Genomic DNA, 72,089 nt, shown 5'->3' with positions numbered 1-72,089 from the left:
TGAATGTAATGGATTGGTGTAAGGCGTCAGGGAGCAGCTGCAGGTCCTTTATGTTGGTTTGTGTCTCTCTCTTCTTTCAGGACGGACAGTCACGGACCGTCAGGCAGTTCCAGTTCACAGACTGGCCAGAACAAGGCGTGCCAAAGTCAGGGGAAGGCTTCATCGACTTCATCGGCCAAGTGCATAAAACGAAAGAGCAGTTTGGTCAGGATGGACCCATATCGGTCCACTGTAGGTAAGAAAGACACAAGTCTGTGTGAGAAAACCAGAGCCGAGCAGATTGCCATTTTACATCAGTACACAAAAATCTTGTGTTTTGTTCTGACAACTGTTACATGTGTTCGGCCAAATATTATCTAAAAACATATACCTAGTTTTCAATATTTAAAATTTTATAGTATATAAGTCTAATGTATAGGGATAGCAAAATTAGCTAAATTTAAAAAAAAAAAAAATCTTCAGTTTAATGCGTAAATTTTTTTTAACACAATTAACGCAGCATCAGGTTTTTTTGTCATACTGTGGCTGTGCTACAGTATATTATCATGCTTTCATTCAAGAGCAATTAAGCTTTTTGTGAATTAGATAACTGTATACAACTGTAAAAACTGACTGCAGGAAATCACACCAATTCTTTTGGCTAACGGATGTCTGTTTTACGAAGTGTACCAAGACATCAAGACAATAAAAACGCAGCTACCTCATGGAATCCACAATTTATTTTTGTCTGAAGAAGCCATGCAGACATGCTTGAAGTATGGCAGCATCGCGTTCCCTTTTCAGGGAACCGGGTTACACGGTTAACTACAAACGTTCTCTTTCAAGGGAACTTCAAACATGGCATTGTAACCCTTATGGTATGGGTGGTCATTTCAGACTCTACTATATAAAGTAGGTGGTCATTCCAGACTGTACTCCAGCCCATGAGGGGGGCAGGACCCTGAGTTAGAAACTAGAGCCTTCCCACAGATAAAGGGTACAAGCTTAACACGGCTACAACAATAAGACCCAGCAGATTCTGGTATTGGTGGACAGAAATACCCTGTCCTAACCTGATATTGCATATTGTGGTGAAGGTTCAATCTCTGGTCCAAACACCTCAAGTGAGTGGAACAAATGGTTAATTCCTCTGACTGGGTGACTAACAGCCAGCCGTTGGTATAATTCAGAACGCAAATGTTCTGGAGTCAAAATGGATCCAGAGACGCACACATGCTCTTTGACGTGTAGATGGAAATGAAGAACTCTTTATTGGTGTGCTTCAATGTATGCTATGCACAATAAACTCAGTCAGCCCCCTCGAGAACTGACTAAGTGTGCTCCACTCCCAAACAAACAACACAGAGATGCTGTGAGTCATCACCTGTAAGAAAGTGAGGCACAGAGGCACACACCTCCTAAATTTCTCGCTTGCCATTCTCAGTACTCTTAGCACTCTTATCAGGATGTACAATTTTGAAGAACAATTACACAAAAAAAGATATGTAGCTTCTAAAAAGATAAATCTGGTGATTTAGGGCTCTTTTGTGGTCTTGATGACACGGTAGCATCAACTCGATGACGCAGCGTTGAAGTTCCCTCGAAAGGAAACTCACCACCTTTAAAGAAACTCATTGAAATTGAAATCTAGAAAAAATACATACAGATAAAATGTAATAAAATAAACAACTAAGGGCAAGATTTACTAACATTTTGCACCAGCGCCAACCCTCTTTTGGTGTTAAAAAAACTACTGTCAGGATTTACTAAAGACATTTGTACTGAAAATGCATAGACAGGGTTGTTTTTGCAGCTTAATGCATATGCATTTGTAGGAGTTTTCCTTTCAGATGCAAACTTGGGAAAAGAGTATTTAAATAAATCATGCAAGCTAATTTAGGTTTGCACTCATCAATTTACTAACTTACTACTTACTTTATTTACTGCCAAAAAAAGCCGAATGTTCTTGGTCCTGATGCTAATTTGCACTGTTCTTGGTTAATTGCGTTGGTCATTATGGAAACGATCCAGCTTTCCACTTCCATCGGCTCTTTTATGGGATTGCGCTCTCACGCTAATTTGCCCTTTGTTTAGTAAATCTGACCCTAAATGTGTATCTTGGATGTTTTCTTTCCACTAGTTTGAAAGCCGACATGTTATAATAGACCACAACAAAATAGACCACAAGACATGAAAAACAATGCTTTTGCCTTAACTAAAATGAATAAAAAATAGACACTTCAAATCCGATTAGATTCAGTCAAATTTGTTTCCATGTTACAAGGTTTGAAATATCAAACATCCAATGGATAACTCTTGTGGCATCATCAGAAGATCATGTGAAACATCTGTTAACTATTCAGATTATGAATCATATTCTGTGTTTTGATTGGTTTGTTGAATGTCTCGGCAGTGCTGGCGTGGGGCGGACAGGAGTCTTCATCACACTCAGTATCGTTCTGGAGCGGATGCGGTATGAAGGCGTGGTGGACATCTTCCAGACGGTCAAGATGTTAAGAACACAGCGGCCGGCGATGGTCCAGACCGAAGTACGTCACACATTCACATTTTGACTTAAAATATAAGCTTGTTAACTCTCAGTCTCCCAGGACAGTTGGCACGCTTTTGATTACCTAATTCGAAAACCTAAACACTCAAATCATGAGGAAACCATTTTGAAATTGAACCATGGGCATGCTACAATTTACCTTTTAGCAGCTCAATTTTTGTGATATCACAACTTAATTATTTAGTAAAATATATATTATTTATCAAATAGAACATTTGCTTTACAGTAAACTTAAACTTCTTTAACTTTTTAAACTCTTAATGCTTTCACTTCTGCAAATGATGAGAACCAACCATATATCTATATTCCAAACCATTCAATACTTACAACTAAGTTCAGTTAAAGACTGAATCAAAAATACTTTCTTAAGCATTCAGCATCATATCCAATTAAAATAGCTAATAACATTCCAGTCAGTTTAGTGATTCATCTTTCAGATGTCCTCTATGATTTTAGTTGGATAAAGAGACACGTGTGTATTGAGTTTGTGACACTGATGAGGGAAAGAACGTAGCTTTGTACGGCCTGCAAACGCTCATTCTCATTTATAATGACAAACCCTTCAGGTTAGCCATGCAAATTGGTTCAGATAAGCAATTTCACAGCTAACCCCCACAATGGCCTTTTCCAGCGTCAATGGGGTAAAATTATTTTTCACGTTCAATGCGACAGCGAAGTGATGAGGCTCGAATATCACGCTCGGCACAACACAATCCCTCCTTTTCACCTCGGAGCGCCAGCAAAATGCGCGTCACAAAAGCGGCGGTATTAGAGCTGCGCGCGCAAGCCTTCACGTGGCAGACCGCTGAGCTGATGTGTTGCTATGGAGATGAGAGGAGCCATGCATCCGTGAATTCACAGAGAAATCCATAAAACCTACTCAGAAGATGTCACATTACATCACTGATGTGCTTTACCAAAAGATTGCATTTCAAACGAGTCATAGTTTCTTTCTGTTTGAATCCTGCTTAGTTTCTCATTATGAATTAATAATAATAATGTCATTGTATTATTTATTGTTTTTTTGTCAAATACACTTCCTAGTAAATTGTATATGAAGTATAGCGAACTTTCACATAAACTCTTTCGGAGGAGTTTTCGGTTTTCCTAACATTCATATATAACAACAAAATATATGACCATATAATCTAGTATTTCGTCTGTCTGTATATAATATTAGATTGTATTTAACAGTGCATTATTAAAACGACCTATGCCTGGCTTCACAGACAGTGCTTAGATGAAGCCAGGATTAGGACATTTAAGTAACATTTATAAACATGCATTAAAACAAGAAAAGAAAAAAAAAACATTACTGGTGTGTATCTTTAGACAAAACAATGGTACTGACTTAATTTGAGATCTGTCAGTGCAATTTGCTTTCAGTTAAAACAGCTCAAACATGCATTTTAGTCCCGGACTAAGTTTAAGCCTTATCGGTGGGCTAAATTGCGTCTTCAGGTTACACATCAACCCTATGTACATGGAACTGTTACTGAATATACTTAAAGGGTTACTTCACCCAAAAATAAAAAATGTTGACATTAATTACTCACCCTCATGTCGTTCCAAACCCGTAAGACCTTCATTCATCTTTGGAACACAAATTAACATATTTTTGATTAAATCTGAGAGCTCTCTGACCTTTTCATAGACAGCAATTTAATTAACACTTTCAAGGCCCAGAAAAGTAGTAAAGACGTTATTAAATAGTCCATGTGACTCCAGTGGTTCAACATGATGGGACGAGAATGCTTTTTTGTGTGGCAAAAATGTATTTGTTATATAAAACAACTTCTTCTAGCCTGTGCCAGACTCTTACACTGTTGACGTAGTGTAAACAGTGCACCGCTTTCTAGTTCTGCGGCAGAACTACTTCTACGCATGTGTGACGGAGCTCACGTGAACAGCGTCGGCCAATGATAAGCCAGCGTTCTGGAAGTGCTGCACTGTTTACACTGCACGTTAGTAATATGCGCCTATAGGCAGGTGCACAACGCGCGTACACTCTGCTTATCACACACAGGGACGCACGCGCAGCAGCACACAAACATTTTTAAATATTAAAAATAAAAGGAGTCCTCTCTAGAGAAGCGTTTAGTTTTTCCGCTCGCAAATTCCACCATGTGAATGGCAAATCCGCCATGGTGAAAGTGCAACTGGCTTTAAAAAGGGAATGGGAGATGACACTCTGATTCGTTTATTGCACTTTACACCCAAAACACACCCATGACTCATTAAGAGACTAGGTACAATCCTTTTGGACCATGCACCATGTGCTTTATTGAATAATGACTGCAAATATTATTATTATTATTATTATTATTATTATTAGTATTAGTATTATTATTATTATTATTATTAGTGGTTCAAGCACGAAGTGCTGAAACCCTATTGTAATTGTACTGATTTTTATTATTATATTATTATTATTATAAAATGTACAGTACATGACAACTGCACATTCAATACAATTAAGTGCATTTTTTCACAAATTTGACCACAAAACTTTTTTTTTTATTTTATTGAGATTCATACATCATCTGAAAGCTGAATAAATAAGCTTTCCATTTATGTATGGTTTGTTACAATATATTTGGCCCGAGATCCAACTATCGGAAAATCTGGAATCTGAGGGTGCAAAAAAAATCTAAATAATAATACAACCACCTTTAAAGTTGTCCAAATAACACCATTAGCAATGCATATTATTACTAATATACATTTTTTATGGTAGGACATTTTCAAAATATCTTCATGGAACATGTTTTTTACTTAATATCCTATTATTTTTGCCATATATATATATATATATATATATATATATATATATATATATATATATATATATATATATATATATATATATATAGTCACAAATACAACTGGGTTTGTGGTCCAGGGTCACATGCATGTTTTGGTTGTCAGTAAGGGATTATTTTCAAATGTTAGCCCTGTCACCATGATTTTGTATAGTAAATGGTTAACAATTAAAAAGTTTTTACATGTAAAAATATCAGAACTAAATTGTCAAAAGTTTCACGTAAGCATTTTGTGAAAGTGTAAAGCTTCCACAGCTGTTGCCATCAACCCTGTTATTTTTCAGAATTTTGTCCAACATACATTAAAGATTCTTAATAAATCTTCATTAAAAATAAAGAGTGTTTGACGTGACACAGATTTCACCCGCTTCTCTCTGTCTCTCAGGATCAGTACCAGTTTTGTTACAGAGCCGGGTTGGAGTATCTCGGGAGCTTCGACCACTATGCAACATAAGATCTTCGTCACGCTGTCAGGGAGACGGATCGACCATCGGACATCCAGCGGTCATTTAATTCTTCTGAGCCATAAATACCTGCTTGTGAAAAGAACTTAAACTCTTCGATTACATGTTGGATGTGCAACGTAAACCTAGAAATACTTAAATGACAATAAAAGACAAATATCCAGGTGGACCAAGAAAAATCACCCCGACATGATTTCAAAAAGTGAATAATGAATAAATTAATAGTAATAATAATAATAATTTCAGACAGGTGAATCTAGACTGCTGAGGCATCGAGCAGAAATAATCGTTGCTTCGAGGATTCATGAACACAAATCATAAAGGAACATTGTGGAGTCAACGAACGCAGAGACGCTGTGAGACGGGGAGCTCGATACACGTTGTGAAGAGAGTTGGTTTTGTTCCACAACCAATACGAGGAGATACGTCACTGATGAAGAGAGGAGACTTCATCACCAACGCCGCCATCATCATCATCATCATCATCATCATAAAAGAAAACTAAACAAACGGACAGAGCTGAAAGTAATAACTACGACGCACTGATCGTTAGATTAGATGTCTGGAGAAATGACACATAACACAGCTTTTGTTTTAAGTTCCATGACCGTGCTTCATAATTATTATAATTATTTTTATTTTATTTTTTATGACAGAAATCAGTTAAAACTGACCGTATTGGTTTTTTAACAATGTTTCTTTTATTTTTATTTTTCGGATGTCCTGATGTTTGCACCTCTGTGCCCTTCTTTATTTCATTGTTTTGCTGGTGGTTTGTGGCATTTTGTTTTGTGAACACACACACAGACACACACACACACACACGCTGAATCATGGGGTGGGCAGAGTATAAAGGTTAGAAGATATCTCAGTTCTTCCAGAGAGAGATATTAAAATAGATGATGTCTTTATTTATATAACGTTGAAATGTATATTCACAAAACATGAATAATATGTGAGGAGATATAGCTATATGAATATAATAATATATGGAAATGATGGTGGGTTTCTGTAATTCCGTTGGAGGGACGTTTTCCGCTGGAATGCACATCAGACGGATGGACGAACGGACACAGACTACGTTTAACGCATCTTTTCTTGTGCAATAAATCTGTTTTACAGCCAGAGGGTTCGATTCTCGTTCGTTTAACGAGGGCGGGGTGAATGTCGTCATATTCACGACCTCATGGATCAAAGGTCATCGTCGTGCATCTGTTAGGCCACAAGACGTCCACGTGTTCATTCTTTTGCATTTAGAGTGCCTTATATTTATGCCTGTTCTTTTTTACGATATTCATTTAACGACGTGTATAGTTTCAGTAGTTCATGTACGAGTATTTATCGATTGATTTCGTGTACGGATTTATATTATGAAATTATATATGCAAATACGTAATTCCATCATTACTGTTTAATTTTCTGTGGCCTTAATTTGGCTCAGAGAAAAAAAAGAAGAAAAAAAAGAAAAGAACAAAAGACAAGGGTACGAAAAAGAAAGAAAAGCGTTCGATAACCGTCAGGCCCGATACTGTTAATTCATTTCTTTTGTATTACTCATTATAAACTTTTGAGTTCCCAAATGGCATGAGCAGTTTCTTGGGAAAAATTAATGACTTTGTCTTTTTAAAGGCTAAGATTTAGCATCAAATGCCCGCTTTTTGTGTGTTCAAATTTTAGGCAGTGGAAAATGAACCTCAAAACCTCTTGTTCGAAAAAACAAGTTATTCTGAAAATCCTGCCAAGCTCTAGGTGATAAGATAATAAGTATTTTAACATGCGATTTTTAAGACAAGACTATTATTATTTGAACCTTGAACCTCACTGGCTTTGTGGATGTGCATTCCAGATGCTTTTTCCCCCCTGTCTTGTTTCGAATAGATAAAGTGTTTTATTGTCAGTCCGAAATCAATGTTTTTGCTTATTTTGATGTTTATTTCAAATGTTTTCATCGTCTCACTTGGGTCACAACGTCGAGCAACAAGCAGCTGTTGCATAGTCTCATGTACCTGTCAGCGCCACCTAGTGTTCAGCGCTTCAATGTGCAATCTGCTCCATATCGGCTTTTCTTTCACTTTTCTGGATCTTATTTGAATATGCATGAGTTCAACTGCAGTGGGGGCGAGTAGGAAGAATTGCACTTTGTATCTCTTTATCTCTATGCACTGCCCTACTGATTCCGCACCCATTACGGATTTTACTTGAACCCAAATGTACGAATCTCCTTCAAACTTCACTTGGTGTGTATGTAAATAACACAGAAAAGAGACTACCCAAGTAATAAGAGAAAAAGAAGAGAAAAAACAAGATTAAGAAAAGCTAATCGGTTGCGAAAAGAGCATCTTTAGCAGGTGATTTCAAAGTGTCACTTCTTCCCCCGTTCAGCCGGTTGAAAGACTGAAGCGTCACCAACGCAAACGTGCACGTGGTGTTTCTAAGCTCCCTGTTACTCTCACATCTGGATGCATAGACTGAAATTAATTCAATTCAGTTGTAAAGAAAAAATGGCTTGTTAAAAAAAGAATCATAAAATTACCTCTAATTAGTTGTAAATGTAAAATGTTTTTTGATTTGATTTTTTTTTTTTCTCTCTGAATGAATGGAGTGCTTTTTATTTTCATACTTAGATGACATTGGTGAAAAGACACATCTGTACGAGAAGCCGTCCTTCTGTACTTTGCTGACACAAGTTCCATTTGTTATAAATGAATTCTATTAAAAAATGTAAGTGTTATGCATATGCGTTTCCTTCCTTCTCTACTCTGGGCCTGGCCGATCAATGGGACTAAATTGCTCAATTCTTCAACTCTGTTATTGGGGAAACAATCACAGTAGTGTTTTATTTGTATTATTATTATTATTATTAGGTCAGAGTTTAAGCAAATCCGACTGATGCATAGATTTGTGTACTGTTTTTACTGTGCATCTCTACGCTAGCAGTTAAAGGGATAGTTCACCCAAAAATTATAATTACCTCATGAGACACTCACCATCAAGCCATCCTAGGTGTATATGATATATATCATATACACTCCTGAACAAAATCTTAAGACCAGGGGATGCATTGCAAGTTTTACACATTTCGCACTTGTGGATCATAAACTGCATTTAAACTCAAACAAGCCGTTCATCAGCTGATCAAAAGTTTGAGACCATAGCCATAAAAAGGTCAAATCTGCACAAAAATATGGCATTGTCCTTCAAGCAGTCATATTGTCAAGATCTCCTGATGGCAAAGGCAAAAAGGCTTTCTCTCTTTAAACGTGGTAGGATAGTTGAGCTGCACAAGCAAGGCCTTTCACAACGCGCCATCGCTGCTGAGGTTGGACGCAGTAAGACAGTCATTTTACATTTCTTAAAAAATCCTGAGAATTATGGGACAAAAAACTCAAGTGGTAGACCCAAAAAGATTTCACCTGCACTGAGCCGCAGGATCCGACGGGTTGTCCGTGAAGACACAGGTCAATCCTCAACCCAAATTAAGGCCCTTACTGATGATGACTGCAGCCCAATTACCATAAGACGTCATCTGCTAGAGAAGGGCTTCAAGAACAAAAAACGTCTTCAAAGGCCACGTCTCCTCCCACGACACAAACTTGCCCGTTTAGAATTTGCAAGGAAGCACCAAACATGGGACATTGAAAAGTGGAAGAAAGTTTTATTCTCTGATGAGAAAAAATGTAACCTGGATGGTCCTGATGGCTTCCAACGTTACTGGCATGACAAGGAGATCCCACCTGAGATGTTTTCTATACGGAACAGTGGAGGAGGCTCCATCGTGATCTGGGGTGCTTTTTCCTTCAATGGGAAAATCGAGCTTCAGGTTGTGCAGGGGCGTCAAACGGCGACTGGCTATGTGGATCTGCTGCAGCGGGCATCCCTCTTGACCGAGGGCCCCCGTCTGTGCAGTAATGACTGGGTCTTTCAACAGGACTTTCAACGCTGCAATTCACAAAGCCTGCCTGACGAAGGACTTCTTCCAGGAGAATAACGTTGCTCTTTTGGACCATCCTGCGTGTTCCCCTGATCTAAATCCCATTGAGCACATTTGGGGATGGATGGCAAGGGAACTTTACAAAAATGGACGTCAATTCCAGACTGTGGATGCCCTTCGTGAAGCCATCTTCACCACATGGAGCAACGTTCCCACCAGCCTCCTGGAAACAGTCGCATCAAGCATGCCGAAACAAGTTTTTGAAGTGATCAACAAGAATGGTGGGGCTACTCACTACTGAGTCCTTTTTTGACATTTTTAGTACTGATGTGCGTTTATTTTTGGGCTATTTTCTTGAACTTTTGATCAGCTGAAGAATGGCCTGTTTGAGTTTAAATGCAGTTTTCAATAAATTGCCTACTCTCTATTTTTTGTCTCTTGCTCCTGTTTCTTCTTTTTGCATTTTGAAGCAGCACTTCAAACCCGGTCATGATCCACTAGTGCAAAATGTGTAAAACTTGCAATGCATCCCCTGGTCTTAAGATTTTGTTCAGGAGTGTATATATATATTCGGATTGTAAAAGAAAAAAAACTGTTTAAAATGTCTATTTTGAAGCTGGTTTGTTGATTGTATTAATATTCTGCCGTTTGACAAGAAGAAATGATTTTTCATATTTCATTCATTGTCATATAACCACCTTTGGAATGTTGCACAAGAATAGTAGACCACATTTATATTTGTTTTTTACGAAGCTGAGCATAAATGGATCCAGTCGGATAGAAATCCGTTGAAACAAGATGCATGAAGTGAGTGTAAATGTCCCCTATATGTGTTAATGCAGTAACTGGAATGAAGGTTAATGATTCCCCACTGCTGTGTGCATAAATCCCACAATGCCTCTGTTCTGTGTTTAAAACACTCTTGCTCTACTTCAGGTTGTCTAGCAGGAATGGAAACGACAGTCAGAGTCACATCTAGTGGAAGCGCTCCAGAGGGTTTAATGTGTGAAGTTTGTATTTCTGTAAGTATGAATTGTTCAGTTAACCACCATTTATGATGTTACACTATATACACCACAGTGTATCCAGAAATAATTCACAGCGCTTCACACAGCCTTTGCCATGACACTCAAAATTGAGCGCAGGTGCATCCTGTTTCCACTGATCATCCTTGAGATGTTTCTACAGCTTGAGTCCATCTGTGGTAAATTAATTGGATTTGACATGATTTGGAAAGGCTCACACCTTTCATTATAAGGTCACACAGTTAACAGCGCATATCAAAACACAAACCCAGCCATGGCGTCCAAGGAATTGACTGTAGACCTCCGAGACAGAACTCTATCGAGGCACACATCTGGGGAAGGGTACAGGAAAAAGTTATGTAGCACTGAAGGTCCCAATGAGCACAGTGGCCTCCATCACCCATAAATAGAAGAAGTTTGAAACCACCTGGAATCTTTCTAGAGCTGGTCACCCGGCAAAACTGAATGATTGGGGAAGAAGGGCCTTAGTCAGGAAGGTGACCAAAAACCTGATGGTCACTCGGACAGAGCTCCAGCATTTCTCTGTGTAGAGAGGAGAACCTTCCAGAAGAACAACCATCTCTGCAGCACTACACCAACAAGGCCTGGATGGTATGACAGAAGCCACTCTTCAGTGAAAGACTGCCTGGAGTTTGCCAATAGGCACCTGAAAGACCCTCAGACCATGAGAAATTAAATTCTCTGGGCTGATGAAACAAAGATTGAACTCTTGCCTGAGACTGGCGTGCTCAGTTGGGGACACCTAAATTTAAACTAGATTACCGATCTGCCCGCATTGACACTATATGATAATTGAAATTAGCTGGATAACATCAGCGTTTTTCACCAGAGTGGCTGTACAGTCAAATCAAATGATGTTGCATTATTTTCTGTAAAGCTGCTTTGAAACATTTGGGCTTGTAAAAAGCACTATATAAATGAAGCTGATTTGATTTGATTTGAATGGTAAGTGTCATGTCTGGAGAAAACCAGACAGCATTCATCACCTGGCCAATACAATTTGTACAGTTAAAGGGATAGTTCACCCAAAAAATGTAATTCTGTCATAATTTACTCACCCTCAAGTTGTTCTAAACATGTATGAGTTTCTTCTGCTGAACACAAAAGAAGATATTTTGAAGAATGTTTGTAACAAAACAGAGCGAGCACACATTGACTACCATAGTATTTTCCCTACTTTGGTAGTCAATGGTTGATCTAGTGGCTACAGGACAACTCTGTGAATGTCCTTGGGTCTCCCAGCCAGAGGCAAGACTTGAACCCATTGAACATCTCTGGAGAGATCTCTGAAATGACACCGATGCTCCTCATCCAACCTGATGGAGGCTGAGAGGTCCTGTACAGAAGAATGGAAGAAACTGCCCAAAAATAGGTGTGGCAAGCTTGTAGCATCACACTTGGGGACTCTCCATAGACGTAATGTTTGTTATATTTTTATTTGATTTTCCTCGACATGTTTATTGTTGTTGGCTAGTTCGCATGAGTTGATCACCTCCATGAGTCGGTGGGCAGGGCTACTAGATTAGACGTTTTGTAGATGTGTGTTTCCTAGCGCTATGCTGTAAAAATCAACCACAAGATCGTTTGCTGGGCCTGGTGTCTTTAAAAGCTTTTATTTGACTAACAAGGAAGTTTTCAGCTCTGAAACTTACAGAATATTCTAATATTACTATGACATTTTATATATCAAAAGCTCAAGGGAAAGTTGATTTCTCAAGTCATCACCCCTTTGAGCCAGACGCTAATAGGTAGATTCTATTAGTCATTATGGAAATGATCCACTCCGTCTGTGTTCTTTAATTTAAGCATTGTCGGTAGATCACACGCAGAACTTTTCACTCCCATCCGCACTTATTTGGAATTGTGCTCTCACGCTAATTTATACTGTGTAGTAAATCTAACCCAACATCATTTAATTTATAGTAGATTAAATTATAGTTTCTCAGACAAATCCATTTTAATATGCTAATTTCAAACCATTATGCTGCTAATACATCTTGCTAAACATTGGTTGACAGGGGAGAGGTAGGTTGTAACACATCTTTAAAAAGTGTTACAACATCCCCTAATGAGAATTCAGTGGAAAGAAATTGTAACTGATTATTATTTTTTTTTTTTTACTCAAGGAACACTTCAACATATTGATTGTACTAGCTGATTTTGGGAACATGTTTGTTTGTTTTATTTACCCATTGGAACTGAGCTGACTGTCTATGTTAAGTGTAACATTATAAAAATAAAGATAACTAAGAACTCTCTTTTTTAAAATAAGTTTACAGAATGCCTAGACAATAAAAAAGAAAGACAGATAGTGGTGTGCCTTCTAGTGTTAAAATAAAACCCCAGTGAGATCAGTTGCGGGACAAAATGTTGAGGATTATGATGTCTCAGACAATGAAATTGTTGAATGAAATGTTTGTATGGAGCCATTGGCAACTTAGCAAAAGGAAGTGTGGGTAAAATGTGCCCTATGCAGTTTCTGGGTCCACCAAAGCTGCACTCCAGGGTTAACAGCTTTCATTTGTCACCATAACTCTGTTTGAGGATATTCACACAGAATCATAAACTCATACATAATCAGATTGCTTTTTGTTAGACTTGCATGTTCGTTAAAATGATACACTGGAGTTAAGTGTTAATTAATCATAAATACCATTAACCCTTGTATGGTGTTCAGGTCTGTTGGACCCTTTTTCATTTTTTATCGAAAGAAAAATGATACGATTAATTATTTTTTCAAACTGAGACTCATTGGCCTTGGCTCATTTTCTGTGAGGAATATATAACAGAACACATTTTCAATGACCACACACTGTACACCCCCCCACCCCCCCACCCCCCCACCCCCCCCCCCACCCCCCTACACATTTATATTACACACAGGATGTTCGGGTCCACTAGACCCAGGGCTAATAAAAGTGTGGGAATTGTAGGTCCTGTGTACCTTTACTCTGTCCTCCTCCTGTGAGGGCCTGCTGTTAGTGTGTGTTCATGTATATGGTTTATGAGAACACAAATGTGTACAATGACATGGGTATTACAACGTAAACATGGTTTATGACGATATCTCTGTCCTCATACTAAAACATACTAAATGGTGTTTTTTGAAATTCAAAAAAATGCCAAAAGTTTTCTGTAATGGGTAGGTTTAGGGGTAGGGTTAGTTTAGGGGGATAGATTATACAGTTTGTACATTAGAAAAACCAGTATGCCTATGGAGAGGAACCATACACCACAGAGTGTGTGTGTGTGGGGGGGGGGGGGCTGCATGCTTGTGTGTGTGTGTGCGCATGAGTGTGTGTGAGAGAGAGATTGTGTGTAAGTGTGAGAGAGTAGCTACAATAGTGAGTTTTGTTTCTACCCCTGTCGTTCCCACACAAGGTTGCCATTCTTAAATGTGATCTAACAAAGGTAAAGAGAAAATATTAACCATACATGCTGTTTATATTGCTTGTAATTGGGATGAAGTAAACATCTGTTGAGTATTTTAACATAAAATTTTAGATTGAGTTGAATTAAAAACCCAACAATGCAGCGGGTCCACCAGACCCACGAACTCTGGCTGAGTAACAAAAATATGAACACCACACAAGGGTTAAGGACGTTTGTTCTAGAAGACTAATTTACACATACAGTACAACACACATAACCCTAAGGCAAAAAGAAAGTGGATTTAAATTAGGGTCAGTCACAGAGATTTTTGGATTATTCATATGGATTGTTTCAATAAACCTATTTTTGAAACATATTGCATAATGTGACCTCAGTTTTTGCCCTCTTTGTTTAATTGTTACAACTTAACCCCAGAATGTTACAACGCACCCCTGTAGTAGGGTAGATTGTAACATCCACTCATTAAGGCTGTGATATTCTTGCAGAGGTTTGAATTGGTAAATAAATGTAGGGGCTTTTCATAAAAGTTTGAGAACTCTAGCTCAACAATTCAGTGTTACTCCCCTATATTGGTAGCCTAGAAATCTAGACGCACCCTAGCGGCAGCAAATTTAACTTGCCCGCAAGTGTCGTCTAGGCACTCTCAATACCATTCTGAGATGTGTTCCTCAAAATCTGGACGGGCCAATCACATCATGTATAGAGTCGGCGGGCGGGGCCATAATGACGACGGCCGAGTTGCGTTTGCGTGCTTCTAGTAAACACAGAAACTGGCGAGCGGTGGCGGTCTTTCGAATCCGCTCTGACCGCGACTCAGGAAGACTTGGAGTTAAGCTTTTCTCTGAGAAAAGAACAAAGAACGGCACTGAAGTCATTCTTAAAAAGGGAAGATGTGTTCAGAGTTTAGCCGACCGGATACGGTGAATGTTTAATCTATCAGCGAGCTCTGTTTCACCTTCGTTGCTCTGGTTGGTGTAGCGCTATCCTATCGCGTGCAGAGGGAGTTTGAAAGACAACCGTTTGTCCTGCCCCTCGGATTGAGATTGTCTATGGTGAGTTTCCAGACCAAACATCTTGATGTGGGTCTGGCTTGTCAGGCTACTATATTGGGGCAGTCATTGCCTAATTGTCAGAGAGTCAGGCTAGCAACCTGAACGTTGTGGGTTTGATTCGCAATACTGGAGTGAATGAACAGCACTTTCTTTCCCCCTCAATACCCACGAATGAAGTGCCCTTGAGCAAGGCACCTAACCCCCAATCGCTCTCCGGGCACTAGAGCAAATAGCTGATTATTGTAACTGCTCTGGGTGTGTGTCCACGGTTTGCAGTGCGTGTGTTCACTGCTCACAGCTTCTAATGTGTATGCACTTGGATGAGTTAAATGCAGAGGACAAATGCAGAGTGTGGGTAGTTAACACGTGTGATTTAAGTCTTCGTTTCTGTGCTTTCTGTTGATGTTAAATTGGCTCCATCACAATCCTGAAGCTGCAGTCTGTTTATATCGATTAAAGCGTCACGTGACATCACGCAGCATTCGGTAATAATCCCATGAATCTCTTTGTGCTACAGCCCCGAATAAAGCCCTCGCCGTTTGCTTTGACCTCCGGGCACACGGTGTCGATTATTCCAGGCTGGCAACAGCAAAGACTTCATCAGTCTAATCAAAATAAATCACCAGAGCAGCAGAAAGTGAGCGGCGTTAAGCTCTTTGCCGTTTCCCCGGAGACCCGCGGCCTCTTAACGGCAGGCAAATCCATTATAGCGGGAGCAGATGTGGCAAGTCAGCGCTCCAGCGCGAGTCTGGCCGGAGAATCCGCGATACGACGCTTGACCGTAGTTGGGGACGCGATGACCCACGTTCTGGCTGTGACCAAACAGCTGTAATGAGAAAAGTGGGTTTCTCTAGGATGGTGTGTGGAAAAATGTGTGGGAACTTCACAGTTCCTGTTCCCTGCAGCGAGAGAATCAGCCTCTAATTCAAATAAGATGTCAAGTGCTGATCTTTTTATTTCCTGTGACAGTCAAAGGCGGTTTGGAGTTTGGGATAATTTCAGCTGATAGACGGCCCTGCTGGAACCCTATCAGGGGTTTTTCTGGAAGTCTGGACGGAATATTAATTAGAAATAAAACTGCTGCACTTACTGGTTGAAGAAGCTCTCACGGGTTGTGTTTTTAAAGAGCTGCATGTGTTTGATCACATGACATTAAATGGAAATGTGTATAGTGCAGTCTATATCCAGCATTCGCAACCTATTTTACTTGAGTAATCTGATGTATTTCCCCAGATAACAAGTAGGGGGAAGTGGGGACGGTTGCAAGACTTTTTGCATTTCCTTGAGTTTCCCAGAGATTGTTTATATTATTATTGTATTATTATTATTATTTTTATTTTAAATTTTTTTGCATTTGCTTTTGCATTTGTCACATGTGGCTGCTTTCTTCCAGGAAGGATGAGGGGGCTTACTGGTTATGTGTAACATGAATTTAATCTCTTCTATCACATTCCTGATTGGAGAATTAAGCCATTTATTTGTTCCCCTTGTTCAATGTTAAACTCATCCCTCACTCCCCCCTATGTTCTAAAATTATTTTGCAAAAGTGTATATAAATATATGAAAATGGTATTTCTGAATGTTCTCTGACACTAAAATTATGATCCAAGTTATTCAACTAAATATACGAATAAAATTATTTAATTAGGTATTTAATTCTATAAACTATAATACTGATCTGCCAACATTGTCGCTATATGATAAATTAAAATAAGCTGATAGCATCACTGTTATCAGTTTTGTAGCAGTAAATGAAGAGATGTCACACCGATCACAAGTTCAGTATGGAGTCGAGCAAGGCTCAGTGTTAGGACCGTTGCTTTTCACCGTGTATATGCTACCACTGGGAGATATCATTAGGAAGCATGGCGTTAGTTTTCATTGTTATTCTGACGATACTCAGCTCTATTTTTCCTCACGCCCTGACGAAACGTAACAATTCACAAGATTAACGGAATGCATAGCTGATTATATTGTCCTGTTTAACACTGAAGCTGCTTTGAAACAATCGTCATTGTAAAAGCGCTATATAAATAAAGTTGATTGATTGATTGATTGATTGATTGATTGATTGATTGATTGATTGATTGATTGATTGATTGATTGATCGATTGATTGATTGATTGATAATTAACCAATCCCTTCAGTCTGGTCAGGTACCTGCCCTAAAAACGGCTATATTTAGACCATTACTCAAGAAAACCTCCCTCGATCCTCAAACTCTTGCTAATTATAGGCCTATAACCAAATAGCCATTTATTTCGAAGAATTTGGAGAAGGTAGTTGCCAGACACCTCGAGGACCATCTCAACGACAACAACATTTTTGAAAAATTCCAATCTGGCTTCCTTTCTGGCTACAACATGAAACAGCCTTAGTGAGGGTTACAAATGACCTGCTAATGACAGCTGATGCTGGGTCACCATCACTCCTTGTCCTCCTGGATCTTTCTACAGAGTTTGACACGGTTGACCATGGGATACTTCTCAAACATCTCATTCTATTGGACTTGATAACACTGTCTTACAGTGGTTTGAGTCATACCTCACAGTCAGATCTGAATTTCTGGCCATGGGTAGTTCAAGGTCCCTTTCACATGCGATTGGTTGCGGGGTACATCAAGGCTCAGTTCTAGGACCTATCTTATTATATCTCTACATGCTTCCTCTCTGTAAAGTCATCAGCCGCTTGTGAATTTCATTTCACTGCTATGCTGATGATAGACAATTATATCTGAAAATACACTCATTTTTATCGTCATCATCGTCATCATCATCAACACTTTCTGCCTGTCTGAAAGAGATAAGGACATGGATGAACTACAGCTTTATCCAGCTGAACAGCTCTAATGCTGCGTTCACACCGCACGCGAATGACGCGAATAAATCGCACTATTTGCACGAAGTTGGACGCGTGAACAATTTGAATCCATTCGCTTAATTCGCGCGTGAAATTCGCTTAATTCGCGTGTGACATTCACTACACAACAGACGCGAATTTGCGTCATGGGAGAGGGTTCTGCCATGCAGCGGCAGTCAGCAGAAGGACTATCCGAGTTAAGGCTGCTCTCACCTGGGTTGATGAGCGCCGAGCTCCGGTGATCGCCTGGGTTTCACACCTCCGAAAACACCAGATTAAATTTTCAAATAGGAGCTCTCTTAATAAATAAATCACATATTTGAGCTTTAAACAACTACATTTTCGCCTGAAAAATGATTAAAAGTACATTTTGTGACACAATACAGTAGTATTTTTAAATTACTCTGGCCTCGGGGTTCCCCTATGGGTTTCCCATCCGTCACTTCACCACGTGACAGCAGTAAGCGGGCTCCTCATTGGTTAACGCGGCGCGAATATCCGCCAAAGTTCAGATTTTTCAACTTGAGCGATTCACGCAAATCGCACCATTGGCGCTGCAGAATGCCTATTCGTGTCTCTGCATTGACTTAACATGTAAATCACTTGTGCGAATCGCGTCATTCGCGTGCGGTGTGAATGCAGCATAAGACAGAAGCCACCCTCATTGGTTCCCCTCACCAGATTAGATAATCCACCATAACCTGTATTACATTTTCTGGCCAGGGCATTCCTCTATCATCCATAGTCACCAATCTCGGTGTTAGGTTTGAGCCACACTTAACCTTTGAGGCCCATACAGAACAGTGCCACTAAGATCCTGATGAGAGTGCGTAAATATGAATACATCACATCAATTCTTCAGTCTCTACATTGGCTTCCTATTTCCACTCAGATCGAGTATAAAGTTTCCCTCCTCACACACCAGTGCATTCATGGCAATGCTCCCATCTACCTTAAATAACTCATTACTCCACGAATCTCAGCACATTCTCTTCGCTCCACAAACACTCATCGGCTCCATCCTCCTAGGATTAAAACCCACACCAATGGGGACAGAGCCTTCTGTGCTGCTGCTCCACGCATGTGGACATCTAAATAAGTGGAACATCTAAGGGCACCAAAAATGAGAGATTTGGCTACAGGGTGATATGGCTGCAGCTAGTTGGCTGCTTGTGTTTGCTTCATTGCTTTGTTGGTCTTTCCTTTTTCACTGCAGTTAGTTACTCCAGGCAAGTATCACCACATTATTATTATTATTATTTTTTAATCTTCACTACTCCTTGAATGCAAATTAACAAGTGTGCCTTCATTTGATGCATAGTGACATGCATATTCAAGCAAGCCATAAATGCACAGATTATGTTCAATACGTTGTATTTAATATATGAAAATTACTAATGAGTTAAGAATTTGCACTAAATAATTACACAAACTTCCCCAGCAAAGTGAGTAAACATAGGTAACCTGCCAAGTTGGCTTGTGATTTGATAGTGTTACCCACCACATTTGATTTTTACCCGCATTTGGGTAAATTTCAAACCCTTCTTGCCAGAACACCAAAGTTCTGAAAATCTTCCCTGTTTCAAAATGCTGGTCAGAATTATGTAATTGCAAGAAGAAAATATGCAAGGGCACCTTTTACAAAGCAATTGCAAATGTTTTCTTCAATTTTTGCCCATGTAACAATAAGAGGTAAATCTGGCCCTGCTCACAATTATGACTTAGAGGGGTTGGACATTGAAACTGAAACACCTGGTTTTAGAACACAATAATTTAATAGTATGTTGTAGGGCCTCCTTTTGGTGGATTTTGAGCCATTCCTCTTCCAGAACAGTGGCCAGGTCACTATATGATGCTGGTGGAGGAAAATGTTTTCTGCGCCAAAAAAACCCAAAGTAGCTAAAAATATTTAGATCTGGTGACTGTTCAGGCCATGGGAAATGTTCAGCTTCACTTTTATGCTCATCATTAGACTGGGTAAACCCAGCCTGATCTGCCAGTGATTTGATTTCTCCCTGCAACTCAGTCTGGGAAGCTGTACAATCATTTCTACTGCTTCTGTTACACTTTTGTTTTTCTTATCCACCTGGCGCGCTATTGGCAGTTTTAACACGATGACAGATAGAGAAACAATGAGTTATTGCCCGTTGATCACGCCTCTTGTGGTCTGATTGTTTGAAGGACTATCCAATTGCATACAGAGTCATTTGAAAAATGCCTGTTTATCACACCTCTTGTGCAGTAGAACATACAGAGCAGACTCCCCAGAACAATGTTCAATTTTAAATTGAGCTTGGTCTGGGGATAGCCAGACCAGCTCATCATAACACTGTCTCAAATCTTGCTGTATGTATTAGTGCATTATATGTTCAGGGTACGCTGTTTGAACCATTAGTTGCACATTGTCCTGCAGAATGGTTCAGTAGTCCTTGGTAGTGATGCGGCCATCAAGCACTGTATAGAATTCCATGATTTTGCAGCACAAACCATCCGTGTTTTACTCTGGGCAGCAACAGTCGGGATGGTAAGTTTATTTGGGGTTTATCCACACTGTAACTCTTGCAGATGTAGGACAGTGAAGGTAAATTCATGAGAGAACAATAAATGTTTTACACTGTCTACACCTCAAGACTTGTAATGTTTGCACCATTGAAATCAATGTTTGGCATTAGCACGCGTGGCCCAAGATTCGGCAATAGCATTATTAACATACAAATTATGTTGTGTGGATTGCAATATTTTACATACAGCTGTGCTGATGGAATGTAAAATCTGTGAAGATTGGCCACTGCACATACTGTAGGTGTGAAACCTCCAACACATGGCCATGCTACATGGCATGACTAGCTTTTCAATTTTTTTTTTTTACAAAAGTTTCTCGTCCACACTGAAATGTCAGAAAAAGCTAAATTCAACTTACTTCACTGCTTATGCGTAAAAATTATAAAAACTCAAGTTGATAAGTGTTTGTAACTTTTCTCATTTGATTGTTTGTTAATTTGTTGTTGGATAAGTGTGTCTGTGTAGTGCTGAGGTGTGTATTATTAGTTTTGGTATATTCTCTCGGTGTGTGTGGGAGTTAGCATTTGTTGAGTTAGCATTTGTTTGGTCAGTGCCACGTTGGGAAGCGAGTTTGTTGGGGGCGTGGCCAGCGAGGTATTAAAAGCCTTGTGTGTTTGAAACATTTTGGCTAGAGAGGAGCAATTCAATTGACTGATAGACAACTACTCTGTAAGTGTTTGTAACTTTTCTCATTTGATTGTTTGTTAATTTGTTGTTGGATAAGTGTGTCTGTGTAGTGCTGAGGTGTGTATTATTAGTTTTGGTATATTCTCTCGGTGTGTGTGGGAGTTAGCATTTGTTGAGTTAGCATTTGTTTGGTCAGTGCCACGTTGGGAAGCGAGTTTGTTGGGGGCGTGGCCAGCGAGGTATTAAAAGCCTTGTGTGTTTGAAACATTTTGGCTAGAGAGGAGCAATTCAATTGACTGATAGACAACTACTCTGTAAGTGTTTGTAACTTTTCTCATTTGATTGTTTGTTAATTTGTTGTTGGATAAGTGTGTCTGTGTAGTGCTGAGGTGTGTATTATTAGTTTTGGTATATTCTCTCGGTGTGTGTGGGAGTTAGCATTTGTTGAGTTAGCATTTGTTTGGTCAGTGCCACGTTGGGAAGCGAGTTTGTTGGGGGCGTGGCCAGCGAGGTATTAAAAGCCTTGTGTGTTTGAAACATTTTGGCTAGAGAGGAGCAATTCAATTGACTGATAGACAACTACTCTGTAAGTGTTTGTAACTTTTCTCATTTGATTGTTTGTTAATTTGTTGTTGGATAAGTGTGTCTGTGTAGTGCTGAGGTGTGTATTATTAGTTTTGGTATATTCTCTCGGTGTGTGTGGGAGTTAGCATTTGTTGAGTTAGCATTTGTTTGGTCAGTGCCACGTTGGGAAGCGAGTTTGTTGGGGGCGTGGCCAGCGAGGTATTAAAAGCCTTGTGTGTTTGAAACATTTTGGCTAGAGAGGAGCAATTCAATTGACTGATAGACAACTACTCTGTAAGTGTTTGTAACTTTTCTCATTTGATTGTTTGTTAATTTGTTGTTGGATAAGTGTGTCTGTGTAGTGCTGAGGTGTGTATTATTAGTTTTGGTATATTCTCTCGGTGTGTGTGGGAGTTAGCATTTGTTGAGTTAGCATTTGTTTGGTCAGTGCCACGTTGGGAAGCGAGTTTGTTGGGGGCGTTCCCAGCTGCTTTCAATAACGATACTCAAGTGAGTCTAAATAGCGTGATAGTCCGCGGCAGCGGAAGCGGCAGTGTGAAGCCCTCCTTTGTGTGAAGACCGACGAGTGTAAAGACTTCAACTCTTCCCAGTGCAACTCCTCCCGAGCAAGGACCCCGGCAAGGCACTTGAGTATCATCTTCCTTTTCATTATTTGTGTTCGGCTCTAATTCCTATCTGGCCTTTTCACCATGTGCTTTCAAATCTCAACTATAACTACTAGCACTCGTAAATCACGCTCCGTACGCACGAGACGCCGTAATCCTAATAATTTGCGCTATATCCTAACATCCTCTGCTACTTTGCTCTTTATTCCAATTGGTCTCTGGAATTGCCAGTCGGCTGTAAACAAAGCAGACTTTATTTCATCTATTGGGACTCATTCTCAGCTTAGCCTCATGGCCCTAAGTGAGACCTGGATCAAACCAGAGGACACTGCCACTCCTGCAGCCCTCTCAAGCAATTATACTTTTTCACACACTCCTCGGCCTATTGGGAGGGGTGGGGGTACTGGTTTGCTTATCTCAAATGATTGGAAATTTGATCCATTACCGTCTCTACCGGCCAATTCATTTGAATCGCACTCAATCACTATTACTCACCCTGTTAAAATCCATGTGGTAGTGGTCTATCGTCCTCCAGGTCACCTCTGTAACTTTGTGGAGGAGTTGGATGTGTTACTTTCTAGCTTCCCTGAGGATGGCACTCCACTGATTCTGCTTGGCGACTTCAACATCCATCTTGATAAACACCTAGCTGCAGACTTCAGCACGCTACTGACTTCATTTGACCTTAAGTTAGTATCTACTACGGCTACTCACAGATCAGGTAACCAATTAGACCTGGTCTACACACGCAACTGCTCCACAGACAACACTTTAGTTACTCCATTACACACCTCAGACCACTTTCTCATCACTCTTAACCTCATACTGACTCCTGATACAAAACGTACTCCTACACAGATTACATTTCGGCGTAATCTACGCTCACTCTCTCCCTCTCGCCTATCCACTATGGTTTCATCTTCACTCCCTCCACCTGCTCAGTTCTCAGCACTGGACACTAACAGTGCTACCGACACTCTTTGCTCCACTCTAACATCCTCCTTAGACAGTTTTTGCCCCCTTTCATCCAGACCAGCCCGCCCCACCCCATCTGCCCCCTGGCTGTCTGAAGTTCTCCGTGAACATCGCTCTGGACTCAGGGTGGCAGAGAGGAAATGGCATAAATCTAAAAACAATACTGACCTTGCCTTTTATCAGTCTCTTCTCTCTTCTTTCTCTACAAATGTCTCCACTGCTAAAACAACATACTACCACAACAAAATCAACAATTGCTCTGACTCTCGCCAACTCTTTAAAACATTCTCCTCTCTCCTTTGTCCACCTCCTCCCCCTCCTTCATCTACTCTTACAGCTGATGACTTTGCATCATTTTTCACCAACAAAACAGCTCTCATTAGCAAACAGTTCTCCTCATCACTAACTGACACGCACATCTCAACAACTAACACGAACACGCTTCCATCCTTCTCTCCACTCTCCGAGGCAGATATTTCTAAACTCATCCTTTCCAATCACCCTACTACCTGTCCACTTGATCCTATTCCCACTCACCTCCTTCAGGCTATTTCTTCTTCAATCACTCCTGCACTCACTCACATTGTCAACACTTCTCTTCACACGGGCACCTTTCCCACAGCATTTAAGCAGGCTCGGGTAACCCCACTGCTTAAGAAACCCTCTCTGAATCCAGCACTTTTAGAAAACTACCGACCGGTAGCCCTTCTGCCTTTCATTGCAAAGACCCTTGAGCGAGTTGTGTTCAATCAACTCTCTATGTTTCTTGAACGGGACAACCTCCTAGACAACAACCAATCCGGCTTCAAAAGCGGCCATTCGACTGAGACTGCCTTGCTCTCGGTAACTGAGGCACTGAGACTGGCAAAAGCAGCTTCCAAATCCTCAGTGCTCATTCTGCTGGATCTGTCTGCTGCTTTTGACACAGTTACCAACCAGATCCTCCTGTCAACACTTAAGAGGACGGGGATCTCAGGATCTGCTCTCCAGTGGTTCAGGTCTTACCTCTCTGGTAGGTCCTACAGGGTGTCATGGAGAGGTGAAGTGTCTAAGTCTCATAATCTAGCTACTGGGGTTCCACAGGGCTCAGTCCTTGGACCACTTCTCTTCTCCATCTACATGTCATCATTAGGTTCTGTCATTCAGAAACACGGCTTCTCCTATCACTGCTATGCGGATGACACTCAACTCTACTTCTCATTTCAACCAGATGATCCTACAGTCAGTGTTCGTATCGCTGCCTGTCTGACAGACATTTCTGACTGGATGAAAGAGCATCATCTTAAACTCAATCTTGCAAAGACAGAATTACTTGTTTTCTCAACCAACCCAGCACTTCATCAAAATTTCTCCATTCAGCTTGGTTCATCGACCATAACTCCATCAAGGACAGCAAGAAACCTTGGAGTTGTGATTGATGACCAGTTAAACTTCACTGACCACATTACTGCAACAGCCCGGTCCTGCAGATTTGCTTTATACAACATTAGAAAGATTAGACCCTTCCTATCAGAACAGGCTGCACAACTCCTGGTTCAAGCTCTTATTCTCTCCAGACTGGATTATTGTAATGCTCTTCTGGCTGGGCTTCCAGCATGCACTATCAAACCCTTGCAGCTGATCCAGAATGCAGCGGCGAGAGTGGTCTTTAATGAGCCGAAGAGAGCGCATGTTACGCCTCTCTTCATCAAACTGCACTGGTTGCCAATGGCTGCTCGCATCAAATTCAAGGCACTAGTTATCGCCTACAAAACAACCTCTGGCTCTGCACCAATATACCTAAATTCACTTGCTCAGACTTACACACCCTCCAGAAGCTTGCGTTCTGCGAGCGAGCGGCGCCTCGTGGTTCCATCCCAAAGAGGCATGAAATCGCTCTCACGGACATTTTCCTGGACCGTACCCACCTGGTGGAATGACCTGCCGATCTCAATTCGTGCTGCCGAGTCTGTAGCCATTCTTAAAAAACATCTTAAGACACATCTTTTCCATTTGCACTTGACCAATACAGAATAGCACTTACTGATCACCACAGCAACGACCAAAAGCTCACACTCCTGGATCATATCTACGTCTCTCATCCGGATTTGTGCCTTCAGGCGGGTATGTTACATAGTTATCATAACTATCAGAATCCAGTGTTCTGTATATTGCGTACGTGAGTTTTTGTTGTAGATGGCTATTGCTGCGCGTTTAGCTAGAATACAAAACCAACCCATTGGGCCACTGAATCTGCATTAACGACAACAGCTGGGGCAACAGCCTTAGTCCTAATGGGTTGTAGCTATCTTAGCTATCAAAATCCAGTGTTCGGCACTTTGCGGACGTGAGTTTTTGTTGTAGATGTCTGTCTTAAAAAAAAAAATAAAAAAAAATAAAATAATTGTTGTGTATTGTTCTAATTAATTGAGATTTCTTACAGCTCTTACAGGTTTTTGGCCTTGTCTGTTCCGTTGCTTCTATTACTCTCCCCTTTTTTGTAAGTCGCTTTGGATAAAAGCGTCTGCTAAATGATTAAATGTAAATGTAAATGTAATAAATATGTAACAAGACATAATACATTTATCATGCATTTCTTCTAGCAGGATCATTTTATTTAGCAAAATATCTCAACATTCAATGATGCATCCAAGTCGCTCTTGCTCACCTTTATACACTGATCACCAGGCACCAGGATCCACTATGGGAAGAAGGCAAGCCAGTGGATGCAGTGTGATGCTTTGTGCCGTGTTCTGCTGGGAAACATTGGGTCCTGCATCCATGCGGAGGTTAGTTTTACACATACTACCTACCTAATCATTGTTGCATAACAGGCACACCCTTTCAATGGAAACGTTATTCCCTGGTTGCTATGGCCTCTTTCAGCGGGATAATGCACCCTGCCACAAAGAAAAAATGGTGCAGAAGTGGTTTGTGGAGCACAATAATGAGTTTGAGGTGTTGACCTGGCCCTACAAATTCCACAGATCTCAATCCGACAAATAAATCCGAACCATGGGGCTGATGTGGCAGCAAATTATTAGGCAACACAATATTATAATATAATATAGTCATATAGTCATTAGACAGACAGACAGACTGACTGACTGACTGATTTGATTTTTACTCTACTCATTTTGCCTCATGGATGCAATCTCCATTTTTTAATCTCAATTATTAGTATGTCACAATTACGGTTTAGTATGTATTGATAATTATAACTTTATTTCAATATTTTTGGGCAGAAATAGGCTTCCATGGGCCTATTGCGGTTTCATATGTTTACTGAAGATGAGAGGAAGTAAAATAACCTGTTTGATTCTGAGTGTGAGCGTTTGCTTTTCTGGACAAGCTTTCAGAAGTGTTGGCTTTTTCTATGGGCACAGGTGAACATTTATAAATTCTCCACAGCCCCACCTCGTTACGCGTCTGTCAGTCAGCCGGAGCTCGTGCCGGTGCCCGGAGAGCTGTTTTGTGACGCTGTGAAATTGATAGCCTCCCTGGCGCTCAACTCATCCGGGCCTCTGCCGTCTGAAGCGAATTCCATTTTCCTCTCGGAGCGATGATGTCCTACCTGAGGCAGCGGAGCGATGAAGAAACGACGCAGACAATCGTGTCGTCTAGTAGACGCTTCTCTGCCCCGCTGCTGTGCGTCTGTGGCTTCAGAACATTCCGGAATGTTCCGCTGTGACACGGTGTGATGGTCGCATTACACTAACGCAGACGAGCGGGGGACAAGCGCAGGACGACAATGAATACTTTACACACACACAGAGAGAGAGAGAGAGAGAGAGAGAGAGAGAGAGAGAGAGAGAGAGAGAGAGAGAGAGAGAGAGAGAGAGAGAGAGAGAATCAAAAAGTATATATATATATATATATATATATATATATATATATATATATATATATATATATATGTGTGTGTATATATATATGTGTATATATACATATACATATATAAACAATAGGCCTACATAAACCCCTGTAGGCCCTACTGAATAATGTGCATATTTGATGATTGTGTAGGGGAGAGCAGGCCACAACCTAACACTTTTTGATTTTTCAGTTTGTGTCAATCCACTTGGTGCTCAAAAAGATGAAGATATACATTAACCAGATATTCAGTAAAACAGAGAGCTAAATAAACCCATCACCTTGTAAATAAGTAATCGGACTATACATTGTTTTTAAATAAAGACTTTTATTTAAAAAAATGTCTCTTCTCCTCACCAAGGCTGGATTTATTTTATCCAAAATTGTAAAAACAGTACTATTGTGAAATGGTTTTTTTTTACAATTTAAAATAAATGGTTTCTATGTGAATATAGTAAAGTGTCATTTATTTCTGTGATCAAAGCTGAATTTACCATCATTACTCTAGTCTTCAGTGTCACATGATCCTTCATCATTCTCATAAGAGGATTTTATATATATGTATGCTCAACAAACATTTCTTATTATTTCCTATTATATGAATATTGAAAACAGTTGTGTATTTTTTAATAAATCAAAGATTTAACCCAGAGGGATAAATCTTTGATTAATGGAAAGTTCAAAAGAATAACATTTGTCTGAAATAAAAAATATGTTGTAACACTATAAATGTCTTTACTGCTTTACTGTTTTATTTTTAATTTTTTAATCAATATAAGGCATCTTTGTCCTTTTTGTTCTTTGTTAATTTCAATAGATGTTGTTTTGAACTTTCTATTTAGCAAAGAATCTTGAAATAAATTGTACGCAATTGTTTTCAACATTTATAATAAGAAATGTTTCTTGAGCAGCAAATTACAATGATTTCTGAAGGATCATGTGAAACTGAAGACCGGAAAAAATGCATTTTAAAAATATATCCAAATAGAAAACTATTTTTCTATTTTTTTTTATTTTTAACTATTTTTTTTATTTTTAACTATTTTTTTTTTATTTTTAAATTATAAAAATAATTCACAATATTACTGTTTTTGCTGTATTTTGGATCAAATAAATTCAGCCTTGTTATACAGAAGAACTTTTTTTGAAAACACAAGATAATTGAAAACTTTTAACCAGTATTGTATATTTGGATTTACCCATGAAAACAACACAGAGCAGTGGTTAAAATAAATAAACAAACAAACAAACAAACAAATACATAAATAAATAAATAAATAAATAAACGAATCAATAAATCAATAAATAAATAAATGCAAAAGAGGCATCCATGTCAAACAGGGGCAGGCCAAGATGAACGAAAACGAATTAGTCTCTCTATCTGAGCACGCTTGTCAAGCGTCTACATTTAAAAACAACAAACTGGAGTGCATAATATATCCAGGCTAGAGCCAGGCTGTATCCAGATCAGATGGTAGACCTGTGCCTGGACACGACCATGACATCACTTTTTTGAATAATCTTACGAATATCTTGATCTAATATAACTTCTGACCTGTAATGATTCCAGAATCAGAATCATACACTGTTTGTTCATCGACCAGATGAGAACTGGGCCCCCGACTGAGCCTGGTTTCTCACATGGTTTTTTTCTCCATTGTGGCCCTGAAGTTTGTTCCTTGCCACCGCTGCCTTTGGCTTATGGCTTGCTCAGTTGGGGACACTTAAATTTAAACTATATTACTGACCTGCTCACATTGATTTAAATAATCTGGATAACATCAGTTTTCTCCAGAGCGGCTGTACAGCCGAATCAAATTTTGTTGCATTATTTTCCTGTTAACACCGTGAAGCTGCTTTGAAACAATCGGCATTGTAAAAAGTGCTATATAAATAAAGGTGACTTGACTTGACTTTTATTATGTGGCAAAAACAAGCTTCCATACATTTAATATGGCCATGATGGACAAGGGTGCAGTCTCACTTTCTGATTAAAAAAATGGATGTGGATAAAACGTACTCGGTTACTTTCGTAACCTCGGTTCCCTGAGAGAGAGGTTCCTCGTATTACGTATGGGAAAACTCCTTTTCTCGAGAATATGAAGCAAAACTTTAATAAAGGTATCCATGTAAAGCGCAGTGCCGCTGAACGGCCATAACTCAGCGCGAGGAGCGCTCTGATTGGCCGGGCCACGGCAACTGCATGAACCTATGGTGAGGCGGCTGAGAGGAACGAGCCAATGGGGGGCGTTCCAGAAGCCCGCCGAAAAAAGGTGCTTATATTTGCATACAGGAGGCTATATAAAGCCCTGATTTCGCCATAGGTGTCAGGTTTTTAGATCGACTGAAGCGATACCTGAGAAGCATAAACACGGCACGGAACGTAATACTCGTTCCTCTCTCTCAGGGAACCGAGGTTACGAAAGTAACCGAGTACGTTCCCTTTCGAGAGAGGTTCCTCGTATTACGTATGGGAACACAATGTAAAGCGCCGTGTGTGCTGACTGACCCAGTATACCCAAGCACATGTAAATAACCCCCGAGACACCGAAGAGGCGGCTATAAGGGGGGATGAAGAACCGGAAGAGTCGGTTCATTTGAACGGCTGATCGGACATAGTCGGATCTTATGATAAATGAAAGTGCTTAAGGACTGATGTGTACAGGCCAAAACTAAAGGCAATCTGTTTACCAGGGTCAAGATAGAGCCTAAATGGAGAGAAGCCCTGCTTGTAGAGCTGGAACCTCCAATTTATAGAATCTGATAAAAGTGGACGGAGAGGCCCAGCCTGCCGCCGCACAGATATCTTCCAAAGAAATGCCACACGACCAAGCCCAAGATGAGGCCATGCCTCTAGTGGAGTGGGCTTTAACGCCTATAGGGCAAGTCAGGTTTTTAGACTCATATGCCAGCGAGATAGCGTCCACTATCCAGTGTGAGAGTCTTTGCTTCGTGACAGCACAACCTTTAGTGCGGCCGCCGAAGCAGACAAACAGCTGGTCCGACTGCCTGAAGGGGGAGGAGCGCTCCAGATACAGTCTCAGAGCTCTGACCGGGCAGAGCAGATTCGCGTCCTGTTCACCCTGAGATACGGGTAAAGGAAGCAGAGTAATAACCTGTGCTCTAAAAGGGGTAGAAAGCACTTTGGGTATAAAACCATGTCTCGGTTTAAGAACAACTTTGGAGTTGTTGGGCCCGAACTCGAGACAGGACGGACTCACTGAGAGTGCGTGTAAGTCACTCACATGTTTAACCGAGGCCAGAGCCAGCAGAAACGCAGTTTTGAATGATAAAAGCTTTATGGTCGCGGTCTGGAGAGGCTCGAAGGGGGGACCCTTCATAGCGTCTAGAACCACCGCGAGGTCCCAAATAGGGACCGAAGGGGGGCGAGGGGGGTTCAATCTCCTGGCCCCTTTAAGAAAACGTACAATGAGCTCACTTTTCCCTAGTGAATGTCCCGCGACCTGAGCGTGGTTAGCTGCTATGGCGGCGACATAAACTTTGAGCGTGGAGGGGGAACGACCCGCGTCCAGTAGCTCTTGGAGAAAAGCGAGCACTTCTGTTATTTCGCATGAGCGTGCGTCGATATTTCGGACGGCACACCAGTTAGAAAACACTGACCACTTCAGAGTATAGAGCCGCCTCGTCGAGGGGGCTCTAGCTTCCGCTATAGTGTTCATAACTCTGTCAGAGAGGTTTCCCGATACCAGTTGATGGGCCATACGTGGAGGGCCCATAGTTCGGGACTGGGATGCCAGATCCCCCCCTTCGCCTGCGTGAGGAGGTCTTTCCTCAGCGGGATGGGCCATGGGGCTGTGTCTGACAGCTGGATCAGATCGGAGAACCACGTTCGGTTCCTCCAGAGCGGGGCTATTAAAAGCACCGCGGATGCTGTCTCCCTGATTTTCTTGATGGTTTGTGGTAGCATCGCGATCGGGGGGAAAGCATACAGCGGGAGACTGGGCCAGACATGGGCCAGGGCATCCCTGCGTTTGGAGAAAAATATTGGGCAGTGAGTGTTGTCTTCTGAGGCGAAGAGATCCACTTTCGCTCTGCCGAAGGTGTTCCAAATTAAGAGAACCGTTTGCGGGTGAAGAGACCATTCCCCTGGGGGAATGGTTCTCCTGGATAACATATCCGGACCCACATTCAGAATACCTGGCACGTGAGCCGCCCTCAGGGAGCTCAGGTTGTGCTCTGCCCATAAAAGGAGATGCTTCGCTATGCGGTGAAGGGAATATGATCTCAGGCCACCCTGGCGGTTTATGTACGCTACCACCGACATGTTGTCTGAACGAACCAAGACGTGGTGGTTCTTTATATGTGGAAGGAAAGCTCTCAGCGATAAGGCGACCGCTTTCATCTCTAGACAGTTTATGTGCAGCCGCTTTTCTGTTTCTGCCCACAGGCCAGAGACCGGCTTGCCCTCGTGTAGGGCTCCCCACCCCCGAGTGGAGGCATCTGTCGAGACCACTTTCAACTTCGTGACTGTGCCCATAAGCACGCCCCTCCGATACCACTCTGTCCTCGTCCAAGGAGCCAAAGTTTTGACAACGCTGTGGCTCACTTTGACGGGAAAACGGCCCCATTTCCATGCATAAGGAGGGACACGGGCGCGTAGCCAACGCTGGAGGGGACGCATGTGTAGCAGTCCCAGCCTGAGCACTGACGATGCCGAGGCCATAAGGCCGAGCATTCTCTGAAAGTGTTTCAGGGGAACGCGAGTTCCGGCTTTGAATGAAGTCGCCATGTTCTGGACGGATAGCGCGCGCTGTGACGTCAGCCGCGCGTTCATGAGTCTCGAGTCTAGAACAAAGCCCAGAAAAGATATCTTTTGAGTGGGTGACATCGAGCTCTTGGCGATATTGATCCTGAGACCCAAACAGTCTAAATGGTTGAGGAGCCAGGATCTGTGTGTTAGTAGTTCTGCTCGAGACTGGGCTATCACTAGCCAGTCGTCGAGGTAGTTGAGCACCCGCATCCCTTTCAGCCTGAGCGGGGCTAATGCCGCGTCCATACATTTCGTAAACGTGCGGGGCGCCAGGGATAAGCCGAATGGCAGGACCGTGTACTGATAAGCCTGCCCCTCGAAGGCGAATCTCAAGAATGGCCTGTGGTGGGGGGCTACCTGCACATGAAAGTACGCATCTTTCAGATCTATCGTGAAAAACCAGTCCCCAGGGCGAATGTGCGCGAGGATCTGTTTCACCGTTAGCATTTTGAACGAGCGAGTCATTAGAGCTTTGTTCAAATGCCTTAGATCTAGGATGGGCCTGAGCTCTCCGTCCTTCTTCGGAACGAGAAAGTATCGGCTGTAGAAGCCCGACTCGCTTTTGGAAGGGGGAACGGGCTCCACCGCTCCCTTCTTTACTAGTTTCAAAATCTCGGTGCGAAGCACGTGACTGACGCTGCTTCTCACCGAGGTCTCGACCACGGCGCGAAAGCGCGGGGGCCTGCGAACGAACTGTAGCGAGTAGCCCCTTTTTACTATGTTCATAACCCAATTTGATACCCCGGGCATGGCTTGCCAGGCCTGAGCCCGACACGATAGCGGCTGGAGCCGGCGCGGATAAGGGTCGCCTACTAGAGGGAACTCGGTAGCGCTGCCATTTTGTGCTTGAGACATAGAGGGGGTAGTGCTTATGTGTGGCGGCGTGCACTGTGGAGTGGGCGCCGGGACATTTATAGCATGGGTGGGAGGGGTGAATGAGTGTAGGAGTGCAGACTGATGTGTGGGCACATTTACTACAGAGAAAAAGCTCTTTTTGAGATTTATTTGGGTCGCCGTGATAACGGCGTTTGTGTGCAGGCGAGTGCGTTTGACAACGGGCTCGTTGGCTGCTAAACTGAGGTCGGCAGTCACCTGGGTGCAGGGAACTGGGAGACCGGGAGGGAGAGATGGGGGTCCGGCCGAGGCGAGACCTGACCATCTCCTTTTTATCCCTGCGGCTAGGACGGCTTCGGAGGCTCGGGGTTCAACACAATCCTGGGTCGAGGTCCCCGGCGTTCAGGCCGACTGCTGCGGTTCGCGGAGCGGGAACGTTGGCGCGGTCCAGAAGAGGAGCGAGGCCGGGAAGGTGGCTCTGCCGGCTTAGCGGGTTGAGAAGGCGGGGGTCTACCTCGAGAGCGTCCCTGGCCTGAAGACGAGCTGGAGCGCTTAGGCAGGAAATGCCTCATAGCCTGCGAAGCCTTCTGCGCTTCAGTGAAGCGCTCCGCGAAACCCACGACTGACGGGCCGAAGAGACCGGTAGTGGAGATGGGGGCGTCCAAAAAGGAGGCTTTGTCCGCGTCCTTCATCTCGGTCAAATTCAGCCAAAGGTGCCTCTCTAAGACCGTCAGGTTAGCCATATTTTTCCCGATGGCTTGTGCAGTGGCTTTAGTGGCGCGAAGGGCCAAGTCCGTCGCGCTGCGGAGGTCCTTCAAAACATCGGAGTCGGGGACAGACTCATCCAAGGAGCGGAGAAGTCTGGCCTGGAACACCTGAAGGACAGCCATGGTGTGAAGGGCCGCGGAAGCCTGGCCAGCGGAGGCATATGCCCGGCCAGCGAGAGCAGAAGTGGTGCGGCAGGGCTTGGACGGGTGCTGAGCCCTGGACTGCCATCCTCTGGAGGAGGAGGGCGGGCAGAGGTGCGCGGCGACAGCCTCCTCGAGGGGTGGAAGAGACTCATAGCCTTTTTCCTTAGCGCCGTCGACAATGGAGAGCGCTGGGGAAAAAGCGGATCTGGCGCGAGCAGAGTAGGGCGATTTCCACGACTTCGTAAGCTCGTCGTGTACCTCAGGGAAGAAAGGCGCGGGCTTCTGAGGAGAAGAGAGGCGGCGGCTTTCCAGGAACCACTCGTCCAGTCTGCTGCGCGTTGGCTCATCGGGCTGGGACCACTCGAGCCCGAGGTCTTCCACGGCCCTGGAGAGCACGCGGATGAGTTCCGCGTCGACGTTAGATTTGGCGCTCGTGGCGGTCTGCGTCGAAGCGGGGGGCTCCGAGACAGAAGCTGACCACTCGCTACCAGAAGCGGCTGTGGAGAGGCTGTCCTCATCATCCTCTGGCGACGGGCCACCGAAGGAAACCGAACAGGCCGCTGCATGAGAGGGACGCTGTTCCTCCTGGGTGAAGGTGACCGGCGATGGCGAGGCACGCGGGGAGTCATCCGGCGTGCAGTCGCCAGACCGTTCCGGCAGCCTCTGGTCGCGGCGTTTCTTGCGGCGCGGCCCAGCGGCAGGAGGAGGGACCTGGTCGAAGGTGGCGAGGCGAGCCCGAAGGGTCTGCAGCGCCATCTCATCGCACTCGGGGCAGCCGCCCTGAGAGAGTGCGAGCTGCGCGTGGTCCCGTCCAAGGCATGCCACGCAGATGACGTGACGGTCGCCGCCAAGGAGAGGAGCTCTGCAAGAGCCGCAGGAAATGCGAGGCATTTGAAACAACGCCCCGCGCTCTTTTAGGAGAAGAGAGTATAAAAGGATACGATCGCCGGATGGCGTAGCTGGAACGGCAGAGAAGGCGGAGAGGGAGTCCGTCGTCCTCAGCTGCAGGTTCCGCTGGTGCCTTTTCGACGGCGGTTGCTTCTTCCGGAGGTCAGCGAAGGTATCGCTGAAGGAGATAAAATCTGACACCTATGGCGAAATCAGGGCTTTATATAGCCTCCTGTATGCAAATATAAGCACCTTTTTTCGGCGGGCTTCTGGAACGCCCCCCATTGGCTCGTTCCTCTCAGCCGCCTCACCATAGGTTCATGCAGTTGCCGTGGCCCGGCCAATCAGAGCGCTCCTCGCGCTGAGTTATGGCCGTTCAGCGGCACTGCGCTTTACATGGATACCTTTATTAAAGTTTTGCTTCATATTCTCGAGAAAAGGAGTTTTCCCATACGTAATACGAGGAACCTCTCTCGAAAGGGAACTGGTTTAACCAATGGACTAAAACATTTTTTTGTTTTGTTTCAGTAACATGAAAGTGAAAAAAAGCTCAATGCAGTGCTTGTTTTTTATTCAGAAATGAAAAAAAAATGACATTTAAAAATACAATGCAAAAAATGACTACCTATTATTTTTATAATTCAGAGGGTTGCTTAGGAATAGCCATGTATAATATAAAGTACTCTGGATTGGATGTATATTTAGTTTATCATTATCTCAATTAATGCTTTGGGTTTACGTAGACCCTAACAACATATGTTTAGGAAATATCCACGGTCTGGGTAGCTTTTTAATCTTTTTTCTTTCTTCCTGTGACTGCAGTTTGAATGCTCGTATAAAACCGCAGTGCTGTTTGAAAGGAACAGATCATTTCTTGTTTATGACACACATAAAGGAACAGCATAAATCATATTCTGAGAGAAAACAATTAACCTTTATTAAAAGCAGGTAATTGCACTCCTTCATTAACCATCATGCATGAGTGCGCTTTAGAAGGGTGGGCGGCACGAGAGACGGCCGGACTGATGCGTGTCAGGCAGAGGTGAAGGAGCGTCTCTATGGCAACAGTCATAATGTGACAGGTGTCAAAGTGATTGACGGCACACCAGAGTGCAACGACACAGTATAATTGTACAGCGTGTGACATTTAACAGAAACACCCCTAATGTAAAGTGGCTTTTTCACTGACTCTTCTATTAGATTGAAGTCTAAAGCATGAGTCTGGGATCGTCTCTTTGGTGTCCCAGCATGCTGTAATGATCTCCGCTGGAAGACTCGATGGGAGAGAACAAGAGCATCAATCAGCTGTAGAAATATGAGCAGGAGGTCTGGAGGTGTTTGATTCAGTGTGAAACCGCAAGCACCATCATGACAGCAACAACGCCATCTTGGGCATTAAACCGATCACACAATGCCAACACATTCTCACTCAAAACTGGTCAAATATGGATGCTGGTCAGGACCCCTTGGCATCACTTTTTAAATGGCCCCTGTAATGCTATTTTAAAGGGTCCTGATTTTGTCTCCTTGAACAGGTTTACATGCTTCAAAGGTAAAAAACAAAACACATTTTATCATGATATACATTCCACATCACCTAATTTCTCAAAGGGTTTGAAATTGACAAATTCAACTATGCTAAGCCCCGCCTCTTCGAGAGCTACTCTGCTTTAGGGGGGGGGGGGGGGGACACTCAGTTTCAGTCAATCTCATGTCAATCTTGAGTACCTATAGAGAAGTATTGCATCCTTCATATCTCCGAAAAGTCTTTAGTTTTATTATATTTATAAAAGAAATATAGGCTGTACTGAGTCTTTCCGAAAAAAAAACGAGCGCCTGGAGGAGATACCCCTCGCTGCAGACTGTAGCGCGCTGACGTCACGAATATACGTCACGTTTGTTACGTATTGAATGTCTTTAAAACGCATGCGCTTTAACTTGGTGACAGCGCATGCGTGTCCTATTTGAGTCACGCGGTATTGTCACGTGATTTGGCGTCTTGTGTGACGTCCCACGTCTATAAAACGCATGCGAAAAGTTAATAAAATGTCAAAATGTTAAAAACGCCTAAGAAATAGCTTTATCAGAATCGGAAAGAGCTTTATTGCCATGTGTGTTTACACACAAGGAATTTTTCTAGGTGCCGAAGCTTCCAGTTCACATATACAATACAAACACAACAAGAACATGGTTATATAGATTCTAAGAATTAAAAAAATATATATAGGAGTAGCCTACACATATCCATGGTTTTGACCATGTCATTTGAGGTAAAATTATGTAATAAGGAATTATGGAGTATCTTTAATGTGTCTGTAGTATTTTATTTTAAAGGTTATTTTCACATTCTGTTGCACTTCACTGTGTATATTGCAGTATTACTGTAATGGCACCTTATGTACTTATTTAATTTGATCCTGTCATGGTTTGTTTATTTTTGTGTATTACATTTTTGGACAGTTTCCGTCGCTTTGGCAATACTGCATGCAAAATATTTATGCCAATAAAGTAGTTTGAAGTTAAACTGACTACATAGGGTGCATTTTCAGTCTCTGTATATCATACCAACTAAAAAAAATCTAAAAAAACTGATAACATTGATTAGTGACCTTTTATTTAAAAACAAAGCAGATCTCTCTTTTACAAATATAGAAAAATAAAAATAAGAATTACGCACATACAGATTATCACACTCAGTATAATTTTTTATATCATGTAAGTATGTGTGATTGTATATACTCAATATATAAATAATAATATATAAATAATATATATATATATATATATTATATACAATATATAAATAATTAATAATAATAAAATATATATATATATATATATACTAAAAATAAATAAAAATTATTTCTATATAATATAAATAATACATATACACAATATACAAATTTATATATATATATATATATATATATATATATATATATATATATATATATATATATATATATATATATATATATATATAAAATAATTTATTCAAATCTACTGAAATTCCCCTCCATCACTAAAAAAACAGTCAACAGAGCAATAGCCCTCAAAGTCCTTAATTGAATAAAATCCTCGCAGGACTCCCCTCCTGCCGTCGCCAACATACCCGGGTGGGCAGTCCTTGAACAGTGCAGAGCAGTGCAAGCACCTAGTCACCGAGTAGGACACCCGAAACTGTTGCTTGTATTGTGTCGAAAAAGCACACCAGTTCACAACACCTAAATTAGATAAAATACAGAACAAACAATATTGAGTCATTATGAAGAAATGCATTAACATAGTACAGGGTCATACAAGGACAATATTTTAAGTATTTTTAAGTTCATTATAGGAAGATGTTAGAAAAAAATATGCTTTAGTGTTATTGGATTTGTCTGTAAAAACATTTACTTTATGAACAACAAACTAGAGGATAAAATTGTCAAGACAAACTTTAGATTGAGAAAGCCTAGCCTGAAAGTTTTAAATAGTTTTAAAAGCAGACAGATAAACATACATTAAAGACAGACAGACATTAAAGACAGATAGTCAGAGAGACGGACATACTGTCCAGCCATATAAAGTGCGCCTGTTCCTTGAATTTGGGATTGCTGACAATGTCCCTGAAAATCTTGCATGTCAGCGAAAGCCTCAGGTAAGCCACATCGCCATCATCTATGACAACTCCCATCAGGATCTGCCACAGGATCTCAGGTGGCATCTGTCCAAAACAGCCAACAGTTAGTCCAAAATTTAACTTTACATAAGATATATTAAAAAGATAAAACTGATAGATTGATAGTTGTTTATACTGTACTTACCTTGGTCATGTAATCCACAGGCAATGGGGTTTCCATCACCTCTAAATTAGAAAGTAAACATAGGAATAGAATTAATTTCAAAACCCTGTTATTTGTGCTGTTTAAAAAATAAAAAGTGAAATCCATACCTGCCCTCTCCGCTCTTCTCTTCTTCAGGAGTTCCTTTCTTTCAGCGTCTGACCTTCAAATGTTTAAAATATAAAGAGGTCATGAAGACAGTTTGTACTTAATGACATCCCCAAGATCCACTTAGGTAGACTGATGTTTAATGGATATTAGTATTTATTTTAAAAAGCTGCTTTTTTAATGCTGGAAAGCTATGTTCACAGTTAAGTTGACAACATTTGACATACAGTACAACTTGATCTACTTACTTTAAAGGGTAATTATTCAGTAGTAGCATGCACCACCACCGTCTAATTGTCAGCATGTCACTCTGTAAAACAGAACACTGATTAGCTATTGTTAACTGGATTTCAAAATAAGTTTTTGAAAATGAAAGCTTACTTCATTGAAATCAAAACGCCCCTCCATTACAACGTAGAGTGCGTACTACGATATGAATTGAAGCAAATTAGAGCAGACATTACAAGAAATGCACAATAGTATACTAAAATTATTTTGTATTCATTATAAAACATGCACAATCTTTCAGATGTAGGACATTTATAATACTTTCATGGTGTGACTTAGGTTACAACGCTGACTTACCATCAACACAAACAATCCACAATTATTTGAGTGATGTTGTCTGGGAATGCCCTGAGAATTAAAAAATAGAAGTGTTAACAGCTAATGCATCAAAAGCATGTAGGACTGTTATGCTTAGAATGGTTGCTGCTTACTGCAATGTCGTCACAGCTGTACTCCCTCCACGTCCCAGGATTTACACGTTTTGCTAGTTGTCTGCGAAGTGTGATATTAAAACACAAAAAGGACAAATGGAGTATGTTAATACAAACTTATATGGGTGCTTGACAAAGCCTACTCTGAAAGTATAAACCAATTTTAAAAAGCTCTGATATTCTTACAGGGCCTAAGGTCAGACAGACAATCAAATAAACACACAAAATCTGAATTAATTAATAAATTAAGATAGAAAAGGGAAACAAATAGCAACCCAAAATGGGGATATATGGTTTAAAACAGAACTACCATAACCCCGAACTCATGAACTCTGAACATTTCACTTGCAAGACCTGTAAATGTTCATGTAACGGGAATCGCTGAAGCCACGTCCGCAGAGGGAATCAAGCCAAAATATCTCTCTTTTTTTTGGCTTCATGATCTAAAACAGTGTAACTTTGACATCAACTGTCAAGAGCTAGCATTTTGCTTTACATTTTAAATGTTTTCAACTAAACAGAACATATAAACATTTTATGAATATTTTAACTAAAAAATATTTTGAGACCTACACAGATCATCCAATGATTTCCCGTCCAGGAAGGCAGCAGAATGAAATCATGACTTGCTAGATTTTCCTTAAAAAAATAAATATTAAAAAAAAGATATAATATTTAGAATATAAATATATTTTTAAAGGGCTTTTTTAATGCCTCAATTACAAAGTCTTACAATTATACTCACAGGAACATTAGACATTGGGTCAGCAAATAAGGGTGGCAACCAAGTCACAGTCACATATGAGTTGAAAACATGGACCATTATGCCCTGTTAAGTAAAAGTGCAACAATTAAATAAGGAACCACATTCCTATTTTTACACCTATTTTATGCATACAAAATATATGATCAAGGTAATAATTTGCATTACCTGAAAGTGTGCAATATCCTTTACAGCTGAAAGACATGCATTCAAAATCTGTTAACATTAAAAGAAATGCATTTTAAAATATGTCCAATAACATTCAAGGACCCCATACTACTGTACTGTGCAGTATGTTTTAAAATGTAAAATACAGAAGTATGTTTGCTGCTTCTCACTGTTGCTTCAACATAACGAAGATGGCCTAAAGTACGGAAATCCTTCCTGGTGAGGACTGTGGTTCCAACAGAAGCCAAAAATTCACTTTTTGGTCCCTTCTCCATTAAGGCATGGTTCAGCTATGAAAATAATAGTGAAGTACTACAGTATGTCTCTTTTTATTAGTTGTAAAATAATAAAAGAAACCTAACAGTAATAAAAAATAAACTAACCTGCTTCAGCTGGACTCTACTGGGTGACTTGTTCCAGCATGCCTTGTTTGGTTGCACATGGCACAGCGCAGTGATACCCACCGTGGCACACTTAATAGGGACTGAGGAGCACAAAAGTGAGAATAAATTGATTTAAAAAAAAAGATCTGGATTAACATCACATTACTTTTTTTTTAATTACATGCATACATTGGTCATGCTCTGGTGTGTCTCCTGAGGGTCTCTCATGCCCTGGTGTGTCTCCTGAGGGTCTCTCATGCCCTGGTGTGTCTCCTGAGGGTCTCTCATGCCCTGGTGTGTCTCCTGAGGGTCTCTCATGCCCTGGTGTGTCTCCTGAGGGTCTCTCATGCCCTGGTGTGTCTCCTGAGGGTCTCTCATGCCCTGGTGTGTCTCCTGAGGGTCTCTCATGTCCTGGTGTGTCTCCTGAGGGTCTCTCATGCCCTGGTGTGTCTCCTGAGGGTCTCTCATGCCCTGGTGTGTCTCCTGAGGGTCTCTCATGCCCTGGTGTGTCTCCTGAGGGTCTCTCATGTCCTGGTGTGTCTCTTGAGGGTCTCTCATGCCCTGGTGTGTCTCCTGAGGGTCTCTCATGTCCTGGTGTGTCTCCTGAGGGTCTCTCATGCCCTGGTGTGTCTCCTGAGGGTCTCTCATGTCCTGGTGTGTCTCTTGAGGGTCTCTCATGCCCTGGTGTGTCTCCTGAGGGTCTCTCATGCCCTGGTGTGTCTCCTGAGGGTCTCTCATGCCCTGGTGTGTCTCCTGAGGGTCTCTCATGTCCTGGTGTGTCTCTTGAGGGTCTCTCATGCCCTGGTGTGTCTCCTGAGGGTCTCTCATGTCCTGGTGTGTCTCCTGAGGGTCTCTCATGCCCTGGTGTGTCTCCTGAGGGTCTCTCATGTCCTGGTGTGTCTCTTGAGGGTCTCTCATGCCCTGGTGTGTCTCCTGAGGGTCTCTCATGCCCTGGTGTGTCTCCTGAGGGTCTCTCATGTCCTGGTGTGTCTCTTGAGGGTCTCTCATGCCCTGGTGTGTCTCCTGAGGGTCTCTCATGCCCTGGTGTGTCTCCTGAGGGTCTCTCATGTCCTGGTGTGTCTCCTGAGGGTCTCTCATGTCCTGGTGTGTCTCCTGAGGGTCTCTCATGCCCTGGTGTGTCTCCTGAGGGTCTCTCGTGCCCTGGTGTGTCTCCTGAGGGTCTCTCATGCCCTGGTGTGTCTCCTGAGGGTCTCACATCAATTTGAACAGATTCTGGAGGTGTGCCTATAGATAGATAGATAGACAGACAGACAGACATTAATGCTCTCACAATAAAAAAAAACACATACACAAAAAACATAGTAATAAGAGAAATCTTACCTACAACAACTTGGCCATTATCATTTAATATCAGCTGATCATTTGGTGACACAATTTTTCGGAGGTTTTCTTTCACACGTTCATTCTGTGAATTGTTGTAGTGGTGGATGATGTTGCGCATTAAGAATACATGTGCTGAAGGTGTAAGCATGTTCATAAAGTAATTATTTTTCCGCATGCCAGCAAAGAGTTGTTCGGCCGTTTGGGTATTTAACCACCCACTTAGTTCAGGGACTAAGTCAACTCTTCTGAGGACATCTTTTGGGTCTTTTGTGTTACATTCGTGAAAGCGGTCATACAGAACATAATGCTTAGAAGAACCAGTTAGAGGATGGCAGGTGGGATCATTTTCCATCTCTTTAACGTTTAACCAGGGCAGATTTACAGTGAACTTGTTCTCTTTCGCCAGCTGAATGTTTTCAGGGGTTGGCTCTGCAAGTCTGCCTTCATGAGGGCTAAAAGGTATAGTCTCTGGTTCACGAAGGTTAGTGTGTGTTGCTAGCCCTCTGGCAAAATCATATATTGAAACATTAGGAAAGTGCTTCCATGACAAAAGCAAATCCGCAAAGTCTCTTGGAGACTCTGCTCTAATGTTAAATTTAATCGAGTATACTACTCCACAGGGACAAGTAATTACTGCCCATCCACCTAAAAAAAAAAGAAAGAAATAGTCAGTAGAAAGTACAATAAAGTGTTATGTAGTAGTCTATGAAAATTGCATAAACTTTTAGAAACATAACTATAGTTGGAAATGTACTCATGTTGGAAACGATTGTAGTATTAAGCATACTGAACCCTTTATGTTTTTATTGTTATCCATCAATTGTAAAGAATATAACTTAAATCAAATGTTACATTTTATATATATATATATATACACTTACCAGAAGCACCCCAGATTTTTTGGAACACCTTGTCGTATGAGGCACGGTTTTGCATCTCCTCTCTCAACCGCAACACAAGGTCCATCTTGGATCCTTTAGACTCCAAACCACATTCTTTGCAGAGTTTCCGTATGGCTTCAACCTACATCATCATTATGCCATAAATCAAAAGCATTGACTACTTTATTTAAAAAGTATTATCTAGGATCTCACCTTCATCTTGAAGAGCTCATCTCCGAGTCGTTCTTCAGTTATGTCAAGATCAAGCATGTCACATGGCTTGGTTTTCTGAATTTTCGCAAATTCAGTGTTCAACACCATTTCAGATTTTCTTGTGTTGACACCAATCCATGGAGCCCAAAAATCATAACTCGGAGGAACTACGAAGGGGTTATTCCTGCCACCTTGCATTTATAAAGTGTCTCCATATTAACAAGCACATTGTACAGCACACAAGTTAACAATTACAATTTTACTATTATATTAATAACAAACATTTAAACCACCATATTAATAATAATAGTAATAAAAACAATAACTTACTTTGAAGAAATCCGCGACCAACCATATCTTGTGTCATTCGCTCCCAGAAAGACCCAATGTTGGTCTGTCCCTCAAAGTCATCAGGGGGACTTTTTATTTCACTGACTGAAAAGACACAAATAAAACACATATTAAAAAAAACTAGCATAAAGTTATAATTTCTAGATACTGTACAATGAAGTAACTTACAAGGCACACTAAATACTCCTTTTTTGTGGAGGTCCATGATTACCACTTTAGGGTAGTATCCACAGTTGATGCAGGCGTACATATATTCATGGTTTGTCAGCGCTTCAAAGTGAATGTATGCATGAAGGACTGTGTCATGGCTGGGAAATTTGGTATTTTCAGTGGCTTCAAGCAGGCTGAGGACTCTGCTAACTGCAGTATGATTCTACGAGAACAAACCAAACATTAAGGCAAACTGGAATCTTAAGGTTATAGAATTAAAATGCAATATATTTTATCTATCTAATTTCAATAATATATTTAAGCAGTAATATCTGGTACTATGAGGTGGGTAACATACCTGAATAGCATTTCGAAGAATCATGCATAAATGTAGAGAAACCAGCAGATGGTCATTAAAATTATGAATCCCATCTGTGAACTCTTGATATCGAAACATCATTTTACAGTTTATGCAAACTTTGTAGTAGGTGGAAATCCCTTAAAAGAGAGGGTTTTGATTTTCAAACTGCAGTAACAGCCAACATTTGTGAACAATTAAAAAAATTTGAATACATTTTATTTACCTTCAACAACTCCTGTGAAGGTCAAAATCCTCGCTCTTGATGTTATGAGGATTGGCTCACTTAGCATCTGTTTGCCCTTGCATTGTGAGCAAAAAGTTTCCTGTGGAACTAGGCTGCGTGGGAATTCACACTTCGGTTGAAGGCCATTTATGAGCTCCTTTGGCAGGTCTGCAGGAAGTAGTTTTTCTGTCAATAAATACAGCACCATTTTCTTTATGCCTGCCTCATTAGGTGGGTATTGTGTATCTTGTTGAACTTCTGTTTTGTGGATGGGATCAGTCCTTTCTGTGGTCCTTACTTTTCTAAAAAGGGACTTCTGAGTTTGAAATAAGTGCCACTTGGCAATCGCTTTGTGCACACATGACTGTTTTGTCTTGTTACATGGGCAACTCCATCTGATTTTTTTGGAATCATAACCAACAATTACTCTTCCAAGCCGGCTATAATACGACATTTTGGGCTCATACACTGAAATATATTTACTTGATGAGGGTCCAGCAATTGTCACCTCCACTGAGAGTGGCACACCTAAAATACTTGCGGTCCGCTGCCTTTCAATGCACTTCTTCTTTCTGTCTTCTCCGAACCACTTTTGTTCTACCATCTCCTTCAGTACTTCTTCATTTAGAATGATAGTGTCATCAGTGCTTCGAGGACAGTAAGCCAAGGATTTAATATGGTCGCATTCAAACGCCTTCAAACCACTTCGAAATGCAAATTCAGTGTTTGTGTTACACTGGTCTACCTCACACTTGATTCTGTGGTTTGCCCCCCATGTCCTCTTCTGCACATGTATTGGCAGTGATGGCCCAAAGAAAGATTTTTGAACAGCAAAAATACCATTGTCACTGTCAATGCACTGGCTAAGAAAGTGGCGTTCAGATGTAATTGTTTGTTTCACTTCTGTGTGTTTTCTTCGAATGTGGAGGCGTAGGTTTTTCTTGTTAAGTTCAATTCCACAGTGAATACATTTCACTCTGATTTGTTTTGAACCACTTGGGACATGATCTTTAGGAGACACAAAAGTCTGCGGTTCACTTGGTGAAGGTTCAACTTGAAGTAAGGGTGCTGACAGATCAGACCCTGAAGATAGACGTTGGTTGGTACTCAGAGATGGAAGGGGTTGTATCTTAAGGACTTGGTTTTGAGATGGATGATTAATGGGTGTAGAAGACACACATGTATTTGGTTCACTTGGTGAAGGCTGAGGTTCAACTTGAAGTAAGGGTGCTGACAGATCCGACCCTGAAGATAGACGTTGGTTGGTACTCAGAGGAGATGGAAGGGGTTGTATCTTAAGGACTTGGCTTTGAGATGGATGATTAATGGGTGTAGAAGACACAAACGTGTGTGGTTCACTTGGTGAAGGCTGAGATTCAACTTGAAGTAAGGGTGCTGCAGTTCTTTGTGAAGATTGAATTTGTTCCTTCTTTTGCTTACAATTTGTGAGATGTATTTTAAATTGTGCCTTGCGCAGAACAGTGGCAGAACAGTAAAAGCAATGAAAATGTGAATCATCTCTGCATTTTAAGTTGCACCTGATGATGATGAAATCTGAAAATGTAAACAACCATTGTAAAATGCATATATAAAAACACAAAGGAATATGTTTATGGATGTTCAAGCACTACACACACCATCTTCCTCGATAGCTGTCTGCAGATGATGCTCAACATGTTTTGCAACACTGTACAGCTCTCTTGGTTTGTAGACCCAGGTCTCACAAAAAGGGCAGTGATATTTATCACAACATGATCTGCATTGATTTATTTTTATGCTTTCACCTTTCTTAAGGACACTAACATGCATCTAGAGGAAAACACATTTACAATCAAGTTAAAAGTTGCTTCACTCTACACGTCACATAAATGTCAATGTAAGATTTCCTTCAGCATTTTTTAAGAGAGTAAAGATATATATATATGAGAGAGAGAGAGAGAGAGAGAGAGAGAGAGAGAGAGAGAGAGAGAGAGAGAGAGAGAGAGAGAGAACACAATAGGCTTTATGACCATAAAGTATTTTTAAAAAAAAGTAAACTATTAAAGAAAACTATTTCAATAGATATCCATTACTTTTTAATTTATTTTACCCCCCAACCCAAAAAAACTAGTAACATAACCTACAACATACACTACATACTGGGACATAACTTTTACACTACGCTCTGATCATGCTGCAAAAATGCTGTTGTTCCTAGTGTCTAATGTTTATTTAACCAAGATGCATTTACTGGAGACACAAAATGACATAAAATGTGAATTCTTAAAATTTATCAAAATAAAGTGAGGTTATAATTAAGACAATAACAAATAGCATCCCAAAGATAGGAAAATTAACTTATTTCAAAGGGAAGGTCTTTGTAGCTCATTGATATTTTTACAAAAAATCAATGAGTTACAAACAAAAATCCACACTTTTCAAATCCAGTCTTTTGAGATTCCAATTTTGCATCCCATGTAACTGCATCTCGGTTTAAGGATCTTTAAATATGTGTTTTGGAAAGCAGGATATAAATGCTGAGGAACAATGCAAAGCATTTTTTGCAATGCATGCAACAACAATCAATGACATGGCTTCATTGATTTAAGTATTTCTGCTCTACTTTATACATCTTTAAATCCTTAATTTGTTAAGAGGCGAATTAAGACTTTTACAGATTTTTTTTTTAACACCAGAGAAACCCTGTCATTTCGAATGCTAACATGCATCATAAAACATGTAAACTTTTTATATAGCATAGTGTGTTCATAACACACTATATGGCATTCCTTTATAATTAAAAGACGTTAACACAAACACACAATTGTTACAAACGACATAAATAATGCTTATTGACTTACTGTCACGGAATCCATCGCTTTCGATCAAACTTCATCCACGTGTGAACTGACGCGCATGGGCGGAAACGTGACGTTATTTGCGCGCATGCGTATTACGTGCATACGAAACGTCATTTTGCGCATGCGCAGTAACACGTACGTGACGTCAAAATACGTGACGTCACCGCGCTACAGTCTGCAGCGAGGAGTATTTGGCCTGGAGGGGTATAGTGTGGGCGGAGCTAAAGAATCAGTTGAAGTCGTTTGATTTCACCCATAGGAATAAAGTGGAGCGCGGCGCGACAGACGTGTTGCACGGACTAGTGGATCTGCTGCACCTGAGAGAAGTGTTTATGGGCGGCGTGCATCTAGTCACACGCGCGCGCACCCTTCCGGGAGAAGAGCCCGTACGGCCCATACAAGGACATTCCACTCTATCGACGTCAAGCGGACCCATGCTCGAAAAAAACCTCTCCGAAACTTGTGAGAAACCAGAAGGGGTATTTTTGACACAGAAATACTCCATCAAACGTCCAACATTAGTTTTTGAAATTTTGTCTATGTTTAGGATGGAAATCCAAGTCTTTAACAGTGTAAAAAGCTCAGTATGCATGACACAGCATTTCACCCCCCCTTTAATTGCTCAGATGGTCCAGTCTTTTGTGATTGGTCGACAGCTTACAGAGCGTGTCAGAAACATAATGCACATTACATACAGTCATGTTGGCTGGACAATTTAATATTCCTGGTCAGCCTGTTTTGCTAAAAAAATAAATATGAATGGGAATATACTTCACAGATATAAAGGGTCCCAGAATTCTGACCATGACTGTAACTGAATTTCAGCTCAGAGGCTTTCTAAATTGTCAGTGGATTGTATACACATGTTGCTGTGCTTCAGACGCTCCTTTAAAATAGATCACCAACACAGCCAAATGGATGGTTTTTTGGTTTTGGACACTGTTTGTGTTGTGGTTTGTTGTTTTCTGCATTTACATTTCAAAATTATATTACTCTTTCATCCTAGCACCCTGCTTTACTCTGATGTTACTGATGGATACAAAAACATTGTGAGCCAGTGGTCGTAACAACAGCTTCAACTCTTCTGGGAAGACTTTCCACAAGGTTTAGGAGTGGGTTTATGGGAATTTTTGACACTTCTTAAAAAAGCACATTTGTGAGGTCAGGCACTGATGTTGAAAGAGAAGGCCTGGCTCGCAATCTCTGCTCTAATTCATTCCAAAGGTGTTCTATTGGGTTGAGATCAGGACTCTGTGCAGGCCAATCAAGTTCCTTCAATAACTTGCTCATCCATGTCTTTGTGGAACTTGCTTTATGCACTGGTGCACAGCCATGTTGGAACAGGAAGGTGTCATCCCCAAAATGTCCCCACAAAGTTGAGAGCATGAAATTGTCCTAAATGTCTTGGTATGCTGAAGCATTAAGAGTTCCTCTCACTGGAACTAAGGGGCCAAGCTCAACCCCTGAAAAACAACCCCCACACCATAATTCCCTCTCCACTAAACTTTACACTTGGCACAATGCAGTCAGGCTACTGTTCTCCTGGCAGCCGCCAAACCCAGTGCTTTTCACCACTGCATCTAACAGGTTGCAATGCAGTTGGTGATGTAAGGCTTGGATGTAGCTGTTGGGCCATGGAAATCCATTCCAAGAAGATCTCTATACTCTCAAAAATGCTAGGTTAAAAATAACAATTTCTGGGTTATTTGGCAATATGTTTTATTGAATAATAATTTAATAATAATAATAATTTTTATTTGAATAATAATTTTGGGTAATACAGTGCTAGGTAAATATTGGACAGAACAAATGCTGCGATAACTTTATCCAACTTCAATCATCAACCAACTTTATTTATATAGTGCTTTTACAATGACGGTTGTTTTAAAGCAGCTTGAGGTTGATACATTAACCCATTTGCTGCAGTTAATTTGATTATTGAAGGTTTTTCATTTAAATAATAAATATGCAGGCAATTTTACAGTCATAAAATACTCAAAAATATTTATGAAATGTTTCATGATGTGACAGGAGCAGCAACAGCAGCCAATGGGCAATCTGTGGGAAAAAACTGGTATCCGTAGGCTGTTCCAGTTCATTAATGGCAAGCTTATATATTCATTTTTGAAAAGTTACATAAAAAAACAGCTTACCTTTGTGCCATCTTGTGCCATCAATTAATTTTCAACCTGTCAAGCACATAGTGCCACCACATGAAGCTAGTGCCCTATCAACAGCACTCCCAGTTTCAGCACTGGTCGCCCATTTGTTTGCCAGGAAGTGAAACTTCCTGATGGTGCGTTGTTCAGCTAGCATTTTTTTCTTTTTTAGTTTAGTACAGGGAGTACATATTAAGGAACATTTCTGTCAATATGCCAGAGTTAACCAGAGTTAAGGCTATATTTCACCTTCACCTAGATAGAAGCCACCCTAAAAGAGAATAAGAAATTACATTTTACATAGCAATATAACAATTACAATACAATTTAAAAGTTCCCAGCAGACATTAGCCGTGATCTACATGTAAACAAGAAAAAGGTAAAATGTGAGACAGTATTTTTTTTTCTATTTGTACAGTATTAATTTGATAGGAATAGAAACAAACCTTAATTTCAGGAACAAACCTTAATTTCAAATAGGAATAGGAACAAACCTTAATTTCATCCAGGATTTTCTCCTTAGGAAGTTTTCACTCAGAACAGAACACACAAAATTACTGTTGACAAATGTATCCCGTTTTAAGGTTTCATGAACCGTTTTTTTTTATATATACTGTATATTGTTGTCTGTGGTCAACTAATGATGTTTGTGTGTTTTTTACATTCAAAAACATAATAACTTATAAGTAATAGGATATTTTCTACACTGATTTTGAGACTCTCTCCAAAACTCTGGGTTTTATATGGGTGTGCTGCAATGGAGACTTGGAAGTAAACGGCCACGGCAGGGATTGGATAATATTTGCATATTTAATGAGCTTCAGCTCCCCTGTTCAATTCACATGAGGCAGGGGTTGTTTTGAAAGCGGAAACCGGAATATATGTCTTTATTAAACACAATATTAAAAACAATGTATAGTCAGATTACTTATATATATATATATATATATATATATATATATATATATATATATATATATATATATATATATATATATATATATAAAGAGGAAAATAAGTATTTGAACACCCTGCTATTTTGCAAGTTCTCCCTCTTAGAAGTCATGGAGGGGTCTGAAATTGTCATCGTAGGTGCATGTCCACTGTGAGAGAAATAATCTTTTTTAAAAATCCAGAAATCACAATGTATGATTTTTTTAACTATTTATTTGTATGATACAGCTGCAAATAAGTATTTGAACATCTGTCTATCAGCTAGAATTTTTACCCTCAAAGACATGTTGGTCTGCCTTTAAAAGGCCCACCTCCACTCCATTTATTATCCTAAATTAGATGTACCTGTTTGAGGTTGTTAGCTGCATATAGACAATCAGTAAGAATCCAACTACTAACATGGCCGAGACCAAAGAGCTGTCCAAAGATAGTAGAGACAAAATTGTACACCTCCACAGGGCTGTAAAGGGCTACATGGAAATTGCCAAGCAGCTTGGTTAAAAAGGTCCACTGTTGGAGCAATCATTAGAAAATGGAAGAAGCTAAACATGACTGTCAATCTCCCTCGGACTGGGGCTCCATGCAAGATCTCACCTTGTGTGGTCTCAATGATGCTAAGAAAGGTGAGAAATCAGCCCAGAACTGTATGGAAGGAGCTGGTCAATGACCTGAAAGAGATGGGACCACCGTTTCCAAGGTTAATGTTGGCAATACACTAAGACGTCATGGTTTGAAATCATGCATGGCACAGAAGGTTGCTACTGCTTAAACCAGCACATGTCCAGGCATGTCTTTAGTTTGCCAAAGACCATTTGGATGATCCAGAGGAGTCACGGGAGTCATGAAGTTAAATTCAAATTTGGTGAATTTAAGTTCATCAAAATATAACTTTTTCGTCATAATTCCACTAAACATGTTTGGAGGAAGAAGAATGAGAAGTACCATCCCAAGAACACCATCCCTACTGTGAAGCATGGGGGTGGTAGCATCATGATTTGGGGGTGTTATTCTGCACATGGGACAGGGAAACTGCACTGTAATAAGGAGAGGATGACCGGGGCCATGTATTGCGAGATTTTGGGGAACAACCTCCTTCCCTCATTTAGAGCATTGAAGATGGGTCTTCCAACATGACAATGGCCCGAAGCACACAGCCAGGATAACCAAGGAGTGGCTCTGTAAGAAGCATATCAAGGTTCTGGCGTGGCCTAGCCAGTCTCCAGACCTAAACCCAATAGAGAATCTTTAGAGGGAGCTCAAACTCTGTGTTTCTCAGCGACAGGCCAGAAACCTGACTGATCTAGAGAAGATCTGTGTGGAGGAGTGGGCCAAAATCCCTCCTACGGTGTGTGCAAACCTGGTGAAAAACTACAGGAAACGTTTGAACTCTGTAATTGCAAACAAAGGCTACTGTACCAAATATTAACAATGATTTTCTGAGGTGTTCAAATACTTATTTGGAGCTGTATCATACAAATGAATAGTTGAAAAAAATCATACATTGTGATTTCTGGATTTAAAAAAAAAAAAAAAAAATTTAGATTATGTCTCTCAGAGTGGACATGCACCTACGATGACAACTTCAGACCCCTCCATGATTTCTAAGTGGGAGAACTTGCAAAACAGAACACACGCACTTGTTAATATTTCTGATTTAAATGATACACGAGACGACAATGATGAGAATGACGCGATCGGTCATGAGACACACAAGAGCAAATGGCATTTTACAATCAAAGCTGACGTAATGACGCAATTGGTCAAGAGACATACGACAGCCAATGCTGTCAACCCTTGTGAAAAAGAAGTGTGCTTAATTGTATTGAAAGTGTATTTTTTGTGCACTTAATATATTTAAAGTATATTTTTTAAAAACTGCACTTGTAGATAATATGATATAATTAAAATTAAGTGCCACTTAAGTGTACTTAAAGAGAATACACTTTAATGACAATATTTCTAAACACACTTAAGTACACTTTTTTAAAATTCACTTTGTAATAATATCTAATTAATTTGTATTTTTAAAAAGTACACTTTCATGACAATATTTCTAAACACACTTTAGTACACTTATAATAAGTGTACTTTGTAATAATATATAATTAATTTGTACTTTAAAAAAGTACACTTTCATGACGATATTTATAAACACACTTTAGTACACTTATAATAAGTGTACTTTGTAATAATATATAATTAATTTGTACTTTAAAAATGTACACTTTCATGACAATATTTATAAACACACTTTAGTACACTTATAATAAGTGCACTTTGTAATAATATATAATTAATTTGTACTTTAAAAAAGTACACTTTCATGACAATATTTATAAACCCACTTTAGTGCACTTTTAATAAGTGCGCTTTGTAATAATATCTAGTTAATTTTTACTTAAAGAAAGTACACTTGTATGACAATATTTATAAACACACTTAAGTGCGCTTTTTAAAAATGCACCTTGTAATAATGTCTACACCTAAATTTACTTAAACCATTTTAATTATGAGTTTGTTTCATAAAGTACACTTATTTTACTAATGACAAAGCACATGGAAAATAAATGCTTTTTAAAAAAAAATTAGTTGTCCAAATTTACATTGGTTAATGTATTTTTCTTCAAAATTTCACTCGCTTACACTCCAGTACAACATACTGTTGAAATGTTATAACTAGCTCCTATGAACACAACTACAAGTGTCAGTTTTCTACATAATTTGACATTGTCAATCTTTATGAGAGGAGTTGCCTAATGTACTGTAGGCTACTTTACATCTGTGTACAGAATACTTTCAATATTATGTTGTTGTATGGCGATTAAACACACATTTAATTGCATTAATTGCAAGAAAAAGTTGAACAAATCTAAACCAAATTAATTTGCATTTAAATTCAGTTAAAATAGGCTACATTTAATTTTAATCAGACTCTAAACATGATTGACTTTTAGTTAGGTGAATGAGTCAAGTTCTCTGAAATACAGTCCAACTACACAGTGTGTTAGAACAACCTGAACAGAAATGGATAATTAATAAGTGATTTATAATCAACATTTAATGCACGAAATATCTTATTTTATATTTATACTTAATATTTCAATGCGCATGCGCCAAAAATACTACGTCATGATTTTGAAAAATGCGCGGTCCGCCATGATTGCGTCATCTCGATGCGTGAGGGAAATGAAGCTGAAGAGAACAGACAACAGAGGAGCGAACCGTTTGGATCATTACAGTTGAAATGAGACGTCATATGCTACAAATAACGAGTCAAGTAAGTATATCTTGATATAAGCTCTCTTGATTTTACATTTTCACCGTAACATGGTAGCTCTCTATTACGGTGTAGTTATTTAGTTTAATCGCAGATAGGATAGACGCACTATGGACTCGGGAGGTGAATTAACGTTAATCATGTTTCCTATGTATTTATTGTATTATTCATATTCATGTAACTTGTTATCTAAGATTGCATTATAATAATTTCTTAAATCGGAATGTGATCGCCGGTGTGGGCATGTTCAATGAATTTGCCTGCTGTACATACAATATTTGAATCGAACTCCTACTTTTTAAATGGACAGAAGACATTTAACGTTATATACATTTATTCCATATATTAACTTAACGTATAACAACAACCAGTAATGAAATAATGATTTTAATATGTTCTTTTCTTTTTGCATTTGGAGAGTAAGATGTTAAAGTACTATTTGTGTTTTTAATATTTTGTGCTTATTTTATTTTTTTATTTTTTATTTTGTAGGATCAATACAGATGTGTTATTGGAGATCCAGTGCAAGCTGTGTGGAATCACAGAGCCATCTTGATGAGGTCAAGTTAATGTTAATTATGAATTTATGCCCAGCCATGACACAAGCTAAAACATTGCTATCAAGTCTTTAGCTTTTAAATGCTTTGTATCTTGTCCATTTGTAAGTAATACATTCCCACTTGTGCATTTCCAGATCCCCTAATCATTATATATTTTACAGGCCACACACCCAAAGGAATGGAGCCGCAGCATTGCTGTGCCAGGCGTGGTAAATACAGGAACATCCTTCATGGAGATGGTGCGGGTAAGCTGAAACTTGCAAGGCAAGATGAGGAAAAATGCAAGAATACTTTTCTCAATTTACATTGGTCTTGGGTTATTTATCTATATTTAAGTTATGTTTAATTCCCTGTAAAGTAGGAATAAAAACCATTATTAAAATGTTCTCTATTTTTAAAGTCCAGTGTCAGTGAAGATGATGTGCTCAGTGGGATACGTGAAGGAACCTCTCCAATCATTCTACCCTGACGACTGAGGTAATTCATCACATAGGGGATGCAGTTGTGGTCAAAAGCTTACACACACCGTGCAGAATAAACTGCTTCATCAGGGCAGTACTAGATAAAAAAGAGACAACATGCTCATTTTTATGATCCCTCTTATGGCTATTTCTTTTTTTTTCTTCTTTTTTTCATACATATACTGCTGTGTGAATATATACTGTACATCTATCGTTTTAATTTAATTGAGCCAATTATAATAATGGATAGATCTGTTTTATAAACAAGTTTTTTCTTTGCGTTTTCTTTTTCTTTCCTCAAGGTATATTTTTTTGCTTTCCTGCCTCTTTGGAACATGTCCATTCACATCTAGTGCGGAGAGATGGTGCACCAGTTTCCTACTGATGGAGAGATTCTGGGGCATTGACATAAACAGCACTTTCCAAACAACTTGAAAATAGTTGGTGACAAACTATTTTGTGTGCCTTTGGAGTTCTTCAGTTTTTTTTTTTTTTTTTTTTTTCATTCACTGTAATGCTGGAATAAGATTTTAGAATAAACCTTTTGGTCCTAATTTTGGTGCTAGTAAAGGTTTAAGAGCTTATAAGTTCAGTAACACTTTACAATAAGATCTAATTTGTTAACGTTATTTAATGAATTGACCAACATGATCTAACAGTGATTTCTTTTTATTTATTTATTTAATTTAATTTTTTACAGTGTTTATTAATAGTTGTTGACCTTGCTTAATAAATTATAGTTCAAAGCTAGTTAATTAAATTTATAGTCATTGTTCATGCAAGTTAACAATGCATTAAATAATTAACATATATCCAACTTTTGATTTTAAGATTGCATTAATAATAGGGGTGTAACCGTACACAAAGCTGACAGTTCGGGGAGAGAACACTAAATATAAAAATGCTTTCTTTTTTTTTATTGGTTTACTGAACAAATTGTAATTGTCTTAAACTAAAGGTTTCTTAAAGAATTAAAAATATAATATAAAAAATATCTCTACTAATTATTATTATTATTACCTTTATTTAACCAGGAGAAAAACTCACTGAGATTAAAATGTCCTGTCCTGGCCAAGATGGGCAGCTGTGTTTGCATGTACAGTTATACATAAAAATTCACATAAAAAACATAAAACATACAACCAGTCAAAAACAATTACACACCATTAATTTACTCTCAAAATGATGTAGTAAAATTTTAAAATGACTAAATGTCCCCAGATCTTTTAGCTTCAACTCAGTCTGGAGCAAATTCCAATCTGAGGCTGCGACATATTTGAAGGACGTTTTACCAAGCTTAACTCTAACAAAGGGCACACAAAGATTATAATTTGATTCAGAATGTAATATATAATTGCCTTGTTGTTTCTGTTTAATTAAACGACAAAGAATGCTGTATAGTGTAGACTATATAGGGAGGCCTTACTTGCACTCCCATTGTATGCAAACGTGTAAACTTCTCATAAGACCGTTTTTGCATTAACTTATAAATCTAATTATAGGTTAGATGTTTTTCAGGTTTTCAGGTTAAGTAGAATATGATGAATATATAGGCTAATATAATGCATACATTTAGTAAAAGAGTTCATCTCTCTCGTGTTTTATCGACATCTTTCTGCTGTTGAAACACTGAACGATTACACAATGTGATACATTTTAGTAAGTTGTAATGTATCCTTAACATACCTTCTGATGTTAATTCATGTTTATTCTTTGACTATGACAAGGTGATCACATTCACTCGTGCCGTGTTGCTGCTTGAACTGATGTGTCTTTACAGTGATCTGTCATGTCACATTAAAGAGCATCAATATGGCATCACTTGAATTTAATGATAAAATTGACAGAATACATATGTTCTTATGGAAACTTGTATTGAAGTGTGTTCCACTCATTAAACAAGCCGTCTGTTAACTGTTAAAGATTGCATTCGTACCGCTCGGTACACACGTGCACTGTACCGGAAGTCCTTTACCGAACCGGTTCGGTATGAATTCATGTGCCGTTACACCCCTAATTAGTAAATGTTGAAATTAACATTAACTAAGATAAATAAATGTTTATATTATTATTCATTCTAAGTTCATGTTAAATTAAGTAGTTAACTAATTAAACGTTACCCAAAGTTTTGAATCTTAGTGTTGTACATGAAACGATTCTTTTCTTCCCATTTGTTTGTATTTATTCATCTGTTGTGTGAGGTAATTTTCTGTGATGGGTAGATTTAGGTACCTTTGAATGAGGGAGATATATAATAATGCATATAATTACATATAATTGCATATAATCCTCAATGTCCTCCAGACTCTTTCTAAATGAATTTGTGTTTGTGTAAATAGTTTTTTGGGTTTTTCTTGGGCATCAAAAAAAAGTTTTTTTTGTATATTTGTTTTACAGATTGTTTTGTCAATAAATGTAGAGGATTTAAATTTGGATGTGTTTATTATACGAAATTGCAGCTGTATTATTTGAAAAATGTAATTATGAATGTATTTCATTATATTAGAGTGTACATGTAAATTACGTTAAGGTATATTTTAGTTCATATTAATTGCTTGTTTTTAAGACAGTAGAATGGATGTCAGTACATTGAGCAGTGCACTTTAATTACAATTTTAATACACTAGAAGCGATTATGAAAGTACATATAAAGTTGTATTTAAGTACCACTTAAGTTGTTCCAAAAAATCACTCTTAATTGCAACTTATTGTATTTTATTTCAACTTAATATATGATAAATTTGAAATCAATTACATATAATGTGTGTTAAGTACAACGAAAACATTGCATTTAATTCACACTTAAGTGTATATTTAGCTGACATTAAAGTATGCTTTAGTTCACATTAATTGCTTGTCAGTACATTGAGCAGTGCACTTTAATTACAATTTTAATACACTAGAAGTGATTATGAAAGTACATATAAAGTTGTATTTAAGTACCACTTAAGTTGTTCCAAAAAATCACTCTTAATTGCAACTTATTGTATTTTATTTCAACTTAATATGTGATAAATTTGAAATCAATTACATATAATGTGTGTTAAGTACACCGAAAACATTGCATTTAATTCACACTTAAGTGTATATTTAGCTGACATTAAAGTATGTTTTAGTTCACATTAATTGCTTGTCAGTACATTGAGCAGTGCACTTTAATTACAATTTTAATACACTAGAAGTGATTATGAAAGTACATATAAAGTTGTATTTAAGTACCACTTAAGTTGTTCCAAAAAATCACTCTTAATTGCAACTTATTGTATTTTATTTCAACTTAATTTGTGATAAATTTGAAATCAATTACATATAATGTGTGTTAAGTACACCGAAAACATTGCATTTAATTGCACAATTAAGTGTATTTAGTATAAGTATATTATCTGTGTAATAAGTACACTTTATAAAAGTACACTAAAGTGCACTTTTTTTTCACAAGGGAAAGCTGACCTGACATTTCTTCCAGCGGCAATATTTGAAATGTATTAATCTTTTGCGGATGGACTCGACGTTACTGATCGCTTTTAGGGATTTTCTTCACACAAATCAATCGTTTGGCCTCGGAACACTTGGAGGATTTGTACTTTCTGAATAAATTGTGCCTACAGTCGTATCTGCCTGTTATCCTGTTTTTTATAATACACAAATGGGTAGGTTTAGGGAAGCGTTTGAGTTACAGGTTCAAAATGTGTCTGAATATGTGTGTCCACAATGTAAATAGATTTATAAACATACTAAATTATGTTTTTTTGAAAATGTAAAAATGCATAATGTTTCTTGTGATGGGTAGGTTTAGGGGTAGGGGCAGTGTAGGGGGGTAGAAAGAAAAGGCGTTGATAAACACGCTAAAAAGCGATTATGCGTCTTTATAGCACGCCAAAATGGCATACGAATTGTCATACATACGCCATTTCATGAGATCAGTCTGTAGGGGACCCCTAAGTGGCGGCGGGGCTCTAAGCAGCCGCTTATTTCGCTTATAGAGAGAGCCGGCTCCAACCTACCCGATAGTGTTTACACAAGCAAATGTGACAAAAAGAAAATTGTGTCCATGTATTTTTAGCTTGTGTTTTGAACTCGTCTTTGAGCTCTATTGTGACTCGTTCTTTACGGGGTTCATACCCAAGCTTTTCTCATTGCAAATACAAATCTGTATAAGCTGAGCTATCAAGCAAGTTTTGAGAGTCAGAAAAGCAGAACATATGGAGCTGTGACGCAAACTTCAAAATGTATTTGTTTACAAACCATGGACTATAGTAAAAAACAAACAAACAAAAAAACCTAGAAAATTTCTTTTTTTTTCTGCCTTGTGTTCATTTCTATTGGAAACTGCAGTAAAATGTATGTATTGGTACGTATCTGTCACAGGTACATTTTGCCAATGAGGTTGCTCATTTTGTGGACAGAAAAGAGACCTTTAGGCTAAATGTGCAGATGTGAACGTGTGTTGTTTGGAGGATTCAAACGATTTGTGGCTTGCAAGAGCACGGAAAACACCCAGACAGAGTGTGAAATAGTATTGGAAAGAGTGCCCAATTATCATTATTAGTGTTCAAATATAGGCATCATTGTTACACTTACCGCTACATTTTTTCTCAGGTTGGAGCTGGAATTCTTGTATACTGAGATGTCAGTTTGTTTTAGTGCACATAGCATGCATTTAATTATGAAATATGCTTTTTGACATCTTGGAGTGAAAACATAGACTGAACGCGAGTAAATTATATGCGGGCGATGCGTATCCACCTCTCGTGAAGCATCCTCTCCAACATTTCGCGAGACTTGCGAACAAGTCATATTAACTTATTTTGAAATGTTTAATAATTATTACCATTGACAGTAGTTGAGGAACGCCACAACATGTAACAAAGTAAAAGTACAGGTTTTTTCACAAGAAATGTACTTGAGTAAAAGTACTTATTTTTAAATATACCCTAAAAGTACAAGTTACCCCCCCAAAAATTACTCCAATAAATGTAACAAAGTAAATGTAATTCGTTACTACCCACCTCTGATACAAAGAACATTTGCAACACAGAATGTAGACAACATTGTGTAACAGTTTGTTTCAACTAGGGTTTAATAACTCTGCGGACCCTATACAGGGTCCGGAATTAAAATTTTTACAGTGCATACTTTACATTTTAAATGCCTGTGGAGGAGCTCTGACCTCATATGTGGTACCATTTGCTTAGAGTCTCTACTTTCTGGAGATGTGCATGACTTTAGCATTTTTACACAAAGTAACTTGTTTATACTAAATTACTTTGGTAAAATTTACACCTGAATTTTGCCTACCCAAATTGAAAAGCTTCCCATACATCAGTATTATACAGATTAGTATTATAGTTTATAGAATTAAATAAGACCTAATAAATTAATTGTATTTGTATATTTAGTTGAATATCTTAGATCGTAATTTTAGTGTCCCCAACTGAGCAAGCCAAGACAAAGGCAACTGTGTATGGGAAGCTTTTCAATTTGGCTAGGCCAAATCCAGGCGGAAATCCCCTAAAAGGGCACCGGAATTAAGGCCAGGATAAAGTAGGAGTTTTTCATTAGAAGCCAATGAAGAACATGAACATTATGCAAATGTGTTATTGTTACGTTCGGAATTAAGGCTGGAATTACTGATGACTCATTTAGGTAGTTCAGAATCCAGTCTTTCTTTTTCCAGTTTGTGTTGATGACAAAGATCAGGTGTGTTTTGTTTATTCTGATACCTTTAGTGCCACTAATGCTCACAAATCAGTATTATTATAATAGTAAATTTTTTTTTTTTTCCTCCAGAAAATTGTTTTCACAATAAAGCTGTTTAATTTTATTCTTGTATAGGCACTTTAATAGGCAGTACATAAGCATTGAATGAAAAGTATTGCTTTTCCTTTGTGAAAACGTCTTAAATGTTTGTTTTGGATAAATATTGCATCAAATTCAATTTAAATTTGATAAATGTATGCAAACACAGCACAAACGTCACATACGGGAAGAAAGTACACAATTTCTGACTGCAAGTAGCAATTCTCGCTGATTGGTTTACATCCAGCCGGAGTCGAACACACCTAATATGTTTGAATGTGTGTGCAGGATCTGAGACAGGCATCGCTTTTAAGTCTGTACCACATATCATTTTTGCCATGGGACACTTATAGGTTATAGGCTACCCTGTGTTTTAAAATAGTTAGGATTATGGGTACAGGTTGTCTGTTTGAAAATCATACCAATATATAAATTCATCATGACAATAAATACCCATCATGACGGCACAGGTTTTTCATTGAAAATGAAATGTGCTAATGGGGTGCCCTGTGCATTAAAAAGTGATGCCAAGAAGTCATGACCAAGTGTCCATATGTGACAAATTGGGAATGAGAATGTGTTGGCAGTGCAAATGGAGGGTGATGTGGGTATTTTTGCCGAATGTTGGATTTTCCTAATTGAAGAGTCAGTGATTGTGGTAGTTGCGGGTTAATGTCAGTGTTCATGGAAAGAGCTGCTCACAGACATGACGAGATTATGTGTGAAGCAGGGTTATTATAGTTAGCTTAAACAAAAACTTTGTATGTGTTTTGAGCGTTTACCCAGCAACACTGTTTTAGGGGCCTGAAAAGGCACATTTTAGAAAACTACACCATTATTGTTTCATTATTGTACCTACTAAAACCCCCCAATATTTTTTTTTCTTTAGTAACAAGCCAATGATAATGTTTATTCTTTTATTTTATTTCAGTTCAAGTTTAATTTATTTAAAGTAATGAGTATGTAATTAGTATAATACTTTAAACCTTAATTAATAATAATTTGTTAGCTTTTCTGGGTACTCAAAAATATTTGCATGGAAGAGTGGAATCTCCTCAAATGGAAACGGTACATATTGTACCAGAACACCCACTACACATCAGCTTATTGGTGGAGAGGAGGGCGAGTTAAGAAGCCAATTAGTATATGGGGATGATTAGGAGGCCATGATGGACAGAGGCCAATGGGCAAATTTGGCCAGGATGCCAAGGTTACACCCCTACTCTTTTCCAAAGAACATATTAAGATTTTTAATGACCGCAGATCAGGACTTTAGTTGTATTTTTTAACAAACATAATAAATGAGGCTTTGGCAACTAGCTGAAACAATATATATATATATATATATATATATATATATATATATATATATATATATATATATATATATATATATATATATATATATAAAATAATAATAAAATCTATACATAGTAGATATTTTAAAATAAAAATTACAAAAGCACATAACAAAATTACTTAAACTTTAAAGAAAATAAAAATGTACAAATAAAACAAATTAAATGTATTAATAAAAACTATAGTAGTACTTCAATGACACTACACTCTCAGAAAAGAAAGGTACAGTGGAGGTACAGTTCCCTTATCGAGGGAACTTCCCACTGCGTCGAAACGCTTTGGGGATGCTCCCTAAGCATCAGCGAATCTGAAGCCTGAATAAACACTAGTCCAATCCGATTGGTCGTGCGTGATGACGTCATTGTGACGGCGTACCCGAAAGTATAAAAGGGGGGCCGGCGCATAATGGCGGCAGTTATTGCTCTTCAGCATAGCGCTCTCTGTTTGGTCTGTCTATTTACTGTTGTCTGTCCAGTTGCGAGTGTGTGTGTGAAAGATTTATTTAAAAAGTATGGAAGAGAGAAGGAGTGCATTTAGGCAGTGTGTGCATCCGTGTCCCCGTTACATCTCGGGATCGGATGCACACCTGTTATGTGTGCAGTGTCTGGGTGTTCAGCACGCTCGGGCGGCTCTCGAGGGAGCCGCCTGTGAACACTGCGAGCTGCTGACACTCAGACTGCTCCGCTCTCGGCTGGCCGTGTTCGATGAGACCGGCCAGCCTCGTGAGCCCCGTGGTTCTGGACCCGCGGTCGCTGAGGCGGCTCGGCGTCGCAGATCATGGGGCTCACAGCGGGACTTGTCAGAGGGTTTCGGGACTGCCGCGGCACTTTCCCAATCCTCCTCTGACAGTTCCGACGATCTTCCTCCCCGTGTGGAAGCCCGCTTGGCGGCATCTTCCCCCGGGTTGGAGGGTCCGATGCTTGAGCTGTCTGATTCTGAGGAATTAGATGTGCTCAGCATCGAGGCGGGTGACGTTAAAACACCATACACACTGCTTCACTCATAAAATAAGGTGCTCAGGCAGTCCCCGAGGGGGCTGCCTGTAGTAACCCGGTGTTCTCCGTTCCCGTGCGGAAGCCCGCGATGCGGCTCTTCCCCGGGAGGGAGAACCAGATGCTTGAGCGATCTGATTCCGAGGAATTAGATGTGCTCAGCGTCGACGGAGTGAAGCAAACGAGAGCTCGCCACCTTATAATGCAGGCTCGATCTCGCGTTGCCGAGGCAGCGCGTGCATTAAGGGTCTGCAACAGAAGTGAACACACGCTATATGTGTACATGTGATACTGTTTAGCGAGGCTTGCAGTCAGCCCCTGAGGGTGCTGGCTGTGGTCGTTGAGAAATGTCTCGTAGCGTACAGAAACGTGCGTTTTCGAGTGTTTCAGCCTCGCGCCTGTGGCTTTCATCTCGAGGGATGAAAGCCAAATATGTTGGGAACGATTCGAATCTCGCGTTGCTGAGGCAGCGTGTAGATGACGAGTAGTTGAATACATATTTAAACAGTATGGTCTGGTGATTAGGGCTGCATTTAATTCTGAGGAATTTAAATTAAACATTATCTGACTTTGAGGAGTTAGATATGTCTATTCAGCCTATCATTCAGCATGTTCACGTGATGGGTGATTATGGTGGCATTTATTTCTGAGGAATTAAATGGGATTTATCTAACTTTGAGTAGTTAGATTATCAGCCTATCATCCCAGTTGTGTTCACTATTTAGGTGTTTTTGGTGGCATTTAATTCTGTGCAATTAAATGGGATTTATCTGACTTTGAGGAGTTAGGTATTTCAGCCTATCATCCAAATTGTGTTGCTCCCGGGGAGCGCTCGAGATCGCCTCCTCTGTGGAGTCTTCTGGAAGTCGATGCTGCGATCCGCCGTCTACGACGCTCGGGCCACATTGGCTTCCAGCGAACGCATGCTGCTCTAGCCGCCTCTAGAAAGACTGCAGCTGGGCAGCAAACGCGTTCGCACACCGAAAATCCTCCCCGACTAAGCCCTGCCGGGTGGCCGCTTCAGGGGGTCGGGCAGGAGGCTCGGTGGGTACCAGAGACCAGCCTTGAGAGGCTGGTTCCCCTAGTAGAATATATCAGCGCATAGTCATTATGCTCCTGAATATATCTGTTGGGCCCTGTGTACCATGGGCAAAGGGTGCAGACTGCAGTTCAGTGTTCCACCACCGGGGTTCATCGGTGTGGCCTGGATAGTGGTGTGCCCAGCCCAGTGGCCTGCTGGCCAGCCCCCTCTCCAGAGGAGCGATTGAGGTCGCCTCCTCTGTGGAGTTTTCTGGAAGTCGATGCTGCGATCCGCCGTCTATGACGCTCGGGCCACATTGACTTCCTGCGAACACATGCTACTCTAGCCGCCTCTAGGGAGACCTCGGCTGGGCAGCGAACGTGTTCGCACACCGAAAATCCTCCCCGACTAAGCCCTGCCGGGTGGCCGCTTCAGGGGGTCGGGCAGGAGGTTTGGTGGGTACCAGAGACCAGCCTTGAGAGGCTGGTTCCCCTAGTAGAATATCTCGGCGCATGGTTATGCTCCCGAATATATCTGCTGGGGCCCTGTGTACCTTGGGCAAAGGGTAGAGACTGCAGTTCAGCGTTCCACCACCGGGGTTCATCGGTGTGGCCTGAATAGTGGTGTGCCCAGCCCAGTGGCAGGTAGGGAACAGGAAGTGTGCTCCCTGAGGGTAAAGGAGGCTATATTGTGTATCCCTCCGCCAGACAGGGAGTCCGGCTTTACGGTCGCTACCTCATGGTTCCCAAAGAGGATGGAAGGGTGCGTCTATTATTAAATCGGAGGTACTTGAACCGTTCTCTGAGGAGATTCAGGTTCAAGAGGCTCATTATCCCATCGTGAGTCAGATCCAGTTCGAGGACTGGTTCGTCACGATGTATCTAAAGACGCATATTTCATATCTCCATCCTTCCTGCCCACAGGAGGCCTGAGGTTCGCTTTCGGGGGCGAGGCGTACCAATATCGGGTTCTTCCCTTCGGCCTCACTGTTAAGCACACCACTGTGAAGCACTTTCAGAGAGTGCTGGGGCACATGGCAGCAGCGTCCAACATGATACCGTTCGGCCTGCTACACATGAGACCCCTCCAGTGGTGGTTGAAAACCAAGGGGTTTTCCCCCAGAGGGAATCCTTTTCGTATGATCAGGGTAACGCGCAGATGCCTTCGTTCCCTAGTCATATGGAAGAAACCTTGGTTTCTGTCCCAGGGGCCAGTGTTGGGAGCGTCCTGTTGCCGGAAATCCGTTTCAACAGACGCCTCCCTCACTGGTTGGGGCGCGGTCATGGACGGCCGCTTTGCGAGGGGCCCATGGGAGGGCCGTCATTCCTCCTGGCACATAAATTGCCTGGAGATGATGGCGGTCTACAAAGCTCTCAGGAGCTTTCTCCCGGACCTCCGCGGCCAACATGTCCTGGTGCGGACAGACAATACGGCTGTCGTAGCGTACCTCAATCGCCAGGGAGGGGTAAGATCGCGCCCTCTGTGCAGATTGGCGCATCTAATCCTCCTGTGGTCCCAGGGGAAACTGTTGTCCATCAGGGCAATGTATGTCCCAGGGGTTCAAAATCAGGGAGCAGACATCCTGTCGAGGCAGGGGCTGAGGCCCGGGGAGTGGCGGCTCCACCCCGAAGTGGTGGAGGCCATATGCGAGAGGTTCGGCCCAGTGGAGGTGGATCTGTTTGCGTCTCGAGAGACGTCCCACTGTCCACTGTGGTTCTCCCTCACGCATCCAGCCCCGTTGGGGTTGGATGCCATGGTGCAGACGTGGCCGAGGCTGTGTCTGTACGCATTTCCCCCGATTGCTCTGCTCCCGGGAGTCCTGGAGAGGGTCCGTCGGCAGGGGGTCAGTCTACTTCTGGTAGCACCCCGTTGGCCGACGCGAGTTTGGTTCTCAGATATCATAGCCCTGCTGGCAGGTCATCCATGGCAGATTCCTCTGAGGAGGGATCTCCTGTCTCAGGCGGCGGGGACGATATTCCACCCCCGGCCGGAGATTTGGAACCTTTGGGTCTGGCCCCTGAGGGGGCCAGGTACCTAGAGGCTGGCCTGTCGGCAGACGTGGTAGAGACCTTACTCAGTTCCAGGGCTCCGTCCACAAGGAGACTGTACAGCCTCAAGTGGAATGTGTTTTCCACTTGGTGTAGGGGGCGTGAGGTGGACCCAGTTAACTGCCCAGTGGCTTCAGTGCTGGAGTTCCTCCAAGATCGCTTCTCTGCGGGCCTAACCCCGTCCACACTCAAGGTGTACGTGGCTGCCATTGCGGCTTTCCACACTCCTCTGGGTGATGGGCCTCTGGGTAGGCACCAGTTGGTTGTACAGTTCCTCCGTGGGGCTCGGAGGATGAGGCCTGTGGCTCAGTCCAGAGTTCCAACCTGGGACCTAGCAGTGGTTCTCGAGGGGTTGGCTGAGGCCCCCTTCGAGCCACTGGAGTCAGCAGAACCGAAAAATCTGACCCTTAAGGTGGCTTTTCTACTCGCCATCTCCTCTCTAAGGAGAATGGGGGATCTCCAGGCCTTGGCAGTAACGCCGACTTGCCTGGAGTTTGCCCCGGGTGGAGTGAAGGCCATCTTACACCCTAGGCCGGGCTATGTGCCTAAGGTCCCATCGAGGGTGGTCAGGTCTTTGGTTCTGCAGGCATTTCATCCTCCGCCTCACGTGACGGCGGAAGAGGGGAGACTTCACCTACTCTGCCCGGTCAGGGCACTCAGGGTGTATCTGGCGAAGTCCGCACAGTGGAGGAGATCTCAACAATTGTTGGTGTGTTTTGGCTCACCCAAGAAGGGGTTGCCTGCGTCTACCCAGACAATCAGTAACTGGATTGTCCAGGCAATAACCATGGCTTATCAGGTGCGCAGTTGCCTTCACCTGTAGCCGTGAGGGCACATTCCACCAGAGGCATGGCCTCTTCGGTGGCCCTCCTTTCTGGGGTCCCCTTGCAGGATATCTGCGAGGCGCGGGGTGGGCTACTCCACACACTTTTATCAGGTTCTATAGCCTGGATCTCCCTGCGACGCCTGGCGCGAGGGTGCTCCAACCCTAGTTGTGCCCGGTCTCCGGCTTCACACTAGGACAGGCGCTACCCTCGGTGTGGCCTAGTGGGTACTCGTTCCCCAAAGCGTTTCGACGCAGTGGGAAGTTCCCTCGATAAGGGAACGGCTCGGGTTATGTATATAACCCTTGTTCCCTGAGAGGGAACGAGCACTGTGTCGTACCGCCACACCTCGGCACGCCTGGAGCGCATGCTTCAGAGCAAAAAACTGCCGCCATTATGCGCCGGCCCCCCTTTTATACTTCCGGGTACGCCGTCACAATGACGTCATCACGCACGACCAATCGGATTGGACTAGTGTTTATTCAGGCTTCAGATTCGCTGATGCTTAGGGAGCATCCCCAAAGCGTTTCGACGCAGTGCTCGTTCCCTCTCAGGGAACAAGGGTTATATACATAACCCGAGCCGTTTTGTTCCTCGGGGGACACAAAGTATAACTGTACCTTTAAAGGTACACAATTGGTCCTTAGGGTACAACTATACCATTGTTTTCCTCAGTTTGGTCCTAGTGAGTTTCTGTCCTGCAGAGTTTGATTCAACCCTGAAAGACATCTATAGAAGCTCTTATTGAGAATTAACAGAGGTTTAGATGTTGATGTTTTATTGAGAATGTTTGGTCACCATTATGAAGATCAGTAGTTCCTTTGGTTGGGCAGTTTGACTCATTATGTAAGTTTATGGTTTTTGTTACAATGTTAACACTAGAACTGCCATGATTGTCAAAATGACCATTTTGAAATGTATATGTACAATAACTTTGCTGAATAAAAAAAACACAATCTTGCTGATTTGTGACTTTTCCTAAAAGTGTTTCTATTTTTACTTACAATAGATTTTATATAAATAAGATAAAAGGCAACAAAAAAGAGCATTTCTACCTATTAAAGCCATAACGGTCATATTGACCGCTCTAAATCTTGTGCGATTCTATTGTTCTTTCCTGTGGTTTGCCTTAGTCAGACAATATTTATTTACAATATTTATTCCCTGATAAATTTGGCATCAAATTTTAGCTGGCTGCTTATGTCCATTCGAAATACATGCTGAACGAGAGCAAAGGTCAGCTTGTGCGAGAGAGTGTGGTGCTGAAACTGGCGGACCCATTCTTAGCTAAGGGAAGAAATATTACAATGGATCATTTTTCACTTCACTGAAACTGGCCACCACCTTACAGGCCAAGAAGACCAGCCTGGTTGGCACCATGGCAAAAAGTAAGCGCGAGTTGCCCCCCTCCGCAAAAGAGCAAGCAGAGTTGTATAATACAAAAGTGCTAAAATGTGCGAATGCGACGATCACAATATACCAGTTAAAGACGACGAAGAATGTGTGAATTTTGAGCACCGTGCACACAAGCGTGGGCATCACCGATGGGCTGAACGCGAAGCCGGAGTCTGTGACCTATTACAACAACAACAAGAATGGGGTGGATGTCCGGAGGCAATGCCAGGTGTGGAGAATCTGCAAAAAAAATAAAACGCTCGGCACCTGCTGCAAATGCCACAAACCCGTGTGTGGAAATTGTGCGAGAAGAACAGAAGTAACTTGTGTTGACTGTGAATCTTAAATAGCTGATATAGATATATTTATTTAATATAAAATTTGTAGCGTAATTTTTTTTTATGCTTCCAAACTTCGTTCTTGACTCTTTTTAAAGGGGGGGTGAAACACTCAGTTTCAGTCAATCTCATGTCAATCTTGAGTACCTATAGAGTAGTATTGCATCCTTCATATCTCCGAAAAGTCTTTAGTTTTATTATTTTTATAAAAGAAATATGGTCTGTACCGAGTCTTTCCGGAAAAAAACGAGCGCCTGGAGGGGTATCGTGTGGGCGGAGCTAAAGAATGACGAATGTGCAAAGCGGTGACGTCCTCAAGCGTGGAGAAACCCGATCCAGAATCTAATTTGGAGGCTGAAATAGAAACAGCAATAGCAGGACGTCCGTCTCTGTGGTATGTACTGTGGTGTACTGTAGTGGCCTGTCAACATTTGTGTGTCTTTACTCGCAGTTTATGAGGACATGATTCGGTTTATGGACTATTGTATGCGACTAAACCTTAGCAGTAGCAAGCAAAACGGTTTTGCACGTCAGACTAGTGTAACGTTATACATAGAACAGCAATTAAGTCCGTTAGCGCATTTGAATGACGAAGCACGCGATCGTGTCGTTTACTGATGTTTACTCACGTGACGATAAGCAACAGCATAGACATTTGAAGCAGTTTTACTCACTGGCTGCTTCCAAAGCAGGAACCAAGCCTTTATCGCTGGGACCACTCCGTCGAAAACACACTTCTTGGAGTGTGGAGATCCACTTTGTGATGCGACTGAAGCGATGTTGTGAAGCTTCCCGTCATTTCTGCGTTCAAAGTCGCTTAATGTCAAAGTGGAGGAATGAAGTGGAGCGCAGCGCGGACTATAACCGACATAAGTGTTCACGAACGACTGGATCTGCAGCTTGAGAGCAGTGTTTATGGGCGTGCATTTCCTCTCTCGCTCTAGTCACGCGCGCGCACCCTACCGGGAGAAGAGCCTTCCGATCTATTAACGTCAAGCCGAGCCATACTCGAAAAAAAAACTCCGAAACTTGTGAGAAACCGGAAGGAGTATTTTTAACACAGAAATACTCCATCAAACGTCCAACATTAGTTTTTGAAACTTTGTCTATGTTTAGGACGGGAATCCAAGTCTTTAACAGTGTAAAAAGCTCAGTGTGCATGAAACAGCATTTCACCCCCCCCTTTAACTTTAGAGCTGCTTGTTTCTAGCTTATGTTCTCTTATAATGTATCATAAATGTTGTAACATTTTTTTTTCATAATCAAATAGATCATTTTAAATATTTTTTTGTTGTTCTGAGTTATTTAAAATAAATACAGAGAAATACTGAATATGCAATTACATTTTACCATGAAATGATGTGAACATTTCTAAATTTATAATTATCATTTTTAACAAAATAAAAAAATTACATGTTGGTGTTCTTTTTATTTTTTAAAGATATCCTAACACAGTTAATACATTAATCTTTCATTTGGGCAATTTATTTAGAGATTATTAAGTTTATATAGTGGTCAAAATGACTGCTCACGGCTGTTCTAGTAGTTTTGGAATTCTGGCACTTCTAGTGTTAACAAAACACATAATTGTTCAAAACAAAAGAAGCCATAAACAAAATGTACCATAAATAATAATGATTGACTAAACTCATCACTGAGCAAAAAAATTAATAAATAATATTCACAACCAATACTTTCTTGCCAAAGATCAGATGTTCTATATTTTAGTTTTTAAAACCAGTCTAAAGGGGGAAGTTTAGACGCACAGAGATATCAAGAATCAGCACATGAATCTCGACAATGGTGACATGCTTAATGCTGCAATGCATGCTGGGAGTCAGTTTTATATATGGTGGCTTAGTGGGGTTGGAGCTAAACTCTGGAGGACATCAAATCTCTAGGACTGAACTTGCCTATCCCTGACTAAGAGGTACAAAAATATACCCTTAAGGGTACAGCCCCACACTGTCAAAAAAGACTACAAAAACCCGTACCCTTAAGGGTACATTTTTGTACCTCTAATCAGAGGTAGGCAAGTTCGGTCCTAGAGATTTGATGTCCTCCAGAGTTTAGCTCCACCCCTTCTAAGAAAACACAGTATAAAACTCATGGCTCCCAGCATGCATTGGAACATTAAGTATTTCACCATTATTGAGATTCATAGGCTGATTCTTGAAATCTGTGTTCGTCTAAACTTTTCCCCCTTTAGAATATTTTTAAAAATCAAACTTTAGATCATCTTATCTGTAGCAAGAAAGTATGAATGGTGTATATAATCGGAACAATTGTGTTTTGTTTACACTGTAACAAGAACCACCAACTCAAATAACAATCCAAGTCAAACTGCCCAACTAAAGCAAACACTGATCTCCATAATAGTGACCAAACTTTTTCAATAAAACATCAAAATCTAAACCTCTGTTAATTCTCAGTAAGAGCTTCTATAGATGTCTTTCAGGGTTGGAACCAAACTCTGCAGGACAGCGACTCACGTGGACCGAACTGAGGAAAACAATGGTATAATTGTACCCTAAGGACCTTTAAATGTACAGTTTTATGTTTTGTTCCCCACGAAACAAAATTGTACCACCACTGTGCCTTTTTTCTGAGAGTGCAATGATGGCCACTTGTAACTTAAAAGGTACAATTTTGTGCTTTTTTTTCCAGACAATGTGAAATAAAACTGGTGTGGACTCAAACAGTCACTTAGGCACATACATACAAACCTCATGACCAAGATCTGCATTATAAATTCATATAACCCCCCCCCCCCCCCAAAAAAAAAAAAAAAAAGACTGCAGTACTTGATCCAGAGACCGATAATTAAAGATTATAGTTTAAATTATAAAAATTCAAAATGTCATGCAGGCTAGACATTTAGAATACTACTTATTTAATTTTTATTCAGCAATTGTCTTAGTCACAGTGGTGGATAAATTATGTGACTCCCCACCCAGAATGCATTTCTCTCATTATCAGAAAATACTGCAACTCATACTGAGAGAAGAGCAGCGATAACTGTTGAGACTGAGAGCAGGCCGACAGACACATTCAAGAGGTATGATCATATGTACATACATGTAGAAAATACCAAGCCACCTGTTATTGAAGGATATTTGCTTAATTTATGTTATAATTACAAAAAAATCAATTTCTCTTGCTAAATGTAAGGAGGTTGACTGCAACATTTATGATTTCAAACTTAGTTGTTTACATGGCTAGTTGTCATGTAAATGGGCAGTGAGCTACAATTAACATGTTGCAGTAGTAAACTACTTAATAACAGGCCTTCAACCAGAAATAAAGATGGAATAAAACAGCAGAATGACTGAATCCATCAGGAAGTTCATGCTTGACAATGCTGTGGTGTACCTTAACATTTTTAGAACAGTTGTCTACGTTTCAACATACTTAAGAATACTTAAGCCTCATATTCCAATCAAAATTATTCCAGTCCAATCAAATTATTGTCTAATTTTAGAATGAGGATGCTCCTCCTCCTGCATGCAGCTGCAGTCACTGGCTTAGGCATTCTTAAAATGGGCAACAAATAATGAATAAATAAACCACACCCTTGGTGCATTTAAAAATGTAATTCCCTTTCAGTCGGTCACGTTGGACGTACGTCGGACTTAGACCTTTAGACTACACCTTGCAGCGCGGGTATAAATAGGAAGCGGAATGGCAGATCAATGCTTTCTACTTCGGAGCCGAATAGTACTACTGTTTCCTACGAAGAGTGTGTGAAATTGAGTCTCGTGAGAGAAAGGAGAACTGCCAGTGCGGGTGAAATGGCGCTTCAGCGATTGATCGACAGTTGCAATTGTTTACATTTATAAAAGAGCTTTG

At 40.6% G+C, this 72,089-nt stretch overlaps 4 protein-coding genes and 1 long non-coding RNA gene across 33 annotated transcripts in view; 2 read left to right on the top strand and 3 right to left on the bottom strand.

Moving 5' to 3' along the window:
• The window catches only part of LOC137055698 (receptor-type tyrosine-protein phosphatase delta), a 633,917-nt gene extending 625,348 nt beyond the window's left edge, over nucleotides 1–8,569 (top strand). For all 28 annotated transcript variants that reach the window (XM_067430762.1, XM_067430433.1, XM_067430164.1 and 25 more), the window contains 3 exons: nucleotides 81–235; nucleotides 2,393–2,528; nucleotides 5,756–8,569. In XM_067430762.1, the coding sequence (XP_067286863.1) occupies nucleotides 81–235; nucleotides 2,393–2,528; nucleotides 5,756–5,824 (360 nt within the window). In that variant the 3' untranslated portion in view covers nucleotides 5,825–8,569. The remainder of the gene's footprint in view (nucleotides 1–80; nucleotides 236–2,392; nucleotides 2,529–5,755) is intronic.
• A 29,156-nt stretch (nucleotides 8,570–37,725) lies between these two features.
• Nucleotides 37,726–39,754, bottom strand: LOC137078451 (uncharacterized). The gene is made up of 9 exons (XM_067446167.1): nucleotides 39,731–39,754; nucleotides 39,377–39,437; nucleotides 39,243–39,293; nucleotides 39,039–39,083; nucleotides 38,906–38,967; nucleotides 38,660–38,712; nucleotides 38,532–38,572; nucleotides 38,278–38,431; nucleotides 37,726–37,949 (listed from the first exon to the last, which is right to left on the bottom strand). The coding sequence occupies exons 1-9, from the start codon at nucleotides 39,742–39,744 to the stop codon at nucleotides 37,726–37,728; spliced, it is 705 nt and encodes a 234-aa protein (XP_067302268.1). The 5' UTR covers nucleotides 39,745–39,754.
• Nucleotides 39,755–40,867: 1,113 nt separating this feature from the next.
• On the bottom strand, nucleotides 40,868–44,089 carry LOC137077201 (uncharacterized). Its single transcript, XM_067445260.1, has 8 exons — nucleotides 43,988–44,089; nucleotides 43,648–43,852; nucleotides 43,459–43,563; nucleotides 43,129–43,319; nucleotides 42,916–43,057; nucleotides 42,032–42,679; nucleotides 41,907–41,935; nucleotides 40,868–41,863 (listed from the first exon to the last, which is right to left on the bottom strand). The coding sequence occupies exons 1-8, from the start codon at nucleotides 44,087–44,089 to the stop codon at nucleotides 40,868–40,870; spliced, it is 2,418 nt and encodes an 805-aa protein (XP_067301361.1).
• A 116-nt stretch (nucleotides 44,090–44,205) lies between these two features.
• On the bottom strand, nucleotides 44,206–46,054 carry LOC137075865 (uncharacterized). The gene is made up of 2 exons (XM_067445119.1): nucleotides 45,851–46,054; nucleotides 44,206–45,767 (listed from the first exon to the last, which is right to left on the bottom strand). The coding sequence occupies exons 1-2, from the start codon at nucleotides 46,020–46,022 to the stop codon at nucleotides 44,206–44,208; spliced, it is 1,734 nt and encodes a 577-aa protein (XP_067301220.1). The 5' UTR covers nucleotides 46,023–46,054.
• A 7,037-nt stretch (nucleotides 46,055–53,091) lies between these two features.
• Nucleotides 53,092–54,833, top strand: LOC137083312 (uncharacterized). 2 transcript variants are annotated; one of them, XR_010906475.1, is made up of 5 exons: nucleotides 53,092–53,443; nucleotides 53,936–54,003; nucleotides 54,165–54,248; nucleotides 54,404–54,480; nucleotides 54,767–54,833. It is a non-coding gene; the product is annotated as an uncharacterized lncRNA (long non-coding RNA). The 2 variants fall into 2 exon arrangements; XR_010906474.1 differs by having other exon boundaries at nucleotides 53,936–54,248.
• The last annotated feature ends 17,256 nt before the right edge of the window (nucleotides 54,834–72,089 follow it).

The sequence above is a fragment of the Pseudorasbora parva genome, chromosome 1, assembly GCF_024679245.1.
Source record: "Pseudorasbora parva isolate DD20220531a chromosome 1, ASM2467924v1, whole genome shotgun sequence".
Lineage (NCBI taxonomy): Eukaryota > Metazoa > Chordata > Actinopteri > Cypriniformes > Gobionidae > Pseudorasbora > Pseudorasbora parva.
The sequence above is the reverse complement of the archived record's forward strand: the minus strand, read 5'-3'. Positions and strand labels throughout refer to the sequence as shown.

Coding starts and splice junctions, on each gene's coding strand:
- LOC137077201 (XM_067445260.1), bottom strand. CDS start 44,089: ATGATGTTTCGATATCAAGAGTTCACAGATGGGATTCATAATTTTAAT. Junction 43,564..43,647: donor AGGAGTATTTAGTGTGCCTT/GTAAGTTACTTC, acceptor GTGTCTTTTCAG/TCAGTGAAATAAAAAGTCCC. Junction 41,864..41,906: donor CAGAATCTGTTCAAATTGAT/GTGAGACCCTCA, acceptor AGAGACCCTCAG/GAGACACACCAGGGCACGAG.
- LOC137078451 (XM_067446167.1), bottom strand. Junction 38,968..39,038: donor GGCGTTTTGATTTCAATGAA/GTAAGCTTTCAT, acceptor TCTGTTTTACAG/AGTGACATGCTGACAATTAG. Junction 37,950..38,277: donor GCACTTTATATGGCTGGACA/GTATGTCCGTCT, acceptor TATCTAATTTAG/GTGTTGTGAACTGGTGTGCT.
- LOC137075865 (XM_067445119.1), bottom strand. CDS start 46,022: ATGCATGTTAGTGTCCTTAAGAAAGGTGAAAGCATAAAAATAAATCAA. Junction 45,768..45,850: donor GACAGCTATCGAGGAAGATG/GTGTGTGTAGTG, acceptor TTACATTTTCAG/ATTTCATCATCATCAGGTGC.